The sequence below is a fragment of the Alnus glutinosa genome, chromosome 4, assembly GCF_958979055.1.
Source record: "Alnus glutinosa chromosome 4, dhAlnGlut1.1, whole genome shotgun sequence".
NCBI lineage: Eukaryota > Viridiplantae > Streptophyta > Magnoliopsida > Fagales > Betulaceae > Alnus > Alnus glutinosa.
Genome location: NC_084889.1, coordinates 4,538,720 through 4,610,808, shown reverse-complemented (window position 1 = coordinate 4,610,808; position 72,089 = coordinate 4,538,720). Strand labels below are relative to the sequence as shown.

Below are 72,089 nucleotides of genomic sequence, written 5' to 3'. Positions count from 1 at the left end.
GGAATTTGTGTGGTTGACACTAAACCCTAATTTTGCTTTCTAATGAAGGAAAGCCTTTATTAAATAAAACTGCTAAAGGCCAAAAGTGTTCTAGGAAATAATTGAGATGGGCGAAAGAATGGGTGGATTATCTTCGGAGATCATCATTTTGTTGTTGATGATCAGTTGAATATAAATAGGGGGGAAAGAAAAATAAAATAAAAAAAAAAAATGAAGAAGAAAGGATCCAAAGATATATGCTAAGATCAACTAAAAGTAATTTGAAGATATATCATATTTTAATTGAAATATGAGATAAATAATAGAGATAAAGTTTAAACTTAAGAGTTTCGTTCTAATATCAAGTTAAATATATCATCTTTTATCCTTAAAAACATAAATTTTAGAAATAAATGGTAATTTAACCGTTTACGTCATATTTCATGAAGTTGGTAAATCTTTTGCCTTGGTCTATTACGGTGAACTATATATATATAAAAGATGAGATCGGTGACTTTGCTGCGAGGAAAGACCTCAAGTCTAGCGTTAAGTTTCCAGATACTTTCCTCACATTGAACTTTGAATCATCATTCCGGATGTTTCTCCGTCCTGATGGATTCCACATTTACATAAAGGGCAGAGGACGAGCCTACGGTAGAGTATATCACTATATCTCCACCGCATAACATTATCATCTAAATTAGCCTCTATGATTGGTCTTAAAGTCAACACCTTTGAACCAAACCATACTTTGTAGAATCTGTGTTTTGAGCAGTTGAAGAAGTAATTAAACCTATCAGCTGCCTGAGGAAAGTAATTAAGCTCCATAACTCTCCTCTATTAAGCTAACAACCTAATAACAGAGGCTCACAATTAATTAATGTAAGTCTTAAGTACTTACCCAAAGCAATACTGATAACCTTAGATTGGTTCACTTTAGCACGGCAACTTTTTGTTCCGCTCCCATCGTCTTCGTACCCTTTTAGACAAGAACAATTGAAACCCCCAGGAAAGTTGTTGCATTTTTGAGTTTTATTATCGCAGCTCTCTGGGTGAGTTTTGCACTCATCAATATCTGAAACACAACACTGCAGCCCGTCATAATTAAGGTAATAATATAGATGTGCGAATATTACAATCCCAGAAGACTTAACTCGGCCAAAATCTAGAAAAATAAATAAAATAAAAAGGCTTACCAAACAAAAGGTATTTAATTACCTGTGCAACCATGAGGGAGGTATGGGTTCCCCTGAAAACCAGTGGAGCAATTGCAACGATACCCAGGACCGTTGGTGGAGTTGTAACATTCACTATACTCCGCCTTACATGCATAGCCTGTCATATTTCCCTTAGCATCTTCGCAAGTCTCATTTCCGACTGCCCAATCAAGCACAACGGGAACGGTCACTCTCTCCTGTAAATTTGTAAGATCTAAGGGGGAAAATTTGTATGCGTCTTCTTCCACTACAAATCCAAAACCACAAGGATTGAAGCCAAATACTGCGGAGTAATTGTCGAAGCTCCGAACTTTAGCAGTCAAATCTATTCCTCCTTCTGGGATAGAAGTTTGGCAACAGCCAATGCCAGAGCAAGTCCCGTTATCCACACTCTCAATTTTGTCACAGAGTGATATACAGCCAGTCGTGTAATTCTTTAGTACCCCTGAAGTAGCTTGAACTGCCCCTGAAATATACCCATAAGTGTCGCAACCGACAACAGTGAACTTGTTCCTCGTATATGAGACGGTAAACTTCGACAATGTGAATTGGGAATTTGTACGGTTTACACTAAGCCCTGGCTTGTTGTAGCAGTCACGGGCTACAAAGGATAAGACTCGCAGTTCACCATCCAGTGATATGTTGAGGACAGTAATATTACCTTTGCGCAGAAATGGTGTTGGAATCCTGGACGAGTAGTCACAAGTGATGAGAAAAGATGGATCAAGGTAACAGCCCTCACTTATTCCAAATGGGTAAGGGATGCTAAGATTTCCGCATCTCTGGTCGCAGTTTGGATCGGGTTGAGATGCTGCTACTGCTGCTAAAATGAAGGCCCCAAGAAGAAATTTTTGTTGCAAAAGCATTCCACGGAAAGCCATGGCTTGCCTTTTCTGTGTCTCTCTTCTTTTGTAAAATTTAGTCTTTCTTTGTCCAGACGACAACCTTGAATGACCTCTTTATAAAAAGCAATCACCTGTACGTACATGTGGCGGGACTAAGTCCTGGATGAGACTAAGAGACTAAGTCCTGTATGTGTTTTAAAGGCTTGAAAAAACACGTGATACTTTTAAAAATTGACTTGGGAGAATTCTTAAAACCTAATTTTGTAAAAATATTATGTTTTAAAGAATTTATTGTCCTTTAAAATGATAAATCATGTATAGAGGTAATTTTTTCATTTTACTTAACCTCCATAGGATATGCTTGGGTGTGTGAGTGACTCTTTGGGAACTCACGATGATTATTTTTGTTGAATTGGGCATATGACCATCTTATTTGAAAATTAATTGGTATTCAGTGAAAAAAAACTAAAGCCTTTTTATTACATTCAAAATCACATCCCGCAAAGCATGTTTTAAGGGTCATCTATGTAAAAAGAGCGACATTGTTATCTACAGCCCAACATGAAATTTCTTTACCAACAGGAATGATTAGATTGAACCTAAAACAATGAATCGTTTTAAGGGAGCCGTTATTTGTTGTCCACTTAAAAATTAACACTATCGTACTCGTAGAAGGATTTCATGTATGACGTTTACTTAAGAGGATGAACTTGATTATCAAACTCATTTTTTCTTTTTCTCTTTTATACTTTAGGGTCCGTTTGGATTTGTAATTTCAAAATGTGTGGTTTAAAAATAGAGATTAAAAAATATGTGATTTGAAAAAGTAATTGCCGTTTGGCCTTTAAAATTGCAGGCTAGTCTTCAAAATTTTATATTTTCAAAAAAACATCCACTTGCCTGCAATTTGAAAAGGCATTTTTTCGCATTTTCAAATCGTAATTTTTTAAAAATCTAATTCCTAAATAATTCATTTTCTGTAATTTGGTTTAAAATTGTAATTTTTTAGTTACGAAAATCGAAATTACAACGCATCCTTAGTAAGTCTACCAAGGTTTTTTTTTAAAAAAAAATTCTGTTTTCTTTCTATGTATTTATATTTATGAGATTTTTTATTTATTTTATAAGTAATAGATTAGAAGTAAAAACAATACAAAGGCAAAAAGACGAAATTTGGATGGAGACAAAGTCAAAGTTCTCCATATATATACCAAATCGACCCATAGGAAAACCTTATGACATCAAGTTTATGTATATATATGTGTAATGGGTGGAAGCATAATTACTTGTTAATCTTGCTTAGCTTCCAACACTTGTCAATCTTAGCATTCTCATTAAAGATCGTTGCTTCTGGTCTTGCTTCAAGTACTGATCGATGGAGGGAGGGATTAATTTCTTCAGATGGTCTTCACCCTCCAACAAGGTGATTTCATACAGGGCCATACACTACGCGTTGTTAATATGACGTAATAAAGTTATGAAGGTGGTTTCCGGCTTGACCCAGAGCACAGTTAAATGATTTTATTTATTTATTTTTTTGTAAACAGTTAAAGAAATTAAGGCTATATATATATATATTAGGCAAAGTACTTTGCAAAATCTTTATATAATCAACAAAGTAATATTAACCGAAGTGTAAACTTTTGTGCCCATCATGTGGTAAATTGGGTCGCAACCAAAAGTTTTTCTAGCTGCATTTCCATTCTTTCTTTCTTGTCTGGACCTTCTCCTACCTGTTTTGAAAAGATTTCCGCCTCTACTTTTTTAGTTCCTTAATTTGTTGTTTCTTTCTTTCTACTTATAAAAAGAAAAAAAAAAAGAAAGTAATATTTACTTAGAAAATAAAAAAATTAAAGGTCAAATAAAGCAACTAGCGTAACAGGGACGGTTAAACAGGGAAAGCAGCCGTTGACGAACTAAAAAAATTGACCCAAACTGTTGAAGGACCAATATTGCTTGGGACAAATTAGGCATGAGCCACGCGTCGGTCCCATTGGTCAAGTTTCTTGGATTTACGGGTCCGCGCGTACTTCTTTTCCATGTACAAGAAGATGAAAGCTTTTATTTATTTTATTATTATTATTATTTTTTTCTATTCAAATAAGAGAAAAGGAGATTACAAAAAAAAAATCCCTAACACTCCTTAACCAAATAGAAGAAATGAAAGGTGAATTAGTGAAAATGCTTTCGATTACAAGGTAAGAAATGATTCATTTAGCTACAAGTTGTGCATTAATATTAATACATTTAGAGATTTTAAAGCACTCCAAACATTTACAGAGAGCAAATTAACTTGAATATCGAAGATAACCGGTGCAATGATTCAGTCCCAAAAAAGCAAATGATCCTTTAAGGCAAGGTAATGAGCAGAGAATCCCCTTCGATAATCAAAAATGGGCATACCATAGAGACAACCAACCAAAGAGGCCAAAAGGGCAGCATAGACTTCACCCAATAAGACATCCATAGGGGGGCATGCAGTTTCATATTTTTTACTGCCAAAAAATTTCCAATGTGATATTGGAGAGTGGTTGCTACAACAGCGAAAGAAGGCCGGATGCCCACATCAAAATTAACCTTAAAATAACTTATGGGAGGAGGGTCCCAATCAGCCAAGACTTCATTTTGCAAACCCACCAAGCGGTGCCGAGTGGTGGTCTTGATACTTTTCAGAGCGATAAGGGGCACAGGAGAAATGGCCTCATGTATAAGCTTATTACATGTAAACTAAATCCGATCCATTAACACCAAAGTTGAAATTTGGAAGCTATGAACATCTTTCAATCACTGGAATGCCAAGGGAGAACTGAGGCCGAAGCAGAGCCTTTATCGAGCCTTGATCCAAACTACAAATGGCATATATTTTCATAATAGATTGAAAACCATATAAACAGGTCTTCCATTTTGTCTACGTAACATTGACAGTTAAACAATTAGAAAGAATAAAAAAAAAAATTGTTAAACTTAGGGGTGGGCAAATTATTCGGTTACCGCCCCACCGAAAACCTACCGATTGCAACCGAACCGTCTTCGACTGCCTAGCGTTTACAGTTTAATAAAAAAAAAATTAAAAATTGGAATAATTTTTTTTTTTCAAAATTAAAGTCGGGTCGGTAATCCGTGAAATAATTTTGGTACCAACCCAACTCGACAATGGCAAAACCACGCTGTTTCACCCAAAAAAAAAAAAAAAAAAAAAACACCGTTGCTTTGCTCATACAGACGTAACAAATCTACTATATATTCAATTTTAACATCTTTTTTCCCTTTCTCAATTTTCTTCTTCTAAACCCTAACCGCTGCCCCCCTCTCTCTCTCTCTCTCTGAAGCATATGAAGGTTGAAGTGATTCAAAGCGTTAAGTGAAGCCGAAGAAGCCCCACTGCCCAAAGTTACCTCTCCCAAACCCACAAAACTGTAGCCTTGGTTCCTCCCCGCCACACGTCGTGGCCGTGATGCCCAATCCCGGTTTACCACTTTTCTGATAGCAATTTCTTGGTGGTTTTAGCCTTTTAGGGTTCTCCATTGCTTTTATTTTGACTTGATTGTTGCTTGATAATGTTAGTGTTACAATGTATATTTCTATAGATTGTTGGTTTGATTTGATTCTATAAAATGGATGGGTGGTTTTTTGTAGATTGTTGCTTTGAATCTTTGATCGGAGGTTAGGGACTTACGGTTTTGGTAGTTTTCCTTTTTGTTTGTTGGCGAATCATATATTTATTTTATATAATAGTACTAGAAGCCTTCAAGATCATATAGTTTACAATTGTGATAAGTGACAATTTAAAATTAGAGAAATGCTTGGTTGTACACTCTCATCCCACTTCAAGATCTCTTAAAATTATAACAAGTTGCATCTTTAAAATTAAATCGAGCCTTAATTTCACTTAGGTCTTGTATATTTAAAATTGAATTGGTATATAAAATAGAAGAAGCCTTGAGAAAGGAAATCTTTAGTGCTTAAAATCTTGAGTGGTGTCCTAAAGAGTGTTAAGATTGTGGTAACTGCCAACTGGCATGGTAAAATATAGATTAATTAAAATAATTGTTTTGACAATAATTCTGTAGGATAAGCTTTGAATATGAGTACTAAAAACTGTTTTTGGTTGTAGTAATTGAAAAAAAGCAAGAGAATTGGAATAAGAATAATTATGCTAGAAGCTAAGAAACTTTCTTAAGTCCAAATATTCTAATAATTAAAAAAAAAAAAAAAAAAAAAAAAAAAAAAAACACTGTCATGCGGCCAATTTTTGGTGGCTGAAAATTAGATGCAAACTTAGATACATATCCTATTAGGTGGCTGAAAATTAGATGCAAACTTTCTTAAGGTAATAATCTTTCTTAACAATAATATGCATCGGTCAACCCCGTAGGATATAGATTTTGGAGAGATAATAAACACCCAATTAAGTGTCTCAACAAGTGTGTACACCCGGCCACGTGAATTACCACCGCATTATAAGGGAGCCATCTGACATACAAGTTTTTAAAGCGGGCATGCTTTTAATTTTAAAGGTTTATTATGCACGTGAATAATTGGTTGATTGGGGTCCGTGCTAATTAAAACTGGTATCAAAACTGGGTTGACGTACTGTAATTTTAAGATTATTGGTTGGAGTAGTCTTATATACGTTGGTATTCGAAAACTTAGAATATGGAGTATAATTATAATTAGTGAACAATGGGTTGATTCCCGATATATGGATAGATGGCCGAAGTCTGATATATTAATGTTGATTGTGACCAAGGGGTTAGTCATCCACGTGACACGATGACTTGGGTTAGTGAACCTGATTCCCGATTGGTAGATGGCAGATGTCGAGAAATGCCCGTAATGCCCCTGCACAACATGTGCATAACTATAGATATATGGAATGAAACTTAGTGATGAGACTTATTCACATGAATTTTATTTTATGTGTTTAAAGTTGTGTACGTATTATAGACAACAGTTATGTAAGGATAACTCCCCAATAACATATGCTATTTTGTTAAAAAAAAAAAAAAAAAAAAAAAACTCCCCAAGTGATGACTTAGATTAGTCAATACCGTAGGTTACTGTCACAGATTTGCATGTGATAAACATCCAAGTGTCTCAACATACAACTACGTTCACCACGTGAATTACCACCACATAAGAGTCATGACATCGATCTAACATGCAACTTTTTAAAGTTTTATTATTATTATTATATAAAGATAATATTTTGTACATAACTTTAACCATTTTACTCCTGTCTTAGAAGGATGGGGGTTGAAAGGGGTAAGTGTTCCCTCACCCTCCAAAAGTTTCTCTTATCCTTTGTAAAAAATTTCGAAAGTCTTGGTAGCCGCCCGGCCCGCCCCTCAATCACTCATCAGGGGCAACCAACACTATCCTCAGTCACCCACTCATTAGACATCAAGGGCAAAGTGCAAACGACTCACTTAGCGTAGTCTTGACATTTTTTCTTTTTCAATTTCAGTTCAGGCGGGCTCTTAGGTCAGTTAAACTTCCATTTGTCCATATTTTGAGAAAAAGTATCTCTTGTTTTTCATTCCCATTTACATAAGAATGAATACTATGGTTTGCATTTCGAACAGGCATGAATACAGTGTCTATAAGATAACTTCAGTCTTGAGAGTTATTTGGTGTTTTTATACGGTATCCGGGGTTGTTTCTCTCCTATGGACGTCTTCCTAGCTCCTGAACTAGCATACTGGAAGGAAATCCCTGAATAAAGGTTTTACCCGTTTTTATTATTTCTCCAAAACGAAACGTTTAAATAAGCTTTAGTTGCCTAAAACGCACATTTAAATAAGTTTGAGAAGCCAAATCTTTGGTTTCCAAAGTTGTCAGACTGCCAATTACAATAATTTTTTTATTTATTTATTTATTTTTAAATGCGTCACGTGACGACTTGATTTGATTGAGACTTGAGTGACCGAAGTCACCGCATGGCTGAGTGGCCGAACTTAGAAAATATTTTTTTTTTTTTTTTTTTTTTTTTTAAATAAAAACACTAAAGTATATATTAAAAACATTGAGTTGCGTTTTTGTGCCTCTCAAGTCTGAAGCACCAACTTGCAAGTTGCAACTTTTATAACCTCTCAAGTATATCACGGCCATCAAATTGCGACTCTTCTTACGATAGTCCTTTTTGGCTGTCAAATTTTTCTTCTTTTAGCCATTTAATAATTATTATATAAATTGTTTAGCTCTTTTTTTTTTTTTTTTTTGGAGAGCACGAGAGTTTGTACAGTGAAAAGAGCAATTTTTTTTTTCTTTTTCAATTTGTCTTTCTTGAAAATTTTTAGGTATTTAATCAAACTTTTTCATTAATTAAGCTTTTATATTTAAATTACTCTTTTAAATTACTTGTTTAAGAATATATCTAGTTTTTATTATTTTTTTTTAATTTTTTATTATAAATTTTAATTGTATGAAATATATAATTTTAATTACATGAGATTATGAAGGACAACAATGATTCCATTTAATTTTATTAAATTGTTAATTTATTTTATTTATTGTATTTTTTGAAATATTTTTAATCAATTTATTTTTTAATCTTGACCCCCTGAACCAAAATCATGTCTCTGCCACTATGTCAAGGTGGTCTTCTAGCTAGTTTTAAAGTTTTTTTTTTTTTTTTGTTTTTTGTTCTAAAAATATAAAATAAAATAAAATAAAAGTTGTCACCTGAATAAAGATGATCAAAAGTTATATCTTAGAGTAACAATATTTCATATATATACGTGTGTGTGTGTGTGTGTGTGAGAATTGGCTTGATTGATTAGGGTCTGTGCTAATTAAAGTCTGAAATCCATAAGTAACAAATAAAGAGAAGGGTAATCTTGTTTCTTTTGAAGGCCCTGCCTTTTATCTTTTCTTTTAACCTTCTACCTACGATAATTTTTGAAGAATAGTTGAATGCCGCATGTGATAAAACTTAAAACTTTGGATAACGTTCGAACGACATGTACTCACGTTCAAACGCCCCTTCTTTGGCAATATTTTAATTAAACTCACTTTTTCATTAAATCCATATTTTTCTAGTGTCTATACGAGCTCGCCTCAAATAGTACAAGATTTTCATGAGACCTCGAGTTCATTATTTTGTACTCTTTGGAAAGAACCTTGGCATCCTTACGCCTTCATTCTCAAGCTTCTCCTAGAATTTGTTTAAACTACACAAAAATAATCCTTCAGCCACCATAATTTCGGGTAGTAGAGGAAGCTTGACAGAAGATTTGTAAGCGTTTTGAAACTGTTGCGATAGTAAACAAACATGTTGTTTGCTAGGGTGAACATTAGGTTTTTACTGCACGATTTTATTTTTGAAGAGCTTTTAAAAACATTTTTACTTTGTCATAAAAATTGTTGTCTTTAATTAATCTCTTTACTTCTTTATTTAATTTTGATGAAATTGTGTGTGGTTGTGAAATTTTAATTGGTCGTGATTGTTGAAAAAACACATACTCAACCCTAGCACATACTCAACCCTACTCTAGGTGTTGTTTGCGGTAGTTGGGTGTAGTAGCTATCACAAACCCCTCACCCCCCTAATCGCAATGTTATTCCATCACATGAACATATTAGAGAGAAAGCGAAAGAGACTACAAAATTATTATTATTTTTATAGCCTTTTTTTTCTTGGTGTTAGAATAAACGCCTGGATAAAAGATTTTATTAGCGCGCGTTTATTTTAAAACCCTAGTCGTCTAAAAAATTTTCAGGTGTTTGTGGAAGCCCCAAAAACATTCTTGGCATTTAAATAAGCCAAGAATTATAAATACCAAATATTTATGGCATATATATATATATATATATATATATATATATATGTACCATAATTCTAGAATTTATAGCATTTAATTACTTAACGCTATGAACCCCCATTCAAACTTTCATAGAATTTCTTGGCATTAACTAAATGCTAGGAGTAATTATTCTGGCAACGTAGAACAATTAATTCCTGGTCACAAAGTCACAAATTAAAGTACAACCAAAACATAAGCACAGCAACGAAGCTTACGTCAATAACTGTACTCGAAAAGGTAAAACATTGTTTATTTAAATATCAAAAAGGTTAATATTAAGGGTTTAGTGCTTGTATTGCTCTGTCAAATATGTTAAAGAAAAGAAATAGAATCTTTTAAAGCTGGAATGCTATAGGGACATCTAACCACGATTAGTCGGATAAGTCTTTCCAAGGCGGCCATACGTATGATGTTATTTTGGATCATGGACGGGATGGAATTAGAGGGCCTTGTTTTAGTTACAAATTTGTATATAATTAAAATATTTATATATAGTTAATATCTTCTTCATTTGGACAAAAAATTAAATTTGACTCCCATTAAAATAAGACTTCACCCTTTATATATTAATATTTTGGCCACCTAATAAGAAATATCCTAGCTAGTTGTATCAAAAAGATGCTATGTCATTTATCTATTTATTTTTATTTTTGAAAGAATCAATTATTGCTCATTCAATGGTCAATGTGGGAATATGTATGATTTTTTTTTGTTGAGAAATGATTCTTCACTACCTATATATACAATTTTTCACTACCTTGTCTATGTAGCAAGGTGGTCCCCAAATTTATTTTTTTAAAAAAAAATAAAAAAACTCTAAAGTTAGTAGGGGACCACCTTGCCATATAAACAAGGTAATGAAAAGTTGTATATTTAGATAATAAAGAATCATATTTTTTTTTTTTTTTTTTTTTTTGGATCATCGTAAAAAAAGGAGACAATGATACTCTCTATCATTATTGCTCGTGTGGGCCATATGTATGGTATGCATGATAGATAATATTAACCCACTTTGACTGCTTAATTTTTTTTTTATTTCTAGCAGGTTCTACTTTCTCCATTGATATATTTTTGGTTGCTGAGTCGATGGTGTATTATTATATCAATATGATACAAGAGCATGCCATAATTTTTTATTTTTTATTAAAAATTATTTGTTAATGTTTAACTTTTTTTTTTTTTAGATAAAAAGAAAAAGACAAAGGAGCTAAAACATAGCCTAGCTACTTCCATAGAAAAAAATTTGTTGCTCATTCAACCGTCAATGTGGACAATATGTATGAGACAAATTTTTATAAACCATAGTAGAGACGATGCTCTATCATTTATTTTTTTTTTTTTTATCAGAGTATTCTAAAGGAGCCTATCACTAAATAGTACCGCAGACTTATCTCCACACAGGATGCTCCATCATTTATTGCTCATTCAACAGTAGATGTGGGCCATATGTATGATATCTAATTGGCTAATGATGTCAATACATTGAATGTGAAACCATGCCTCACAGCCTAGAAATAACACATCTCTATTTGATTTTAGGGCGGTCATATGTATGACCTGCAACCTGCATGATAAAAAATAGTATTGACCTACTTTTTGCCGGCTCAGAAAAAATCATTTTAATAGGTTCGACTTTCTGCCTTGATGTGGGCCATATAAAAGCATGCCATAATTAAGTTAGCACAGCAATGCATGCCAGTCTTGCAATACACACAAACACTTCAATGTAAAATCAGTCCTTATAATTAAACTAAAAGATAAATAGTTTATAAAATAATAGTGTATCAAAGTAGATGTAGGGTTTCGGGAACCAAGTTTTTGAGTTTGTTCTACTAATCACAATGGTAGTGTTGAATTCTGATAATTTTGCTTTGCCATATATTAATTCTTGACTGTTGTGGAAATCCTGATTTGACATAGACAGCAAGAATGGTTTCTTATAAAACAATCATAGAGCTTTCTGCTATCTTATACTATATATACCGTTAAGACTATTGGATATGGTTAATCATGTTCTTAGATGATTCTTGAAATTACCGGTAAAATACAATGTAAATAATAAATTATGTAGCCTACAACATGACATTAATGCTCTGTCTGTCTTGATGTAAAATAGTTTCCATCGTAAAATGATTTCAGGGAAATCATTTTTCTAGAAAATATTTTTCGCCAAAAGCATTTTTCAGGGTTTGGCGTGTACGGAAAATCACAAATATTTTTTATTTTTATTCAATCATATGAACCTATAAAAATCAATTTTTATTCAAAACATATAAATATTAATGTAAAATAATATAAAAATCGTCGGTGACAAGATTCCGTCACTAACCGACAGGATTTCGGCCACTTTTACTGGATTCTGGCCGTTCTGGCCAGATCCCCGTCAGTCGGTAGGGATTTGGCCGTTCCGGTCGGGATTTTCTGGCCAGATCCGTCCAGCTTGGATATTCTGGCCAGATTTGTCCGGCCGGTTGGAATACGACCAGTTTGGTCGCCGGAATCTGGGTTGACCGGATTCCGGCAAAGATGGCCAGATTCCATTGCCGGATTTCGGCGACATTGACTGGATGTTGGCAAATTTTAGTACCGGCAAGATTTCGCTAATAGTTGACTGCTTGAACGTGACAGTCGACTGTGTCTTTTTAAAATGGGTTGAATGCGTCTGGCGTCTTCGGAAAATGATTTACGCTTTTAAAAAGCGTAAATCATTTTCTAAAATTTACTAAGTATTTTTTATCAAACAGAAATCATTTTCCGGTTGACTATTATTTTCGCCCCTACCAAACACTGAAAAATGCCAAAATCATTTTACGCCGAAACAAACGGAGCATAAAAGAAAATACTTATTCATATTGATTGAGAAGATAATAATGGTTGGGCATCTATAGATTACATCGACATTGTTGATGTGGCAACAGCATCCCACGGCTTGCACATTTCTGCTTGGTCATATTCAAGTTCTTCATAGTTTTGCTGAAACTTATAAGCTTTTTGCAACATTTGAACTGCTTCTAACTCCGTTGCAACTCCTTTCATTGTAGGACGTTTCTTCCCATTTAAGTTCAGACACCTTTTTGCAAGGTTCGCGATTGCAATGATCTCTTCTTTTTTACCTTCCTTCAAAACTCGACTATCAATAATATCAAACAAATTATTCTCCATCAATTGAATGAAATGTGGCTAAACTTTCTTGTGTCCTTGTGGAAGAGACTACTTTTTCGCCAATTAATAGCTCAGCAAGGACGACACCGAAACTATAAACATCACTCTTTTTTGTAAACTGCTGCTCGGACTCGTATAATTCAGCAAGTTTCTCCCCGATAATTAACACCTGCACCACATAGAGATAGATAACCGATTTTCTTAAACAAAATGAACTCAATCCACAGAAATCCTGGGTTTCCAAGGGAAGTGATGTAGCCATTGCAACTGTCACTAAATTCAATGGAAAACGATATCCTTAGCATATCTGTCATTTTCCCAAGGGCAAATTCTTCTTCCTTTTATATGCAATATGCACTTATTGATTTTTAATAACATCAACTTATTATTAAAAGCAAAATAAATAATTAAATATTAGTCTATTAAAGATTAGTTCTAATACCCGAGCACTTGTAGCAATGATGAGAATCTTGTAACTTATAGTCTCCCCAGCGGCTGTTAATATAATGTTTTACGCCTTACATCAGCCAACTTGACTCGAGTTTCAAGAACTAATTCAATTCCTACAGAAATAATCCAGATTCCAAAAAAAAAAAACTTTTATTGAGCAGAAACATACACCAAAATTTACAAGATTTCAATCAACATACACAATACATATCAAAAACGAATATCAACAGAAAGGACATGCTGCTTAGCACATTTCTTATTAGCATCTGCCTGGTTAACTAAAACCAGGTCCATACTCTCTGCCTCTGCATTTCTTGTTCTTTCTCTTGCCTTTACATGCTGTACTGTTCAAGCATAGAAAGAAGCCGTACCTACACAACAGATATTACAAAAGATCTAATTTGCATATATAATCAAAGGCAGTGTAAATATTAATCAACATGCACTACAACTTGAGCTTGAATATGTCAAGTTTTGACTTGGAGCAAATTGTCTATTTAAAATGTTTAAGTGATTACCAGAAAACTACTTACACCATCATATAAGAACTCAGTCCGGCTATGTTCCTCCCAAGCTTTTGTTTTTGGGGTAATTACCTTTTCCCCCCATGAACTACCAAAAAATGCGCGATGCCCCCACAAACTACCAACTCGACCAAAATAGAGCATTCAACTACCAAAGACAACCCTTTTCCCCCCTTCCGTCAGTCAAAGGGGTTAAAACAAACGGTCAACGAGTCACGTGACCGTTACACGCCATTTTACCCTCATTTTCTTCCTCTTTTCCCCCCATGAACTACCACCATCTTCCTCTTTCCCCCATGAACTACCACCATCTTCCAATATGCCCCCATGTAAAATGGCACATGGCCCGTTGACTGTTTCTTTTAACTCCTTTAACTGACAGAATGGGAGAAAATGGTTGTCTTTGGTAGTTGAATGCTCTATTTTGGTCGAGTTGGTAGTTCATGGAGGCATTGCGCATTTTTTGGTAGTTCATGGGGGGAAAAGGTAATTATCCCTTTGTTTTTTAAGTCAATAACTACCATTGCTGCTCAAATACGACCTAAAGGATAGAACAAAAACTCATAAAATAGACCAAAGAAAAAATTTAAAGGTAGCATCTACATAGAATATAAATCTGAACGCGCGTAATTTTTTATACAATCTATTTATTATCTCCTCTAACATCCCTGCTTCCCAGCATATAAGTAATACTCATATCTGCATAGTGTAATATTCAATCAGATTGTATTCTAATAATAAAACGACTGGAATTTTAAACTCAGTATTTACGACTCTATATCCAATTGTTATGAGATAGAAAACATGGTCAAGCAATATCTTTACCAGGAATTTTGTTAACTAAATTACGAGCTTTCTTAGCACGTTTAAAAGTAAGATGTGCACCTTTTCCACCATTATAGCGATTATCTGATAGGAACTCTCAATAGTTGGAATGGAAATGGAAGATAGTTTATAGATAAAGACTCCAATTAGGGAATGGAGACAACCATAAATGACATAAGTCAGTACAATAATCAATACCATACCCCTACGTCTAGACTTGATCTTATACACACAACTGTTAATCAAAGGATAAACAAATGATAACTACCCACTAAGCTAATGCTGATAACTGCCCTTCACTACTGAACGTGCAATCCCCACAAATAGACTGCATGTTGATAGCTAACACACGATTGCAGAGTGATGGTCACTCTGCAATGCTAACCCCTGTTTCCACGCCCCTGTTCCCATGATCCCCATGATATCCTTGTTGCTCCACGTCTACTGCCATGTAACGTGGGTTGGGTTGAGGTGGCCGAGAGGACCTTCGTGGGCTGCTATCATTCGCCCGCCCTTGAAGAGCAGCCTTGTCCGCAAGGTTGATGGACGAGAACTGCTGTTGGAGTGTGTCAGGGTCTTCCCAAGTGGCATCTTCGGGTGCCAAGTGTTTCCATTGGACAAATTTGGTTCCTTTCTTGATCCAGCGGTAGTCGAGAATCTGGAGGGGTTCAATGAGGAGCCCAGCGTCTTCTGAGAATGGAGGTAGCATGGCAGAGATAAAGGTGTCATCCCCATACCGTTTCTTTAGGAGCAAGACATGGAACACAGCATGGACTTTAGACTCCCTTGGTAGCGCCAGACGATATGCAACTGGACCAATTTCTGCAGTAATCTAGAATGGCCCGAAATATTTGTTTGCTAGCTTTTGGTGGGCTCGACGGAAGACACTTTGTTGACGGTATGGTTGCAGCTTTAAGTAGACCCAGTCACCGACGTGAAATTTCACCTCCCGACGCTTGGCATCAGCGTATTGCTTCATGCCATTGTTGGAGTGAATCAGATGGCCTTTCAATTGTCGGAGTAACTCATCTCGGGCTTGTAAGGTGTGATCAACCTCGCTGACTGGTGATGCACCATCCAAATAGTTAATCAGACGTGGTGGGGCTCGGCCATAGAGTGCTTGAAAAGGTGTTGTATCGATCGACTTGTGGAAGCTGGTGTTATACCAGTATTCTGCCCATGCAAGAAAGGATTCCCAACACCTAGGATGTTGGATTGTGAAGCAACGCAAGTACTGTTCGAGGCAGCAATTGACAACCTCGGTCTGACCGTCTGTTTGAGGATGGTATGCCGAACTCATCTTCAACTTGGTGCCTTGAAGCTTGAAGAATTCCTGCCAGAAGGAGCTGAGGATGGTATGCCGAACTCACGATCACTTACTATGGAGCGTGGAACACCATGCAATTTCATGATGCCGGAGACAAAGACCGTAGCTACTGCCTTAGCTGAATATGGGTGGCCCAAAGCAAAGAAATGTCCATATTTGGTTAATCGATCAACAACCACCAAAATGGAATTTTTTCCTGCAGACATGAGTAGGCCATCGATAAAATCCATGCTTATATCTTCCCATACCTGCATTGGAATTGGCAGTGGCTGGAGGAGTCCCGCAGGAGACCGGGCTTCATGTTTATTTCTCTGGCAGACATCGCATGCTGAGACAAAGGCTTTTACGTCAGCTTTCATGGCAATCCAGTAGAAGTTTTGGGCTAGCCTCTTGAGAGTCCGCAAGATTCCAGAATGGCCTGCAAATTTGGAAGAGTGGAATTCCTGTAGGATTTCATTTTTTAGAGTGGATGTGGGAGGGATGACAATGCATCCCCTGAAAAATAATATGTCATCCTGCATCTTGTAGTGGGACATAGTTGTTGGAGTTTGCTGCAATTTTTGGTGAAGCGCCAGCAGGTACGGGTCAGTGTTATTGATCTGCTTCAGATCCTCCCATAAGCTGAATTGAGGGCCCGAGATTCCATCCAGTGTTGGACTTGTGATAGAAAGCAGCAATGGGCTGTGGGGCATCCTGGACATAGCATTAGCAACTGAATTCATGCGTCCTGGCCGATAAATGATTTCGTAGTCATAGCCGACTAGCTTGGAGACCCATTTTTGCTGCTCAGGAGTGACTATGCGCTGCTCCAACAAAAACTTGAGGCTCTTTTGGTCAGTTTGGATTTGGAACTTCCGACCTAGGAGATACGGTTGCCACATTTTGATGGCTTCCATGACAGCTAACATCTCTTTTGCATAGATTGCCCATGCTCGTTTAGATGGACCAAGCGCCTTGCTCAAGAACGCAATGGGACGCCCTTGCTGGCTCAAAATTGCTCCAATCCCAAAATCAGAAGCATCTGTTTCGACAACAAATAAAGTGGTAAAATCAGGTAGTGCCAAGATCGGGGTTGTGACCATGGCATTTTTTAGTTTGTCAAATGTTGTTGCAGCTGCCAAGGTCCAACCAAAATTCCCTTTTTTGAGGAGTTCTGTCAAGGGTGCTGCGATCAGGCCGTAATTCCGCACAAACTTGCGGTAATATCCAGTTAGGCCGAGAAAACCCCGCAGCTCGGTAATCGTTTTGGGTGGAGGCCAAGATTGCATAGCATCGATTTTGCGGTTATCGACTCGAACTCCTTCTTGTGAAATGATGTGCCTGAGATAGTCCACCTCGCGAGCGCCAAATATGCACTTGGAGGGCTTGACATAGAACTTCTGATCACTTAATATCTCAAAATCTTTTCGGAGATTTTCCACATGTTCGTCCCACCGTTTGCTGTACACAAGTATGTCGTCAAAGAATACCAATAAGAATTTTTGCAAGTAGGGTCGAAATACCTCATTCATGGCTGCTTGGAATGTGGACGGAGCATTGCAAAGACCAAATGGCATTACGACATATTCATAGTGCCCGCTATGAGTTCTAAATGCCGTCTTGTGGATGTCGTTGGGATGGACCCGGATTTGATGATAGCCAGCCCTCAAATCCAATTTAGTGAAATGGACAACCCCATGCAATTCATCTAGCATGTCATCCACCGTAGGAATTGGAAACCGATCCTTGATGGTGACTGCATTAAGGGCGCGGTAGTCGGTACAGAAGCGCCATGATCCATCTTTCTTCTTCACTAGGAGTATTGGTGAAGAGAACGGACTGGTGCTAGGCCGAATGAGCCCAATATTCAACATCTCGGTCACTTGTCTCTCTATCTCATGTTTTTGACAATGTGCATAGCGGTAAGGTCGAACGTTGACTGCTGAATGTCCTTCTTTCAAGGGAATTCTATGATCAAAGATACGTGAGGGAGGAATGCTCTCTGGTTCGTCGAGTAGGTGCTGGAATTCCCTGAGTAGACTCTGAATTTCGTGTGCTAATAGGGCTGCATCTATCTTTGTTTTTACCAAGGGTACCACAGCAAACAACTCCCCTCCACCTTGCACTTCTCGGTCCATAGCTTGAATCATTATCTCCCGTGTAGGCTGCACTGTCTGGGCTACTAGCTTGATGGGCTGATTTTCCCATTGGAAACTCATGGTCATTTTTTTCCAGTCGTATAGCACGGGTCCCAGATTTTCCAACCACTGGATTCCCAGTACTACGTCTATTCCATGTAATGGTAAGGAGTACAATGTTGTACAGAACTGGAAACCTTGTATGGAAATAATGACATTCGCATACCTTTCAGTGCACTGAAGCTTTTCCCCGTTTGCCACCTTGACCGTGAATTCTTCCGTTGGTGCTACTGCAAGTTGAAGTGTATGGGCTATCTTGTGGTCCACAAAATTGTGGGTCGATCCACTATCGATAAGGATCACCAAGGTTCTCCTTCTGATGGCAGCCTTGACCCTCATAGTTTTGGGCCCATTGCAGCCGGCAATGGCATGGAGTGAGATGAGCGGCTCTTCTTCCTCAGCACAATTGCCCCCTTCGGATGCCCCTGTGAAGTCTACAAGCTCATCATCTTCTTCAGTGGTGTATGCTTCAATTAAAAAGGTTTGTGGTTTTTGGCATCGATGTCCGGGTGTGAATTTCTCATTACACCCGAAACACAATCCTTTCTCTCTGCGTTTCTGCATCTCCTCCCAAGACAACTTCTTGGCAGCCCTAGAAGAGTAAGTTCTGGAGGTCGGTACAGCAGATGTCATGGATGTCTGTCCCGTGGTTGTTGCTGCCTGCCCAGTAGATCTTTGTATGAAGCTAGTGTATAGCGGTCGTGGATTATCACCCCGTGGATTCTTCCGAGTTTTGGAGAGGTTTTCGTCCCTCATGCGTGCCAACTCAATAGCGTCACGAAGGGTCTTGGGTTTGAACATACGCACTGCTGAGACAATGTCTGATTTCAGCCCTCCAAGGAATGCTCCTACTAGTGCTTTCTGGCGCCAGCCATCCACCCGATTTGCTAGACGCTCGAACTCCTGCTGGTACTCACGTAATGTTCCGGTTTGTTGTATCTTGGTGAGAGCTTCATCGTAGTCCTCCATTTCGGTAAGACCAAACCGAATCAACAACTCGTGTTCAAAGGCTGCCCATGTAATGGGGGCCTGTTCTTCCTTGTACAGCTTCTGCACCCATTGCCACCATTGGTTGGCTTCACTTTCAAGATGAAAGGCTGCCAGTGACACCTTTTGTTCCTCCGGTATTTGCTTGTAGTCGAAGTATTGAACAACCCGATTCAGCCATACGTTGGGATCATCTCCCGAATATCGCGGAAATTCCAACTTAGTGTAATTGTTCGATCCCTTAGAACCACTTGATTGCCTGGAATTATGATTTCCGTAGCTCTGAAACGATCCTTTCTCCTTGTCTGTTGATGAGTCGCCCTTCTCAAAACCCTTGAAGAAGAGTTCCTTAAGCTCCGCAAAGCTAGATTGTGAATCCATATTCATCTTCTGCACGCCTTCCTTCAGCTCTTGCATTTCTGATTCTAACTTCTCTATACGATCCTTATTTGTTCCCATGATTGAAACACGGCTCTGATACCAAATTGATAGGAACTCTCAATAGTTGGAATGGAAATGGAAGATAGTTTATAGATAAAGACTCCAATTTGGGAATGGAGACAACCACAAATGACATAAGTCAGTACAATAAACAATACCATACCCCTACGTCTAGACTTGATCTTATACACACAACTGTTAATCAAAGGATAAACGAATGATAACTACCCACTAAGCTAATGCTGATAACTGTCTACCCACTAAGCTAATGCTGATAACTGCCCTTCACTACTGAACGTGCAATCCCCACTAATAGACTGCATGTTGATAGCTAACACACGATTGCAGAGTGATGGTCACTCTGCAATGCTAACCCCTGTTTCCACGCCCCTGTTCCCATGATCCCCATGATATCGTTGTTGCTCCACGTCTACTGTCATGTAACATGGGTTGGGATGAGGTGGCCAAGAGGACCTTCGTGGGATGCTATCATTATCATCCTGAAATTCCATGATATGAAGGTGAATAAAGTAAGATGAGTGGAATGAAGCTACTTTCTACTCAATATAAGACAAAAAAGAAAAAGAAGAAGAAGAAGAAGAAAAGAAGCCATAAACAATAGAAGAGCAGAGAAAAATCCGATTTGGAGAGAAAATCAAAAGGAAAAATCGAAAGAAAAAAAAAAAAAAACCGAAGAAAACCTTACAACAATTCTTAAGGTGCATAAACAACTGGTTGAATTGTGGGTGGTGGTCTTTGATCGATTCCGCAAAGTCTACATAGCCAGTGAGATGAGGGCCTTTATTCCACTCACCCAGTAGACCTGAAAAGAAAAAATTGCAAAACCATTGAAGAGAGTGAAACAAAAATTAGAGAGATAGAGAGTGAAAAGATTTGGATTTACGTTCGACGATGAGGGTGGTTTTGCCGGTGCCACTAGGGCCGTGGAGGATCAGAGGCTGAGGGACGCAATGATGCTGGGGTGGCTTAGACAGTTTTCAACAAATGAAAACCTATTTTCTGTCGAGAAGAATCGTGAAGAAGGCATTGCATTTGTGAGGAAAAAATAAAAAACCAAAACGAATACAGACGCGGGAAACAAAACGAACGATACATTTGATAGAAGAAATCGTCCATGACAGCCAAACCCATTTTCTTTTTGTCGCGAGGACTTGAAGACAGTCAAACAACAGGAGGAAAAATCCTTCGAAGAAAACAGGTGACCGGCACGATTTGTAGATGGATTTAGTAGAAGAATCGTCCTTCGGTATGGTTGGTGGCAGAGAAAAAAAAATGAAAAAAAAAATGACATGTCCGTCGAAGAAGAAAGTAGGCGTGAAATGTCTAAAAAACTAATAGAATATCTGATTTGTGTGAAAACGAGTAAGGGCAAAAAGGTCAAAGCACGCGGAATTAAAAAATTGCGGAAAAATAAAAAGACAAAAAGGCCTCCGAAGAAAAAAAAAATCTTAAACAACGAAAAGGGTACTACAGTAATTTCAAATTAAAAGACTAAAAAGCCCATATTTGTTTTTTTGAACTCAAAGAATTTAAAGGGGTAAAAATGTAATTTTTAGTAAAAGACAAAAATACCCAAAAGATTTCTAAGCCAAACGAAGGGTAAACAAGGGCAACATAGTAATTTCATAATTTAAGGAATTGACAAACAGACAAAAAAAACCCTGCCTAATTTTACTCCAATGAAGATGAAAGAAGGGTATAAGAAGAAAGATGAAGGGCAGAGTGGTAACATCACAGGTGTCAAACAAAAATTACAGTGCAAGAGTGATTCGCACTTTTTATAATACTAGTTGGATGGCAAGTGTATGTGCTTAGTTTCCGGTGTTATGTATCACTATAATTGTTAACATTATAATTTAACTATAATATATATATATATATATATATATATATATATATATATTGTAGAATAGACTTAATATCTAGATTAATGAACAAGTATATATTGAATTTTTGAAACAAATAAAGTAAAATAATAAAATTTAGTAAATATGATATACCAAAAGAAAATGAGAGGTAATTTAGATAACACATATGTTATTACTTCAAATCTAAGGTATTGGAAATCATGTATGAAATTCAAGTTCATTGTGTTTATGTCAACCAACTTATATGTACAGAAAATTGTAATTTCAAATAAAAGTTTCTTCACAATAATGCATCATGGACTTTGTTTTTTTAAAAGCTATAATGTTTATAATAAATCGTGTTGCCATGAATAGCAAAAATTTAAAAGCATGCTGTATAAATTATCACCATAACATAGAAAAAACTTATTGTTTCAATAGTCCTAATAACCTATACATAAACACTACAAAAAGGATGTCACTATCCAAGCATGCAACTAACTTGATTAAACCAAACTATTAGCAACTACAATTAGCACAAGCTTTCTGTCATGAGTTTGAATTTTCAAAAATGTATTTATGTGTCTTCATTTTGGATGATTGCTTAATAAGGCTGATTGCATCATTGCTTGCAGAGGGAATCAATACAGAAAGATGGACACCCGCAAACTGCAATGTCATAATTACAAACAGTATTAAGGTTTTTACTTTCTGGAATAAGTAAACATCAGACCCAGCTGTTCACATAAGGGATACCCTCAGGAAACTGGTAGTTAGTATCCCTTGCCAGATGAAGTCCATCAGCCTATGAATCCTTGGTTGGAGTGCCGAGAACACAGCATATTTTGTATATCTCATCTGCTTCACTGCAATAGTAGTAAATCCTTAAAACAAGATTCAAATCATTATTTTCAACCAGCAAACACGTGGAAATTAAACAATCAGCATAATCGATTGCCAGGTAAGTCTTTACCCATTGCATATACATAAGGAAATTATTTTCAACCAACAAAAGCAGACAAAATTTACATAAGTAATCATCAAATATAGAGAGGGCTGGCCAGCAAGATGACCAAAACTAATGATCGATGATTATTAACATACACGGCCCAATTCACTTGTACTGCTCCAGAAAGATGGCTAATGGTGCTCTTGCTTTCTTGTATACTCTTCGTTTACAAGGATTTTTCTCTTTCTTCAATAAAAATTATTATCATTCATAAAAAAAGAAAAAAGAAAAAAAAGATGGCAAATGCCACTTTTGGAGATTAAGGTCAAAACCACTTGGGAAATGGCAAAACCTCAATTACAAAATGTTGATATTAGAAAACAATTCTGAGGTGTAGCTTAGAAATAAATAAATAAATTAATAAATAAAATCAGAGGTAAGATCATCAAGGAGAGGCTGTGACCAACTATCTCCCCTTTGGAAACAACTAACAAGCATCCCTTCTCAATACAGCCCTTATTTTTGGTATAATCAAGAACTTAAGTGACTATAATTTCAACTTTTAATACACTTGCCAAAGGATATTGAAATCTCAGGTTTTAAGATTCATGCAAAATATCTAGAGCTCTAGCTTGAAGTAGCACCAAAAACCCAGAACAATGGCAAAAGCAGCTACTTCTACTTCTTGTTTACTCATGGAAAATATAATTGATTATAACATATAAGAACTTTGATTTTGAGTATTCTCACCCACTGATAGCTGGCTCTAATAATCAATGGTTATCAAGAAGCCAAAACTATAACATAAACACTTAAAAAGAGAGTCTCAAAAGTGAGTTAAATTACCCTTGCCAAGGTCATCTGGATCCTCGTGGACAACAACAACCCTTCTAATCATGGAATGTGGTCCAGAAAATGGAATCTACAAATATAGGAACATATGCGTAAAAGGAACTAAAGAAATAAAACATAAGTTAAAATTAAATAAAAAATGAGGCAAACATACTTGTCAATTATTGTGAAACTGGCAGTGCCTGTATCTAAAGAGAAAACCGAGTGTTAGTGCTCCACAAGTATAAAAATATATTCCTATCTCAAGCGTGCTTATCAGTTGAGAAAACGGCAGAAAAAATTTCCCAAAAAAAAAAAATATAATGATTGCAAAGTCAATAAAGAACAACTTTAAAGTTGTAGAGGTAAATATACAACGGATCCGGCTACTATGCGGTACTAAAAAGTACCGTATATCTGCGGTAGTAGCCGCCTAGCCGGAACGGCTAGGATTTATAGCCAGCGTGTTTTTAGTTTTTAGTCTTTTAACTCCGTGACCTCCGTTAAAGCCAAATAGAAACCTTTGCCCCCACTTAGCCAACGTCCCCAACTGGCACTAGTCTGAGACAAACTACATCGAGTGGTCCAGAAACCTTATGTCCAAGCTCCTCTTGGATCTCACCGTCCTTGACGGCGAGGGGAACCTCTACATCAAGACCAAGAAGGTAGACAAGGTCGAGGGCGAGGCCTACGTCAACGTGCACAAAAGAAGATCATCCCCGGCTACAAGATCAGCGTCACAAGAGCAACAAGCCTCCATCGTCCGCTGCCAACCCACCATCGTATTGCCACCAACAAGAACCCCAGTCACGCCGCTGGCATCGAAAACACAAACCCAACCCATCGACCACGCTTATTGCAAGAAACCCACCCCATCGGAAGACACAGGCACCTAACCCACCAGAAGACGGCAAATCGCAACTGCCAAAATACCTAGAAACAAACCCAGCCCCAACCGGAAATCCAAATCCAAAGCACCACCGTGCCGGAATCAGCCCTCACCGCCGACCTTTTAGCTGCGGCCAGGGAAACAACAGGTCATGTTCCACCGCCCAACGACAGATCGCGGAGCTACCAACCTTCGTGCGGCCTCCCTGTGGGCTCGACCCACGACAAAGGACGCCGGCAGCACTGGAAAAACCCACGCCGGCATCGCCACCAACCACCGAGCCAGCCCTATCACGCGCATCTGCCACCCTCTTCGGTGAAAGCGCCGACCAGTTCCACACCAGGCACAGCAGCACCAAGCTCCATGGATTCCACTTTGCTATCGTGGTGTTAGAGGGACGAAGAGCACTGTTTTTGTTTGGCTCATTAAAATAAACCGTTTAATGGAGATCATGGAGTTAAAAGAAAAGATAATAAAAAAAAAAACTAAAAACACGCTAGCTATGAATCCCAGCCGTTCCGACTACTACCGCAGATATGCGGTACTTTTTAGTACATCATATACAACACATACCATCATCACCAACAGTGACATTTCCCAGATCACCGGCATGACAGTTCTCATCCTCAGGAGCACCATGCTCTTTTCCAGTAGAATTGAAATGCGGTCCTGCAAGCAGATAGATAAAAAAAGTAAAGACGAAATGGAATTTAATTGGAACAAAATGGGGTTTACTCTGCTCTGAATACTTTAGAAATAAAGAAACAAACATTACGATCTTTGGACTGAACTAGATGACAAGCAACAATTTTTTGTGTCCCCAAGCGCATGGACATGGAACCCATGGAGCTTAGCTTAAGGCCAAAAATATTTCCAGTTACTGTAGTTGGGCCTGAACATTTTGAAGCAAAAGTAATTATTTTAAATAGGAAAAATAGCAATTGGCATTTCCTGAATAATCAGAAAGGATTTTTCAAGTTACCATCCGCTTGTTGGGTAAAGTGGGTAGTCCCACTATCACCTTCACTGTTTTATTTATTTATTTATTTTTTATAAGAAGAAAAACTTTATTAAAAAAAGCGTAAGGCGCCCTCAAGTACACAAGAACAACCTAGCTAGCCCACAGAAGAGAACCCAAGAAAACCCATAAAGACCTACGCACCCACAACACCCTCACTGTTGCCATGAACAACCACAGCCTTCACCATTGTTCTATGTGATGTAAATGAAATGGCTTATTAGAACCATATATAAGATAACCTTAAAAAGGAAAATGGACAAACAAAATATGGAAAGAGAAATACAACTAATAAACAGATTAATCTAGAATGAGATGAAAAATTATAGAATGGGTCAAACTACATTTCAGTTATGGTAATTGAAATATTAAGTCCTTTTCAGTTATGTTTACATAGCTAAAAAGAAGATGCTTTTCCAACATTTCACAATGAAGCTACAGTAAAGAAGAGAAACCGATAATCTAACTCTTTAACTTTTGATTTCTCATTTGCAGAAAACCTTTTCTTGGAAAAGAAAAATTGAAGGTCCAATATAAATTGTAATTTACATCATTTCAAAACTATGAATACGATATTGCATATCTCCATAAAAGGAAGCCACTTGCTGTCAAATAATCTAAACAAGAAAAAACTAAAATAAGCAGATACATACAAATAAGAGTGTTCAAATTGTGGTAACTGACATGGTAAAATTATAACAAGTAAAACTGTTATTTTGTGATTTAATGTTGCTTTAATTAATCCCACCAAGTATTAAAAAAGCTATAAATATCTTTTTAATTAGAGCCTGGACAATAAATCTGTAGGATAAGCTTTGAATATATTGGTTGGAGTCGTCTTACCGGATTCCCGATTCGTAGATGGCAGAAGTCTCCTACTACGTGCCACGCTACAAGTGATGACAAAGACTTGAAACAAAGACTTAGATTAGTCAACCCTGTAGGTTACGGTAACAGATTTTGGGTTTCCTGCTCTGTGTGTTTATGTTGTTTATCTTGTTTGTCTCTGGTCTCAGCCTGCTTGTGTTTGGATCAAATTTTATGAAAATATTTGTTGGCATATTGCTAGATTAGCCCTCTTTCTTTAGAGATATTTTACTAAGCTCAAATGTTCTTCTTGTAAAATTTGTATTTCTGCTTAGGCAGCTGTTTTACTAAGCTAGATCCTTTTGGCTTAGGGAGTTGGGGGTCCTGTCTCTTACTTTCAAGTTGTAAGACTATGGTTTGTTTGTAGTATTAATGATAGCACATGCTATTTTGTTAAAAAAAGGAAAAAAAAGAAGTTACGGTCACAGATTTGGGAGAGATAAACATCCAAATGTCCCAACGTACACCACGTGAATTAATTACCACCACATAAGGAGTCATCAATCTAACATGCAAGTTTTTAAAGATTTATTACATATGTGAATTGGCTTGGATGATTAGGATCCGTGCTAATTAAAGTCTAAAATCTATATAAGCAACAAATAAAGAGGAGGGTAATCTTTTGTTTCTTTTAAAGGCCTGCCTTTTATCTTTTCTTTTAACCTTCCACCTACGACAATGTTTGAAGAATGTTTGAATGCCGCGTGCGATAAAAGTTTGAAACCCTATATAATGTTTGAACGACATGAACTCTCGTTTAAATTAACGCGGCCTTCTCTGACAGTATTTTAATTAAACTCACTTTTTCATTAAATCCTTATTTTTCTAGTGTTTAAATAAGCTAGCCTCAAATAGTACACGATTTTCATGAGACCCTAAGGCCATTATTTTGTACTCTTAAAAAGAACCTTATGCCTTCATTCTCAAGCTTGTCCTAAAATTTGTTTAAACCACACAAAAATAAACCTTCAGCTATACCATAATTTCGGGTTGTAGAGGAAGCTTGATAGAAGATTGATAAGAGTTCTGGACCTGTTGTGGTAGTAAATAAGCTAACATGTTGTTTGCTAGGGTACACATTAGGTTTTTTCTGTGCGCAAAGGTTTTGTGAGTATAAATTGATTATTATTTAATATTCTATAATGAAAAATTTTCTTGGGGTTGGCTGCCCTTTAGTAATTTTATTTTTAAAGAGTTTAAAAAATATTTTCATTTCGTCATCAAAATTGTTGTCTTTAATCTATTTATTTCTTTATTTAATTTTGATGATATTGTGTATGGTTGTGAAATTTTAATTGGTCATGATTGTTGAAAAACCACATATTAATCAACCCCACTCTAGGTGTTGTTTGGGGTCCTTGGGTGCAGTACTATATTGCACAAACCCCTCGGCCCTCACCCTCTAATCCAGGGGCGGAGCTACCCCTGGCCTTGGGGTGCCAAGGCCAGGGATTTCTCCCCAAAAAAAAAAAAAAATTCTTAAAATAAAATAAAATAAAATAAAATTTTACCCCTATATTTTTTTATTTTTTTAGTTTTGGTCCCCCCCCCCCCCCCAAAATCCTAAATTCTAGCTTCGCCCTTGCCCTAATCGCAATGTTATTCCATCACATGCAAATATTAGAGGGAAAGTGAATGGCACTACCCCAAAAAAACAAAAGCTCTTTCGTAGTGTTATTTCTTGGCGTTAGATTAATAAACGCCAGGATAAAAGATTTTATTAGCATTTATTTTAAAACGCTAGTCGTCAAAACATTTTCAGGTGTTTGTGGTTTTGCCCTAAAACATTTTCAGGTGAGTATTTTGTATTTTAGTTGTTTGTTAATACTTTTATTTTTTTGTTAAAAAAAAAAAACTGTACTAAAAGATGTTGCCAAACTAGCCCAAAAACAGTTTTACCCTTCTCTTTATTTCTTCCAACAGTTTTTGTAATTGTTATCAGCCTGCTGCTATAATATTGCTTATGGAGATTTTAGACTTTAGCACATATGCTAATCAACAAAAATATATTATAAGGAAAAGTACACATATTTCTTTCGAATTATTATGTAATTTGTAATGTTGACTCTAAACTACCAGAAAATTTCAATGTATCCATTTTGTCCTACAAAAAGACAAAATTATACTCCTAAAATTTCTCAAAAAGACAAATACTTTTAAAAAATTAAAAAAAAGAAAGAAGAGAAAAGTACATGGGTGGGTCAGGTGATGACCCACAGCCGCTGCCTTGGGTCACCAATTTTTGTTTTATTTTTTATTTTATGTTTTTCTGATTTTTATGTATTTTTTTTTTCTTCTAAATTTTCTATATGGTTATTTTTGTCATTTTTTAACAAAGGGATTGCATTGCAATTTTCTAGTTGTTTGGAGGGACATTACAAATTTTCTGATAACTTGAGGGGGGTGTATATATATATATATATAACTTTTTCCTATATTCTATTACGAAGTAGCAAAGTGAACCAATTCATATAATAAAACTTTAAAAGCATGCCCGCTTTAAAAACTTGCATGTGAGATGACTCCTTTTGCGGTGGTAATTTACGTGGGTGTACACAGTTGTTGATGATCAATTGGGTGTTTGGTCTCCTTTGACAACACTTTTTTAAGATAATTTGTTGCTTTTTAACAAAAAAAAAATAATTTAAAGTATTAACAAACAATTCTAATCACCAAATACACTTAAACTATTTTTGGTACTTTTATTTCACATCACAACTAAAAAGCAAAAAACATCATAGACAAAGTTTTTCCAAATGACCATTTTTCTTTTGAAAGCCCTACCTATTTTTTCTAGGCTTAAAAGAAAAAAAGAAAAAGAATTAAAATTACTTAAAAACACACAAATCAGGTTTGAGCAACATTATTTAAAGGTGTAATGATGTAAATCAGATGGCCAACAATTTCATGGAGAAGTTTGAGCTGAGGAAGAGTGTCCTAAGAGAGAGTATTTGTGATTTAGTAAGTACCGGAGAGTTCGGTTGACCTTCGCTTGAGGGCCGCTCAAGCGAGAGAGTTCGTTCATGTCTAGATTCATGTTGGCATATTCAATAATGTTAAAACTGGGTTGGTTAAATTCTAGGGTTAGAGGTTAAGTTGGTCTTGAGTTGGTTTTAGTAGATTTGCTAGAGTTTTGGAACCACTACGATAAGAAATTAACAAGCAAGTCGTTTATTGGGATAGACATCAGGTTTTCACTGCAAAGGCTTTGATTGTAATTTAATCTTCTATAGTGGAAAAGTTTATTGGGGTTGGCTACTCTAGTTTTATTTTTGAAGAGTTTTTCAAAAAGTTTCAACTTTGTATTCAAAATTGTTGTCTTTACTTTTGTTTTTTTACTGTTTTATTTAATTTTGGCTACTCTAGATTTTTTTTTTTTTTTGAAATGACCTCAAAGACATTTTGGCGCAACGGTTGGGCGGGGAAAAACGGCCCAGTAATCTTTATATAATCTCGTTGATCTTCTAAATATGATAGAATATTCATTAATTCATGTTCAATTAGCTTTGTATGCGATTTAGCTGCAATGAAAATCTTGTGAGAAAGCAGGGCCGAGCGAGGCTGCAAATAACATCCATTTACCTTGTTCGGCTCAATTACTTCCGAAAAAACACAGGGCCCAATGGGAGACCTTTTTTATTTCCTTCAAGTTAGATGTTGTGAAGAGAACATTGCATGGCTCGGCCCTCTAGAGTGTGTGGATTTGTTTGGGCCCTCTTGACTGGTGCTCAATAAAAAAAGAAGTGCCACTACGATAAAGCTAATGTGGTGGATTAGTAATGCCACGTCATAGTTAGATTAAAGTGTAATATGTAGCATTAAGTTCTAAGTTAGTTTCAGAACTTATTTTACAGGAAAAGCTGCAGATCAATCGAGCATTTCTCTAATACGGGAAATTCAGGACAAGTGACATCCTTATGCGGATAAGATTTAATTCGTTTTTCAGAAGATGAATCAAACATTAATTGATGCAGACAACATATCCCAAATGATCATTGCATATCTTATGCAAGTGGAACTTTTTCCTGGATAATGTAAACACGAAGACGACTGAATATATTTTTGCAAAGACATATATAATTCCCTTTGGTCATAGAGTTGCCACGTTTATCTTGACAGTGGTGAAGGAAGAGAAGTTGGTCATGTGGTTTAGAGGCGTTAGACAGAGCTTCTACAAGTTGAAGCCCATTCTTGGAGATCTATATTAAAAAAAAAAAAGAAAAAAAAAAAAAGAAAAAGAAAAAGAAAAAGCCCATTCTTGGAGGATGTGTATTAATTACCGTGCTTTGAATAATGAAACCATAAAGGATAAATTTCTCATCCAAGTGAAAGTTACTTCTACTATGTACATGGGCTTAGGATCTTTTCTAAACTAGATTTGAGATCCAGATATCATCAAATAAAGGTGAAACTACAAGATGTTCCTAAGACTAAAACGCATGAAGGACATTACGAAATTTTGGTAATATCATTTGGGCTTACCAATACACTATCCACTTTCCAAAGTCTTATGATCGAACAAAAATTTTAGACCATACTTAAGAAATTTATCTTAGGTTTCTTTGATGATATTTTTGTGTTCATAAAAAATTTGAACGACCATTTGCAACATTTGAAAACTACTGTAAGTTTTGAGGAAACATAGATTGTATACTAAAAGGGCTAAGTGTTGATTTGGGTGTACAGAGATTGACTACCTCGGGCATATTATTTCGGCTGAGGGGGGGCTAAGGGGGATCAACTGAAGTTAAAAGTAATGGTGGAGTGGCCCTTTCCAAGTCTTTGAAGGCCAGAAGAGGTTTGTTAGGCCTTATTGCATGGGTATTAATACAGGAAGTTTGTAAAAGGGTATGGAACAGTTGTAGCACCATTAACTGCAATGCTCATGAAGGACGCCTTTTGTTGGGATGAGGAAGCTAAGGAGGCTCTCAATACATAAGAGGCTAGTGACTAACCCTCATGTATTGGCTTTAGTGGACTCTCCAGACCATTTGTTATAGAATGTGATGCATCGGATAAGGGAATTATGGTAGTATTAAACATTAATGTAGAGCAACATGCCTATCACATTCTTCAGTTAGGCTTTAAAGGGAAGGTTTTTGTTAATGTCTACATATAAAAAGGAACTTTTGGCTTGGTATCAGCAGTTAAACAATGAGAGTCTCATCTTTTGGGACATCCTTTTAAGACCAAGAAAATTAGGAGTCCTACGCAACAAGGTAGATCTCAAAGCTTTTGGGTTATGATTTCCTTGTGGAATATAAAAAGGGGAAAGAGAACATGGTTGTTGATGCTCTTTCCGGAAGGAATGAAGACAATGAAGAAGAAATAAGGCTATCAGTGATATCCTATCCGACTTTGGAGTGGCTGGAGGAGTTAAAATAGAGTTACACTACATATGACAAGTTAAAGGAAGTGTTGCAGAAGGTACAAGAAACGGAGGATGGAAGACCCAAAGTTTTCCTAAAGGGATATTGGAATCCTATTGTACAAGTATAAAATGTACGTAGGAACTAACCAAACCCTCAAGGATAAAATTTTTCACCAAGGGCATACCAGTTCAATAGCTGGTCAAGCAAGGTATGATAAAACCCTACATTGAGCCAGGAGGGATTTCTACTGGCTCGGTTTGAAAGTTGACAAAAAAATTCATTATGAAATGTGATGCAAAGGGTGAAAGCTAAGAATATCTCACCAGCTAAGTTGTTGTAGTTTATAACCATTCTTGAGAATGGTTGGACAAGTATATAAATATAATTCAGACGCGTTACCACTGTCACATGGTCACAAACTCAACGTTATTTGGGTGGTGGTGAATAGGCTCACCAAATATGGACACTTTATTTCACTAGCTCATCCATCCGGCCACAGTAGCAACATTAGCTCAAGTATTCATCTAACATGAATTCAAACTTCATGGTATGCCTAATTCTGTCATCTCTAACTGTGATACTATATTCACCAGCAAATTTCGGAGAGAAATTTTTGGGTCCAAGGGGTGATCGAAGCCTCATTTTGAGGGGTCGGGGCATGCTTTGGCCTGCCTTCTTGGCTTTTAGAGTTGCAAATACAACAACAACAACAACGGCAACATCAACATCTTTAACAAATTCTAGAATCCAAATCTTATGATATCCACGAGTAAGAGGACTTGGGTGCATTTTGGGGTCCCGTTTCTTTTCTTCTATTTGCTATTTATTTTGTAGTTACAAGGATATAGGGCGTGTCAATATTCATTGTGCTTACAAGTACAATACTTGAAATTCAGAAAACAAGCAAATAATGAACTTGGAGGGACATGCTTCTAGATCACGACCTACTAATTTGAGTATAAAATCAAAATTATGTAATTTAATTTCTTGAATAGTGCCATGGATTAAATCTCTTCTCCAAGACATTGCATGAGTGTTCATTTATGCATGGTATAGCTAAACAATTGATACATCAATAATTGATTTCATCAGTTGATTCAAATATATTTACCACATGGAGTAACTTATCTGCCATCATCTAGTGGTTCCAATACTTGTTTTCTCATGCTTTCATATCGGACAGTTCTATTGGAAGAACCACCATTGTCAACATCAATGTTGAAAGGGTGTGCAGGTGCATTAAGCAAGTACTCGTCCTCTTCTGTATAGAGATCAGCCTTTCCCCATGGATGCTTCTCCATAATTCTCAATCCTTCTAGCTCCATTGCCACTTCCTTCATAGTAGGCCTATCCTCCCCTCTTACCCTTGAGCATCTTTTTGCAAGATTTGCAACTTCCTTTAGTTGCTCAGTATTAGCCTCATTGATAATGTCATCCTCGAGAATTTGAAGTAGGCGATTCTCTTTTATTGTGGAAACAAAGTACATTGCTAGATTTCTATCACTTTCAAGCCTATTGAAAGAAAGTGCCCTCTCACCTGTCAGTAGCTCTGCCATAACAACGCCAAAGCTATAGACATCACTTTTTTCTGTTAGTTGGCTAGTATGGAAGTATTCTGGATCCAAGTATCCAAAAGTTCCTTGCACCAAAGTTGTTAATTGTGTGCAATCAAGAGGGACAAGCCTTGAAGCTCCAAAGTCAGATACTTTTGCCATGTAGTTATCATCTAAAAGTATATTTGTTGTTTTAACATCTCTGTGTATAACTGGCATAGAGGTTGCAGAATGTAAGTATGCAAGTGCTCCTGCAGTTTCTGCTGCTATCTTCAAACGCCTTTCCCATGAGAGTGAGGATGATAGGCTTCTATCATGGATGTGATCAAAAAGAGTACCATTTGTTATGAATTCATAAACTAGTAATGGCACTTCTGTTTCTAGACAACAACCTAATAGCTTGACCACATTTCTATGGTTAATTTGGGTAAGCACAGTCACCTCGTTTATGAATTGCTCAACCTGACTTTGATCACAAATTTTGGACTTCTTAATTGCAACCACTTTGTTATTTGGTAAAACTCCTTTGTAAACAGTTCCATAGCCTCCTTGGCCAATGACTCTACTTTGATCGTAGTTATTGGTGGCCTTTTCAAGGTCTTCTATGCTAAAGATTGTAGTTGTCTCCATGGACCCTTTGTGACTCAAGAGTTGATGTTGTAACATTAAACCACCATTTTGTTGGAAGAATTTCTCTTTGAGCTGCATGAGCTTTCTTCTTTTCAGTCCCCAATATATCCAGGAACCTCCCGCGAATAGTACTAAGAGGGTTATGCTAATAACTGCACATTTTCAAACATTTATTATGACCAAGAATGATATTTGCCAAGTTAAGAACCAAATATGGAAGACATATATGTTACGAAGACGACTCAATCAAGATTTAAATAACTACGTGGCTAGTGACTGCCACAAATGTTTATTTCTATGATTGGAAGCTTTCATATGTGATTCAAGTCAAATTATTATTAGGGTTAAAAACACATTATATAAAACAAAAATGGTGAACAAGCTAGGTTAGATTTTCCTGTGTTAAAATCTTAACAATCCTTCATTAATTGAGAAGAACCAATAAATTTGATTCTACCCTTGCCTATTGGTCTTCCAAAAGCTAGATTAATGGCACAACTTAACTTTTATACATTTTCTTTTCTGAATCCCCCCACCATACCACCCCCCCCCCCCCCCCCCCCCCCCCTTTCTGCACCAATGAAGGACGAAGCCTTTTTCAACTCAAACTTCCAAAATCTAAAGTGTTCTAAGAAATAAAAAGAGAAAAAATATTGGGTAGAATATGTTTTGAGATCAATTTTAATTGTTGGTCAGTTTGAATATAAAGGACATGAGGGGAAAAAAGAAAACGACAAAGGGAAATCAAAGATAATAAGATCAGGTAAAGTAATTTGGGGTTATCTTCTTGGACCCTTGGTCGATCACTTAGAACCAAAGGAAATATATATGAGAAATGTCAGACTTTCCAAAATTTTGTTTTCAAATACACATTTCTTAAAATAATAGATCACATAAGATTATGATACATCATTTTATAAGTAAATTTTTAATTTTTTTTTTGGGATGTATAGCATTTCCCAGTATATATTGCCAAAGAAAATTTGTAGAAAACCATTAGCTTTACGTACTGTCGAATGAAACAATGCCTATTTTTTTTTCTCCTCGTGTTTCATGAAGTGCTAGCGGACCAATTGTTGAGATTCAATAAATTAAAGCACCAAAAGAACTTGCTTCTCTCTCTAGAAACTGGAGAGAGAAGCCCTCCCATCTATCTTCAGTAGATATATCTCCACTCACCCAAAGTGTAATACTCGGAATGAATAGAAGATAGAAGGAAATAGAAATAAATGACAAGAAAAAATAAAATAGCTAGGTTAAAAGTTTATAATAAATTCAAAAGAAAAAAAAAATTCATTCGAACGAGATTGCCATGTCCCGCATCCAGTGCCACGTCATGCCACGTGTCATGCACTAGAGAATTCTTAGCGGCTAAAAAACAATCTTGTTCGAACGAGTTTAAAACTTATTTGAACCAGCCATGTATTAGGGCGTCTAGTCACTTTAGACGGAGTCCCTCTGTGACGTCCCACATCGCCTGGGAATGAGGATGTGCTTATATGTATAAATGCACCATTTATGACACATTTTAAAGCCGTGATGGCAATGAACCTATCAGAACTCCGCAGTTAAGCGAGCCGCTGTGAGAGCAATCCCAGGATGGGTGACCTCCTGGGAAGTCTGATATGGGGAGCCAAAAGCGGATAGTATTGTGTCATTGGGGGTGGGTCGTTACAAATAGTATCAGAGCCATTGCCCAGCCTGAGATGGTGGGAGCGTGCACAAGCCCAAGAGAGTTGCCGGCGGGCACTCGCTAGGATGCCAAGAACGGGGTGATCCCATGAGGGTCGTCAGCGAGGACGCTGGGTCCAAAGAGGGGGTGATTGTGACGTCCCACATCGCCTAGGAATGAGGATGTGCTTATATGTATAAATGCACCCTTTATGACACAACGCGTTTTAAAGCCGTGATGACAATGAACCTATCAGAACTCCGCAGTTAAGCGAGCCGCTGCGAGAGCAATCCCAGGATGGGTGACCTCCTGGGGAGCCTGATATGGGGAGCCAAAAGCGGATAGTATTGTGTCATTAGGGGTGGGTCGTTACACCCTCACCCTCTCTTCATGTACTATTTTTAGTTGCATATAATAGTCTTATTATGTATCTGTCTATAGAGCACTAGCAACAGATACCTAACTATCTTTTTTATATTTAAGAAAAAAAAAATTGTACCCCTATCTAAAAATACTCCACAATAGATTCTCTTAATTTTTTCCTAAACCATTAAAATATATATATTTTTTACTTTTATTTTTTTTTCTTTCATTTTATTATTATAAGGAGAATAGAGGTGAGAGGAGAGAAAATTGAGTTTATGATTATAAGAATCATTAGGAATGCTTAGGAAACTTGTAAGGAATCTGCTGCAAGTGATTTTTTGTAATTTTTTTTACATTTTTTTTCTATATTTAGGGAAGGGAAACACGGAAACACCTATAAGGTATCTGTTATTAGTGCTCTAGATAAATATTTTCTAGACATACCTTTTTATGTATGATTGATTATAATGTTTTTAATTAAAACTAACAATACGTATAAAAGATATACACAAAATGAAGATAAAATATGAGCAAATAGCATTGAGATTTATGATATAAAACAAATATCAATATGATTTATTGTTGCTTTTATTATCTAATCATGTTGTCCAACAAATAACGTTGACTAACATGGTTTTGACTTTTGATGTCTCTGGGATTAGGATTCCTTACAATTTCAAAGAAATAATTGTGATTCTCAAGTTTCTTTGAAATCAAGCTGTTTTTTACATCAAAATAACGTGTAAAATGCTATATATTAAAGATATGATATGTTAACAATGAAAAAAAAAAAATCATTTTAAAAGCTTTTTTTCTTCACTTTTGAAAAGACGCTTTTTTTTTTTATTAAATCGAAAGACAATTTTTTGCTCAAAGCTTTTATACGACATAAAGTGGAAGATTTTTTTTTTTTTTTTTTTCAATTGTTAACATGCATGTCATATCTCTAATTTGCAACATTTTTCACGTTATTTCGATGTAAAAAATGAGTTGATTTAAAAAAAAATTTGAAAATCTTAAATTTTTTTAAAATTGTAAGGGATCTTGATCCAACGAGCCTGTAGTATGACGTGTGATGTATGTACCTCCACCAAATACACATGTACGTCTAGCTAGCTGACATGGTGGGTGGTCATCATGTCGATTGTCAGAGATATAAATTATATTCTTGAATAAATATTTACCAAGTAAAGAAACTGCTTTAAAAATTATAGTAGAATTAATCCTTATATATATACTTACCCAGTGCAGTTTTTAAAACGTAATTTGAGCCCCTAGATTGGTTGACTGGACTGCAAACTGTTATGTTTCTCCCATCGCCTTCGTACCCTTCGTTACAAGAACAACTGAAAGACCCAGGAGAGTTGGTGCACTTTGCATTAGCAGCGCAGGCGTTAATTGAATCGCACTCATTAATATCTGAAACATATATAGTAATTTAAGGAACCAAAAAGAAAGCAGTATAATTAATATCTGAAACATGTCTTTTTCTTCATTCTATATTAATTTCATAATTATTATTATTTTGAATTTTTTAGAAGCTTGTTAGATGCGTAAATACATACCTTGGCACCCAAGTTGGAGGTATGGGTTTCCATTGTAACCGTCTTTGCACTTGCAACGGTACCCATACCCGTTGTCGGGATCATAACATGTGCTGTTCCCTCCACATACGTAGTTGGACTTGCTCTGAGCAAATTCACATGTTTCATTACCGACCGCCCAGTCAAGAACCATCGGAAATGTTTCAGTGTCTTTTAGAGTGTAAAGATAATCGGAGGAGAAACTGAACTGGTCTTTTCTAACAACAAAAGCATAGCTGCATGGATTGAAGCTCAATATTCCTGTGTGATTATGAAAGCTTTTTGCTTGCAAAGTGAACATTTTCAATCCTGGTGGAATATCTACCTGGCAACACCCAATCCCAGAGCAAGACTGATTGACAATATTGGTAATGTTTACACACGTGGACATGCAGCCCATGTGGAAGGGGTCATTGTTCTGGAAACCATTAAGGAATGCGTAAGTGTCACAGCCAACGGCCATTAACACATTTTGGGTGTTAGAAATTGTGTAAGCGGGGACATTCAGAAAAGGGTTGTTATTAGATTGAAGCATACCCGACTCATTGAAACACTGATGGGCTACATACATCAAGATCTCTAGCTGACCTTGGATAGAAATGTTGGTGACGATGATTTTTATCCTTTGGACTACGCCGGACGACTGGTTACAAGTAAGGGCAAAATAATCATTTAGGTAACAACCATCAGTTATGCCAAATGGAAATGGAATTTCTACATCTCCACATCGGTCGGAGCAGTTAGGACGGGCTAATTGAGCTACTACTCCGGCGGCTGCCATTCCTGATAATATTACACCAACCCAAGTGAGTTGCATAAGCATCCGACGGAAACCCATAGCCTCCCACTATTTCTGAGAAGAGGATTTAAGTTTACTGCATGTGTTTTTGCTTGTAAGACTGCCATAATAGATCTGAAATTCTTATAGGCATATGGGCGGAAGACCCAGTCGATGCGCCGTGTATGACTTGGCTTTACATTGCCATGCATCTAATTGGCTCTTTACCTTCTACGTCTTCAATTCCAAGTTGCAGAAGGTAGACTTGCAGTTACATAAGGTCCAGTTCGAGTAACGTTAATAATATTTTATAAGTTATAAAGGTTGGGCTGGTAAAACCTGATCAATTTAATTTAAAAATACCAATTGGAATTTAAACAAAGATACTCATTAGGAAGGTGAATTCTAAAGGAAACTCACAACCTGATCAAAGTCCCAATCAGCCAAAATAAATCACTAATTGAAGATATCTATTTTATTCAGGCATCCAATCAAACCAAGACTACATCTATATAAGGTTGGTTAAAGGCAAGGACCATGTATGCCCTCATACTCCAATCTTTACCTGTTTCTCTTATGCTCCGTTTGTTTCGGCGTAAAATGATTTTTGCAAAATGATTTCGGCATTTTTTGGTGTTTGGTATGGGCGAAAATAATAGTCAACCGAAAAATGATTTCTGTTTGACTAAAAATGCTTAATAAATTTCGAAAAATGATTTACGTATCATTTTCCGAAGACGCCAGACACATTCGACCCATATTAAACGACACAGTCGACCTTCACTTCAAGCAGTCAACCATCACTGAAATCTTGCCGATACCGAAATCCGACAGCATCCGGTCAATATCGCCGGAATCTGGTTAGCTCCGATTCCGACGATCGTATTCTGGCCGGATGGCCGGATCTGGCCAGAACGGCCGATTGGCCGGACAAATCGGACCAGAACGGCTGGCCGGCCGGATCTAGCCAGAAAATTATGGCCAGAACGGCCGACTGGCTGGGATCAGGCTAGAACGGCCGGATTCCAGCAGTTCTGGCAGATTTCGGCCAGTATGCCGGAATCCGACAGTTTTGGCCGAAATACGGCCACTTTCGCCAGAATTTGGCCAACCCAGATTTCGACGAAACCGTTCGGATTCTGGCCTTTATCTTGGATTTTGGCTATAGTAGCCAGAATGACGAATCCGGTAAAAGTGGCCGAAATCCTGTCGGTCAGTGACGGAATCTCGTCTTCGGTAATTTTTATATTATTTTACATTAATATTTATATATTTTGATAAAAATTGATTTTTATAGGTTAATATGATTGAATAAAAATATTAAAAATATTTGTGATTCTCCGTACGTGCCAAACACCGAAAAATGCTTTCGGCGAAAAATATTTTCTAGAAAAATGACTTCGCTAAAATCATTTTATGACGGAAACCATTTTACGTTGAAACAAACGAAGCATTATTCTCTTATTTAATATACTTCCATGCTTTTGTTGACTTAAGCATTAGAGGTAATGCATGCCGCCGCCCTCCTCCCCTTTTGTGGCGCACCACTCTTACGCTTGTGCCTTCTATATAGTTTACAACAAAAACCAGATGGCGCCATGACGTACTTCCAACATAATATTAATAAGAGTATATGTTAATCAGATCTTGTCCCATGAAATATATCAAGTTAATCACCAATAAAACCTGAATCAAGAAAATAAATCTTTTTTGAACACATTAGTTTGGAACCCTGTATCAAAGGTGGAAGCCAGGCCAATGTTTGGAAATGTTGAATTTTTTTTATGAGATGTATATCAACTGCAACGCCAAGCTTTCTGAGACCAGCTTTTGCTGTTTTTGTTCAACTCCAGGACAGCATTATTATCATGAGTTGAACCTTTCAAAATTATAATAATCTTACTATCATAATTGAATGCAATTAATTGTAATAAAAATCTTTGAGGACAAATATTTTCTTAGAATGGTCAGAAAAATATATTCCTAGTATTGGATTACCTACTTCAAATCATTCTATTCCATAAGATAAGACATCCGCTCAAAATCAAGTAGCTAGAAAACCAAGTCTAAGATTGCAGAAGATAATAGTATCTTCAGATTCAAATATGTTGGTTTATTTTAATTGGCTCAATCTGTTTTGACAAAAACGCTTCCATATAAGAGAATTTCCTTTACAAGGATTTCCATATCAAGGACACCGAAATTCCAATGGATTCCAGAAGAATTGTTGCAGAATATTTTATTCTAAGATGAAAATGGTTGAACAAGGAAGTAATCTGCAAAAAATTTCATGGTTTCCAAGTCCGAACACACTTCAGAGTTTTATGAAGTTTCAGTTGCAAGTCCGAACTCCTAGAAGCAAGGTCCGGACGACGTCTATGCAAATCCGAGTTTGAGTAGAATTAGGATTTCTGTAGCCTATTTAAAGAGGCTCATAGGCTGTGTATTTGTAAGAATCCCTTGGCTGAATTCCCATTGTGCTAAGAGATGGTGTTTAGGCAGATATTGTTAGATGTACTAACTCTCTTAGAGTATTTGTGTGATTTGATCAAACTTTTGAAGTCTAGCTTAGAAAGAAGCTCTAAGCTAAATGAGTTTATTGAAAAACTCTTCAAACATGAGGTCTGGTTGAGAGGTGTTCATTTAAAGGTACGTGTCAAGAGTTAAGGGTATGACTACTACATCATGGGTATGTGAGTACGACTCCTTTGTAACTAGCTTTTTCTTCTGAATAGTGAATTTCCTGGGTTTGGCTGTCCAGAAGTGATTTTTCTCTTTGGTACAAAGAGTTTCCACTTCGTCACCAAAATATTTATATTATTTACTTTCCTCATTTTATATTTTGATTGATCACACACACACACACACACACACAGGAGTCTTTATTTTTCAATTGGTATCATAGCAGGTTCACTCGTGTTTGGATTAATTTCCTGAGTACTATCCTAGACTCCTTTTTCCTTTCTAACAATCTTAATTTTGTTCCTGCCTTTGATGGCTCGAATTTTGGCTATTGGAAAGCAAGGATGAGGTTCTTTTTAAAATCTATAGACGTTTGGCACATTGTTGAATATGGAATGACATCACCAGATGCAAGAACTACTAAATGGACTATCATTCAAACCAATGCTCAACTTTCCAATAATAAAGCCTTAAATGCTCTTTGCCAAGCTCTTTCACCATCTGAATTCTCATGAATCTCACATTGTAAAATGGTTTGGGAAGTATGGGAAATATTGGAAACCACATATGAAGCCACAAAAATTGTTAAATCTGTCAAACTTCAAATGTTGGTTTCCCAATTTGAAGGAATTAAGATGTTAGAAGATGAATCTTTTAATGAGTTTTACACTAAGATCAGTGATTTGAGAAATTCCATGGTAAGTCTTGGTAAAAAGATCTCGAATGCAAAGCTCATTAAAAAGATTCTTAGATCTTTGCCTGAGCGTTTTAGAATAAAGGTGACCACAATTGAAGAAAGCAAAGATCTTGATGCCATGAAGATCGAAGAACTGGTAGGGTCTCTTCAAACCTATGAGTTTTCCCTACCCCCTGTCAAGAAGGCCAAGTACATAGAGCTCAAAGCATCAAAAGGTAAAAGCAAAAGTTCTTCAGATGAAGAGACAAATGATGAGGAAGGATTTGCCATGCTTGCCAGAAATTTCAAAAAATTAATGAAGAAAAAGAAATTCAAGAACAAGTTTACTGAAAATTTGAAAGGTGACCTTAAAGGAGCTAAACAAGATGAAACCGACAAGAAGGATCCTAGAGGCCTTAGATGTTATGAATGTTCAAGCTATGGTCACATGCAGGCAGATTGCAGGAATCTCAAGCAGGCACAAGGAAAGGCTCTCAACGCTACTCTCAGCGATGATTCAAAGGAAGAAGAAGAGACTCTAGGTAAGGATCCGAAATTTCTAGACTTTGGAGCTTCACATAATGATCTTGAGGAGTCCAAGTCTTATTACTCTGAGAGTAGTGATGAGGAAGACCTTAAGGAGGCTTACAAGACCCTGTTCATCAAGTTTGTGAAACTGAGAGAGACACACCAAAAGAATGTGCTAGAGTTGAACATGTTGAAGACAGAGAAAAGCGCATTACAACAAAAGATCAAGGACTTGGAAGATGAACTAATAGAAGCTCAGTTGAGGTTGGAGAAGTTCACAGACAACAAACTAGCCCAGATGTTGTTAGGACAAAAGTGCTCATCGGACAGGACTGGTCTAGGCTTTGTAGCTACTACATCTAATGTCTCCGGCCAACATTGCCTCGTCATCAAAAATTGTGTTTGTAAAGCCTAACGTTGAAAAGCCTCAGAATGCCTATATGGATAAGGGTAAAGGCATAGTTGGTGATGAAACTATAGTTCATACATAGCCAGTCAAGAAGTCTCCCAACAAAAGAAGTCTACCCATCTATCATCATTGTGGAATCAACGGTCACATCCAACCTCATTGTTCACAGCTTCGTGCTTAGAAGCCTAAGGTCAAGAAGCAAGAACCTAAGAAAGCAAAATCAGACTCCAAAGCTCCCAAGACCAATCATGTTCCTCAGCATCAGCGGCAACATCCTAGAGATATGTTCTGACCTGCCATAAATGTGGCAAGACTGGTCACAACAAATCCAGGTGGTTTAAGTTAAAGCCCCATGAGCCAGAAAATAACCATCTCTATGAGAGGTTATTAAGCATGATGCAGAGTGTCCTAAGCAGATTGGATAAGATGGACAATGCTCACAACCCTGCTTCTAGGATTTTATTTTATTTTTTTAAAAAAAAAAAAGAAAAAAAGAAAAAGAAAAAGAAAAAATATGGGTAAGGAAAGATGAGACCATTAACCTGTTAAGGGTGTGTGGACTCACCTAGTAGGTGAGTACATGACAAGCTTAGGATCATGGTTCCTAATCCTAGAGCATGTCAGGTATTTTGCATTACATCTTGTTTTCATTGTCACATATTGCTTATACTTTGCATTCTTGTATGGAATTGTATTTTTATCCTCATATTTTCTCCTTTCTTTTTTTTTTAGAAAATCCTATGCATGTATTTATGAGCTAGGATGACAGAAATAACATGTTGGACGGCTGCTTTTCTGTCTTGGTAATTTAAATCTCTTTATGAGGATATGTTTGTTTTTATCTTATTTGTTAAAATTAGATTTTATCTTATTCTCTGACAAGCATGTTTTTGTATTTTTTGTTTTCAACAAAAGGGTTGGGGGGGGGGGGGGGGGGGGGGGGGGAGATGTAGTACAAAAGTTATTTATTTATTTATTATTTTTTTTTCTTTTGTTTAGCTTTTCAAATATCTTATGTATTTTTAACTAACATCTCAACCATTGAGTATTGATGAAAATGCTTATATATAGTTGAGATTTATAGTTTGATATTTGCTAAGGTTTTCTGTTGTATCTTAAAACTAGATAGTTTATTGCCCTCATGTGATGAATTTGTACACTATCCAAAGCTTCCTTAAGGTAAATTCTTTTATCTCTGATTTTTTACATTGAAGATTTTATTAAGAGATAAATTTTGCCTAGATGGTCAAATTGACCAACTCGCTACTTGAACTTAAAACCTAAAAATTATGGCATTCCTTCTAGGTTACAGTACAAAGTATAAAAAGCAAATAAAGTCTCAGAAAATATAGATATTAAATAGATCTACTGTTGAATGTGCTATTAAACTGTTCTTATACTTGTCCTTATAGAAAGAGTCAGTGAACAAATCATTGCGGAAAGAGATGATCACTACAGACTAAGTTAAAGAAAAAGTACTATGATTTAGGGGGAGCGTATCAGCTGAGTGCGACTAAGCCCTAGTAAGATAAGATTTGACTTTTGACTATTCAAACAATATTTTTCTCTTTATGAAAAATTCAGTTATTTTTAACCTTATCTGTGAACATATGCCCTGTTGAAAAAGTTTTCACACACGACATGCATAGTATAAGTTGAGTAAAATATTTAAATTTTCCATATGCAAACAAATTTTTAGTTCATAAATTATCTGACTCTCAATTATATGTTTGCATATTTTTGGTTTTCTATTTGACTGGGTTATCAGTTTTAAATATATGCATGTTTTGAAGCTAACTTTAGGGGAAAATTCATTTTATGCTATTTTTTCTCTGTTTTCAGCTTTTCTTTGTGAAGAGTCCGAACGGCTGTGGCTAGAGTCTGAACAAGCACGGCAGTAGCGTTTTTAACATATGTCCGTTCGGACAGAAAACTTTAACTGTCCGAATGCTCGTGATTAGGGTATAAGTCCACTGCTTTCTCCTTCCAGTCGATGCATCCCATTTTTTCTTTACTTGAGATTTTGTCCTTTTCTCTCGATTTCTCTCGAGATTTTACGTACTTTTCGTCTTTTAGTGCATTTTATCTCTTTCCTCCTTATTCCGGGTATGTCCATTTATCTCCCTTTATTATATTGTTTATGTTTTTGAGAATATAGGGATATTGGAATATTGAGACATTTGCCTGAGATAAATGCTTGCTAGGGTTGAGATATTTCTATTAGGCTATTTATAATGTTGTGTGCTGGTTGGAAATTTATTTTTGGCATTATTTATGATATGATTAATTTTGCTTCCATGCATGCATATGTTATTCTTGTCCTACATTAGTTTTTGCATGGGCAATTTCTTTTTGGACTAGTTTAATTTTTGTCTGTATTGTTAATCTTTTTGGAATGGCATGCAATTTATATAATGCTGATTTTTTTTTCCCGCATATTACTGGGTTATCTAACATGTGTTTTGGATATTTTTCTATGTTTCTTTTCCAAAAAAATGTCCGAAGGCACGTCTCAGGGCCGCTCTTGCAAAAGACCCAAAACATAAATCGCTGCTGCTAAGGCCAAAATGGAGACAAGGTCTATTGTGATTGAGCGGGCGGTTGTTCGACAAGATATTATGGTAGCTCATTTCAATATCATTCACCAGGTTTTCAGAGACAGAGAGTGGATGAGTTTGTTCTCTTTCAACAAGATCTATCCACGGCTGGTACGTGAGTTCTATGCCAACCTAGAGATTGTCCATATTCAGCAGCAATGTCTAGTGCTTAATGATGTGGTCTTTTGTTTACCAAAATATATTAATAATAAAATTAACCACTCGCAATAAAACGAATCCTTGTAGGATAAGGCTATAGAGAGGGTGTCGAACCTCAAGGAATGTAGGGGTATTGTTATCAAGTTTGTGAAGATTAAAAATAACTAAAGAAAAGATCGTTAAATTTGTGATTAACTAAACTGCATAAACGTAAAAGAGAATTGAAATATAAGAGAGAAATAGTAGAGTATTGACTTCACTGCTATCCCTACATAAATGGTTAATCATATTTAATTAGAAAAATTCATTATATGCATGTTATAAATAAACAAGAAATTACCATATTAAAGCATAAGTATAATCCATCTTCGGTTGGTGCGGATCGTCCACCTAACCACTAAGATGGGGTATGACCCGTCTTCGCTAGACATGGATTAACTACGTCTTTAATAGGATACATACAATCAATGGAAAAGTATAACCCATCTTCGGTTGGTACGAATCGTCTACCTAAATTACACTAAACTAGGGTGTAGTATGATTCGTCTTCCCTAGACATGACCTATCTAATCCTTTTGATCATATGTCAATTAAACCCGTTGTATAATCATCATTCTCATAATCACAGAAAATAAGAATGATTTGAGTTCAATAAAGGTAAAAAGCTTTCTAAGACAAGAGAAGAATTCTACCAATATTAATTATGAATTGAAGAACAATTGCATTAAAAGATGAAGAACAATATCAAATTGTAGAAATTCTCATAATTATATAACCAACATGCATAAACTAAAATTCTCTAAATTAAAATACAATCAAACCATTGTACTTGGATAGGGCTACATCAATACCCTACAAAGGTTTTAGCCGCTCATAACGTTGCTGCAATGGCCTCCTGTTATGATTACTTCTCTTCAACTCTTCAAGCCTTCAAGAAGTTTTTCTCTGAATTTGCTCTAGGTAGCAGTGTATCTTTCTTCAATGTTTAGAGGCCTATTTATAAAGATTAAAAGAGGTCTGAAAGCTCTAGAAATCGAAGAAAAATCATAACTTAGTTTCTTAGTCAAAGTAAGAGATTAAAACTTCAATCCAAGTAGGAAAATGATTCCAATTTCGTCCAGATTTGTGGTCTTTTATTGCAGAGCGATTTTGACATAATAAACGTCAAAATTAGGAAAAAGCTATTTCTAACAGATTTGTTTTTCGAACACCACAAATTTAATTGCAATCCGATATCTGAGCAAAAAGTTATGATCCAAACACTGAGACATGTGTAGAATCCAAATTTGAATCCAATTCGATTTTGATTCTTATTGGAGAAATTCCGATTTAATTATTCTCTTGATTTGATAAAACTTAACCATATCATAGAAGTCTTCTATTATGATTGGTTAAGCTTACCAATATCTTCTAGGTCTTCTCAAAGTTTACTTCTGAAAACATTAAAACAATACAAAATCAAACAAATAACAATGCTAAGAAATTAACATATGCAAATTAAAGGGCTTGCATTCAACGCTTATCACTTAAGACTACGGTTCGCAAGAAAGTTATCCATATTGATGCAGATCTTATCAGTTTTGTGACCCTTATTCCCTTGTCCCATCCTTATGGGACCCCCTTCCCAGATCCTGAGACTACAGCATCATGGGAAGAATTGTTGGCTTGTTTTGTTCTGGGGTGGAGAATACACATTGGGAGATCGTCAGATGTTCATCCCTATTGGCTGGTTGTCATCTCCACAACGACTTCTGGCTCGCATCATGCTCCAAAACACCTGGCCCATTTACCGCCACAGTGGTCTCACTCTCAAAAGAGCCAAACTTTTGTTTGCCATCATTAATGGTGTTCGTTTTTTGCATGTACAAACATATAATCATGACGATGATGGAGACTCTGACGATGATGGAGACTCTGAATGATAATCAGCTAGCTCTTCCTTTTGGCGGATTAATTACTAGGATCTGCAAGCAGTTTGTGATTGACATTCTAGAATATGAGCTTGTTGATACTCCAGAATGAGCTTTTGGCAAGGGAACAGTTATGAAGTCTGATGCTCAGCTTTAGAGGCACTAGGATCCAAAAGAGCCAGCACATCCCCCTCCACCAGTCCAGCCAGAGCCATATGGTGATTCTTCCTCTCAAGTTGCTCCTCTTAGTGATGCAGTCATGAGTGCATTGGATCGGATTTCTGAGTGTCTGGAGTCCATGGATACTTTTTGGAGAGCGCAGTATCAGGTGTTGGATGCAAAGGTAGAGCAAGCCAACATCAATGTGGAGAGATATCTGTATTTGGCACCAAAAGATCAAGAGGATTAAAAGTGTTGTGTCACTTTTTATCTTCTTTTTTTTTAATGGCTGGGCTACTTTCATGAACAATTTTTTAATTATTGTTTATGCTTTTTAAACCAAATGATTTTTTTTTTTTTTTTTTATTCTAGCTTTATTACTGGGAGAGTAATTTTTTTTTTTTTTTTTGGTATAAGTCGCTTTTGTCCCAGAATGGCCAAAGGAGAGTTTGTTGGTTTATTTTAATTGACTCATTCTGTTTTGACAAAAACGCTTCCATATAAGGGAATTTCCTTTATAGGGATTTCCATATCAGGGACATCGAAATTCCAAAGGATTCTAGAAGAATTGTTGCAGAATATTTTATTCCAAGATGGAAAGTGTAACGACCCACCCCCAATGATACAATATTGTTCGTTTTTTGCTCCCCAAACCAAACTTCCCAGAAGGTCACCCATCCTGGTACTGCTCTCACAGAAGCACCTTAACTGTGGAGTTCTGATAGGTTCATAATCATCACGACTTTAAAACGCGTTGTGTCAAGTAAGTTGCATTTATACATATAAGCACATCCACATTCTCAGGCGATGTGGGACATCACAATCACCCTCTCTTGGGACCTAGCTAGCATCCCCACTGGAGACTCTTATGGGATCACCCTATTCTTGGCACGCTCCCTCCATCTCAGGCTGGGCAATAGCTCTGATATCATTTCTAACGACCTACTCCCAATGATATAATATTGTCCGCTTTTGGCTCTCAAAACCAGACTTCTCAGGAGGTCACCTATCTTGGTATTACTCTCACAGAAGCACGCTTAACTGCAGAGTTCTAATAGGTTCATGACCATCATAGTTTTAAAACGCGTTGTGTCAAGAAGACGGCATTTGTACATATAAGCACATCCCCATTCCCAGGCGATGAAGGACGCCATAGAAATGGCTGAACAATGAAGTAATCTGCACAGAATTTCACTAAGAAAGAAATATCCTGGTGAAGGAAAGAATCTGGAAGATTTACAGCCCAAAAAGTCAATTTTCCTTACAAACTGTCTGGATGCCTAATTGACAAGGTCCGGATGCCCAAGTCAGAAATGTAGTGTCCGATAAGGTTCCAAACGCTACAGCAGACGGTGGAGCCAATAGCTCATGGTCCGGACAGCCAAGCAGACGCTGAAGTTAGTAAGTTGTCGTCATCAAGGAGTCCGAACGATTATGCGGTGACTGCGGACGAAGGAACTTCTTTATGCAACCTTCCGGACACTAGGGTTTCCAGGTCTGGACACGCTTTAGAGTTTTTTGAAGTTTCAGTTGCAGGTTTGGACACCCAAAAGCAAGGTCCAGACGCCGCCTATGCAAATATGAGTTTGAGTAGAATTATGATTTCTATAGCCTATTTAAAGAGGCTCATAGACTGTGTATTTGTAAGAATTCAATGGCATAATTCCCATTATGCTAAGAGATGGTGTTTAGACAGATATTGTTAAATGTGCCAACTCTCTTAGAGTATTTGTGTGATTTGATTAACCTTTTGAAGTCTAACTTAGAGATGAGCTTTAAGATAAAGGAGTCCATTGAAGAACTCTTCAGACTGGAGGTCTGGTTAGAAGACATTCATATATAGATATATGTCAAAGTTAAAGGTAAGACTACTGCATCAGAGGTATGTGAGTATAACTGCTTTGTAACTAGTTCTTTCTTCTGAATAGTGGATTTATTGGTTGATCACACAAATCAGAGTCTTTATTTTCCAAAATATTTCAGTTGTAATTTAAATATTTGTAACAACCTCATCTAAAGACGTGGCCTTCAGCTTTTGTCATTCAAACTAACATACATTTCTTGTATAGATTATTATAAATAAAAGTAAAGACAAAGTCCTCAGCGGGGGATTACAATTCAAAATCTGTGTTTTATTATACCTAGAATACTTGATTCGGTAATGAACCGCAACAAATCTCGAAGACTAAGCCAAAGTCGCCCTCGGATGGTGATTCTACAACAAATCTCGAAGATTAAGACCATAAGAGCGATGTACATTGCAATCGGACTTCATTATAACCATTGAGACTCCGTTTTAGGAGCAAATTTAATTGGTGACCTCTTAAATTTCATGTATAAAATAGGAGCAGCAAAAAAGTAAAATTTGTATAACTACAAAAGATCTGGGTTTTAGCGGCGGTAGAAAACAAAATGCTGCCAATTATCAATTTTATGGTGTTTTTATATATGAACCACCACTATTTTATCAATTAGCGGATTTTTTTTTTCCTAAAAAGAAAAAAAAAAATCGCTAATTTTTGTAAATTTAGTGGCATTAATTTTCTAGAAAACGTTATTAAATTTAGACAAATATATTGCAGCGCTTTTTTACTAGCGTTGTCCAAATGCCACTATTAATTTAGTGGCGTTTTTGTGAGAACGCGCGGAAATTGACTCATAATGGTGTTTTCCTGTAACATCCCTAAATAATTAGTTACTTTATAACAATCACCTACCGTGGCATTTTACAGAAAATGCCGATATATATATAGGTGACCAAGACAGCATGTACGTTATGATAATCTTTTTTTTTTTTGAACATTACGTTATGATAATTCTTAAAACTAGTCTTCAGATGGAAACCCATAGCCCCCAGGCCCCCTAGTGCCCCCACTATTTCTGAGAAGATCGAGGATTTAAGTCTGTAAAACTGGCATATATAATATATAGATATGAGATTCTTATAGGCATATGGGCGGAAGACCCGGCCAATGGATGCACCGGGTATGACTTTTATTTTTTTTTATTTTTTTTTACTTTTTATTTTTTATTTTTTAAAGTAGATTCGCTTTCATTATATATTATCAATTTAAGCATAACGTTATACGTACGTGAAAAAGACCAGAGGAAAATTCTCAAGACCAAATTCATTCTTTCACTAAGAATGAGTGCTTCATTCGCAAGTCTGTGGGCAGCCTCATTGACATTTCGCCAGATATTAGAGACTTTCCACTGACAGATCGAATCCATTTAATACCCTCCAAACCTCTTCGATAATATGGCCATATTTACTCAAGTCACAACCTTTCTTCCTCAGGGCTTGCATCACCTAGAGAGCATCTCCTTCCCACCAGCTCCACCTGTTGAATCTAATTAATTGAGAGCAAATATACTAATTACATTAAAAATCCTTTCCCTATCATTGAGAGCAAATATATTAATTGTTTGAATACAAAATATAACAAATCTTGAAGACTAATTAGCTAAGCCAAAGTCGCCCAGCTACGATGGTGATTGAACAACTATTTTCATATATAACTCGATTGAGTAAACAAATAAATATAAATATATATTCACACGCTAATGTTGACCATAAGATCGAGCGAGGTACTTGGCAATCGGACTTCATTTCTGCTATATATTGAGACTAGCTCCGTTTTAGGAGCAAATTGGTGACGTCTTAATTAATTTCATGCATAAAAGAGGAGCAGCAGAAAAAGGAAACTTTAATGCATGCAGATTGGTGCAGATCATGAATTATCTTCATCCTTTGTTTCCTTGTGTTGTTCCTCATGAATATCTTTGTCAGTTATACTGTCTAGAGACTAGAGGTACTCTTGAATCTTCTTTGTGTAATATAATATCCAGATTAGCCAAGGTCTTTTTGGTGATTTTAGATTTTTTTTTTAAATATATATATATATATATATATATATATATATATATATAGACCTAACGTGTGGTGGTGACCGATGACTCATCCCACGCCGAAAATCAAACTCTCGTAGCATTTTTTTTAAAAAAAAAAAAAAATATATATATATATATATATATATATATATATATATATATATAGACCTAACGTGTGGTGGTGACTGATGACTCATCCCCCGCCGAAAATCAAACTCTCGTAGCATATATTATGGCTGAAAATATCTGCATCTGCATAATATGGTTATCACTTTTAGGTATCCGTATCTGTGCGGTTATTGCAATTATCATCCACTATGCACATATGAGGTAATGGGTGTTTTGGGCCTTAAAATTGTAATTCATGCTTAAGAGTAAATACAAAAGGGCATTATCTATACCATAGTTGAACAATATTATTCAGATCATAATTGCTAATCATTTTGCCGCTTGTGAAATTTTCATCTTATACTTATTGGTAAAGGGAAAAAATGTTGTTGGTAAAGGGAAAAAATATTGAAAAACCGTTATTCGCGTAATTGATAACACCAAAACAACATTGTTTAATTTAGTGGATTTAATTAAATAGATATATTAAATTTATATTATATACAAAGAGAATGAGAGTGCGTATATATTATCCTAACATCAATATCTATATCCGCATATGCGGATAGTAATTTTTGTTAACTACACCCGCATTCGCATATGTGGATAGCAGATAGATATGAATAACTAGTGGACGTAGACGGCTATTATCGGCCCACGTTTTAACCCCTATTAGAGCAAAGAGAGAGAAAGAGAGTGCTAAAATTAGAAGGATTGAAGAAGGTATATATAAAGACTTTCAAATACATTTCTTCTATTAGATTTCTTGCATATAGAATGTTTGTTGTTGGAAATTTTTCTGCTCACTTTTGGACCATTTCTCTTTCCCGTTAATGGGTGTTTGAAATTCTTTGGAATTTTCTTGTATCTTGGAAATTTTCGGTTGTTTATATTTTGGGTTGTCTTCTTTTGGAATTTCCTGAAGATTTTGGTTTCCCTTTGTTTTGCAAAATGATGCACCGAATGGATATGGACAGAGAGAGTGCTAAGAATTTGGAGCTGTGGGTGTTTAAATTCCTTAGAGATTTTGACATAGCGAAAGATTAAAGTAACTAATCAAACAGTAGTGTCTTTGATTATAAAAGGAGAAGTATCTTTGTCTTCTACCCAAAAAGATAAAAATAAGTCCGCAGGCTAAAAAAAAGATAAAACTCCATAGAGTATTTGAGAAATAAGTCAGTAATCTAATAATAATTCAATTAATTGAGTTTTTACATAATAAACAAGTCTATTTATAGAAGAGAAATACTTGTAAAGAAAGTAAACATAATCCTAGTAGTAATAGTAAACCTATTCCTAGTAGCAATACTAAACCTAATCCTAGAAGTAATAGTAAATCTAATCACATAGTAAAAAAAAGAAATAAATAAGGCAAATCTAGTCCTAGTAAGTAAAGAAAATAAAGTCTTAATTGTAAATAAGGAAATAAAATAAAATAAAATCCTGACTTGACGGTCAAGTTTTTTCTTTTGTACTTCCATTATCTGAGAACAGGTAAATTTCTAATTAAATGGCGTTGCTCTAATATTATTTTTGACATTTTTTCTATTTCCATTTTCACCGAAAATGTTTGTAAATTCCGTCCTACATTAGACACCCCCACTTGAAATAAATTCATCCTCGAGTTTCTTTGTGATATGTCATGCGCGGCTCTTCTAGAGAAAAATACTTGGAGAAATCTACGTATATAGCACTAAGACACGACTTTTCTTTTTCGTCTCTTTCCATAAAAATTCCTCCAAATATATATATATTTTTTTATGTCATCTTCAACTTTATTGTTTTTCTCGAAGGAATCACCATTGTAATTTATTTCTATGGTGATCATGATGAGCTGTGCTTGTAGTGGATATTCTTCCACTAGTACAATAGTTGGAACCAATGGTTGTTTCTCTGGCGTCATTGTTTCTGCACATATTGTTTCTTTGACAGCGACTCCACTTTTTTACCGTAACTAACATTCTCTTCATATACAGGTTTTCTATTCAGGGATTCATAAATATGGTTACAAACAGATCGAACACAACTTATATTATTGCCAAGGAACTTGTCTACAAAAGGTTGTCTCATCAATCTAATGATAGCGTCATTTATATTGCAGAAAACTTCTTGTGTCTCTTGCTTTAACTCCAGGAATTCAGCCCTTGAGATACGGTGAGACTGAATGGGTTTGCTCACCACTCGCATGAGATCGTCCAAGAGTTCACGTATCACTTGCAATTACTCTATATATAGTGTCTGCTGTGATCGTTCCTCTGATTGTTTGATATCGCTGGTAGTTGGCACCTGAAACAACCTCTCTCTCAAAAAAGACGTCGTTATAGAAGCTGTTATTGTAGTATAAGTTGCCCATCGAATACGGATAACGCCAGCTTGAATACCCATGAATTCGGCTCTCAAAAGAGCCTCTCCCCTACAACAGGCGTTGTTGGAGAAGGTCGTCACCGTTGTGCTAATTGGTCATGATCAAGATAAAGCCTACTCTGATACCAACTAATGTAGCAAAAGACTAAGGTAATTAATCAAAGAGCGGCGTCTTTGATTCTGCAAGGAGACGAAGCGTCTTCGTCTTCTACCCAAAAAGATAAAAATAAGTCCGCATACTAAAAGAAAAATAAAACTTCGTAGAGTATTTAAGAGAAAAGTCTCTAATTTGATAATAATTCAATTGATTGAGTTTTTTTACATAATAAGCAAACCTATTTATATAAAAGAAATACTTGTAAAGAAAGTAAATTTAATCCTAGTAGTAATAGTAAACCTATTCATAGTAATAATAGTAAACCTAGTCCAAGTAATAATAACAAATCTAATTCCAGTAAGGAAAAGAAATAAATAAAGCAAATCTAATCCTAGTAAGTAAATGAAATAAAGTCTTAATTGTAAATAAGAAAATAAAATAAAATAAAATCCTAACTTGACGATCAAGCTTTTCCTTTTGTACTTCCATTATCTGAGAACAAATAACTCCAAAATCTCTCCCTCTATTGAAACTATAATGATTTAGAAATTGAGAACATGATTTATAGACTTGGAACACTTTGTCATCAATGAGTGGGCATAAATGAGCATTCAAATTTTGACCACATATAAAAATTCCATTAACCTCTACACAACTAGTTGAGTGTAAAACCTTCTGGCCTTTTAGTAAATACCTAATGAAGATGTTGCCATAATTGTATGAAATCGTAATTATCTATGAGAATTTTGAAAAAAGAAAATAAATTAGGTGAACCTTGGCTTAAAATTATCACCGAAGTTGCTGATCTGAAAATTTTAGGGAAGTAGAGGTGTTTTACATTGGAAATCCATGCACGATATACTGAGTAATAAAATATACCTTTAACTTTTTTTCTTTAACCAGATTATTATAATAACTTGAGTAAAACAAAAATGTAAAACTTATTATAATAACCAGATTTTGTGAAGTTTTAGATAAATAGAGAAGAAAGAGTTTTGAAGCCACTCATTAGGAGTAATTTTATATGTATATTAAGTGTTCATAAAAAAATAAGATGACTTTTAAAATTATTATTGGGCACATAATTGATCAAATAGTAATTTTAAAATAATTTTTAATAATCAAATTTGACTATTATAAAGTATTTGTCTATTCTATTGATAAGGCTCTTACATCAAGCAAGTCTAAAGACTATAGTCTAGCCCATTATCCTTGACCATTTGTTCGATCCAGTTGCTGATTGCACTGATGCAATCCAGCCTAAGTCTGCTAGCCATAGTCCAGCCCGGTCAGTCACATCCATCGGTGTAGACACCAACCATCGTTCAGCCCAAGCCCGTGACCATAGTCTGGCCTAATCACTACTGCTGGCTGTCGTCCCAACCGCCACCAGTCATTGTCCTTCGCGCGACCACTGTTTTCAACCAAGAAAAAAGCATCCTTTTGGAAACAGCAAGAATGTTACTCAGCCCATCCATATTATTCTGGACGAGACCAACTATCATTCATGGGCCTAAAACATGTGACCATTTCTTCAAGTTCAAAACTAATGGGCGGAAATTAGGAAGATGAGTAAGCTTTCCCAGACCAACGGAAAGATTATCTTCCAGAGAATAACTTCAAGTCTTCAATCCGGATGTAGTGTAAACCCACTTATTTACAACATCCAATAATAGTTGGACACATTAGCTTGAAACACAAAAGAGGATATACATGAAAATACAGGATTAGCCAACCCATGGTTCGAAGATGCACTGTTGCCCATTCCAAAAACCACAGGATCCACCAAGACCCGCCTCCTCCGCCAAACACCGCTGCCGAACTCAACTAAAGGCCACCGCCCCGCCTCTTATGTATAAAACCACCCGATCAAGATTTTTCTATAAAGCCATGCTCCCAAGGATTTTCTTGGCAACCAAACAAATTGTAGAGATAGAGTGAAAACGGTTTCGTGGCTTCTTAGAGAAATCACGATCAGGTGATTTTACGGGTAGGATTTCCTTTTTACTTGTGATTTCAAACATCCTATTAGCATTAACTCTTTGGGATGAATTTACTTTTGTTAGTTTATCCACCAAGGATTTTTCGCATTGTGATCAATTTTACATTCAACTATCAGGTTTTAGTGGGCAATATGATGAAAGCATATCAGGCCAAAAATTCATTTGGAGATATGAGCAACAAGGTTAAATTCAGTAGAATTCCACAAATTCCTCTGAGAAGCCACAAAAATCGAAACTTTTACTCGTGATTTATTCTTCCTACGAAAACCCATTTTCACTCTTTCCTTACGATCTATTTGGTTCCCGAGAAAAACCTTGGGAGCGTGGCTTCTCAACGAAATCACGATCAAGGGACGTGGTGATGTGGGTATAGGTGGATCTTGTGGTTTCTGAAATGGGCAACGGTGCAGGGACAAACGTTGGTAACTTGGGTTGGTTAATCTAGTGTTTTCATGATTATTCTACTCTTTGTTTTAAGCTGATGTGTCAATTCTTATTGGATGCTGTAAATAAGTGAGTTTACATCGCATCCGCATAGAAGGGGCTCTCTATTCTCCAACACCATTTGACGCTAGACTTTGTAATTCGGAAAGCATTCACTTTCAAATAGTATAACATTTGACCCGCCTGTTAAGGCGAGGTTTGTATACTTAGGTTATGACGTTATGTTTCCTTTCAAAAAAAAAAAAAGGTTATGACGTTATGTTTGGTATGTGGAATGGTTATTTTATTAACAAAATAAATAGTTTTTATTGAAAAAAAAAAAAATGTGGAATGAAATAGCCTTGAATATCCATTATCATTGATCATGAGGAAATATAATCTAAGTATTAGATACTTATTATATACTCTAACATAAAGTTATTCTATTTCATTAGAGAAAAAAAAAAAAAAAAAATGAAGAAGAAAAGGAGAAGAAGAAGAATCATTATGTGTACCAAACATAACTTTAGTTTCTCATAAGCGCAACGGCATATAATCCCAAACATGGAAATGCATGATAAAAATACCATCAATTAAAAGTTCGCCATTCCAAAACGTAGGGTCAAACTTCTGAAATAAATAACATAATGCTTTAAAAATCTTTCTTCTACACTCGGTAGCTATTTATATGAAAAGGGAAAATATATTTAACCCCCAAAGTATCATCACGTTTAGATTTTCAGGTGAAGGGAAAAATGTTGGATAGCACTGTCGTGGAGAGAACTGCATCGTACCTAAAGAAAGAAGGGATTTTCACTCGTTGTATAAAAGGCTAGAGACATGATTCCTGCACAACAGTGTGGGTCTCACTTGGTGGGTCCCACTACATGGGTCCCATGTTGAACCTACTCTATGTCTCTTGTCTCTTGCACAAGAGTTGCACACAAGAGACTTATCTGAAAGGGCTACTGTGTTGTCGATCTCCAATGGGACTATTGGGTGTTGAAAATTTTAATTAAGATCGAGGACAGACAAAAGATGGCAATAGCCAGTAAGAAATGAGCAATGAGAAAAAACTAAAGAGACAAAAGAATGAAAGAAGATAACAGGTGCAAAGTGAAGAAAGAGAGAGAAGTGTCTTTGTTGGGTACGTGTAAGTTAGAAAAGAATAATTTGGAAAAAAAAAAATACAAAATTTGGATTAGATTTTTGATCAAAAGAGAAAGACCAAAAAAAAAAAAAAAAAAAAATTGTAAAAGTGGCTTTTATATATTTTGATTTAGGTATCGATATTTAATTACTTTGCTTTTAGGAATGAGTGACATTGATTGAGGCATGGTAAATCCTCGTGGTAGTAGTGCAAGAGCTTAATAAGGTAAGTATAACTGATTAATTAAGGTTCTTATGAAATTAATATGCTCAATCACAAGGATTTTTAAAATAAAATATATATTTTTAAATAAAATTTATTTGGGTGTATATACATGTGCATATACCTTATTTTCATTGATTGTCAAAAGAAATGTGTAATTTTAAATAAATCATGAGATTAGTGAGTCAAACTATATTTTGATAACGATGATACATAATATGATATTTGATATAGTGGTGCTATCATAAAATATGTATGTTGAATTTTATAAGTGTGAATTGTATATTTGATCTTGAAAAGGCATCGGCTTACTAATGTGTCATGTGATATTTTTGCGATAAAATATGATATTGAATTTTTAGGAAGTGAAAATTGGCACCTTATGTATGATTTATGAATGATTAATATTTATTGTGAGCACCTTGATTATTATTTTAAGCTCTCTGTGACATAGTGAGATTTATAAATTCGGTACCGATACTAATACTTGTATGAGGACGTCGAGCATTTGAGAATAAATACCAACAAACACTTCACAAAATAAGCAATCTCTTGCTAAACTCCAAGTTTCTCAAATCTTCTCCACTACAGCTAACATCAAATGTCTTTGGTACATTTGAAAAAGTGTAAATAAATATATAATGAGCAACCTCAATAAGTAGAATTAACTAATCAAGGGTGTGATGTCGAGCTATTTACCAATTTGAATGATGCACAAAACTTAATAAAACAATTCTCAATATTTTTCAAAACAAGATATGAAATACTTTCTGTAGCGTTCAACAACCGTGAAATGCATTGTACACGAATAATCATTTTCACTGTGAGCAATAAAATAATGCAATGCTTCAAAAACATTAAAACCATCTCCCAAATGTCATACACTTGTTGTCAAACGTTTTCATCCCGTTTGACTGGGCTGTGTGGCCCCCATTGGGACGAAGACCTCTTCTTGGGCAAGAAGAAGCAACCCTTTTAGTTGTCTCTAGTCATCAGACTGCCCATATAATTTCGGAGGAATTTACCCGTGACCGATTTCTATGTTGCCTCTCCCTCCCAGAGCATACATAGTTGCACAATTCCTATAGAATCCAAACTCTCGACGCCCTCATACCTTAAAATCTCACGATGTCATAGGGAGTTTTCAAATCTTAGTCAACGTGCTCACAAATAACCGAATAATTCAGAAAATCATACAAAAAGTGCCAATTTCCATTCTCTAAAAACAAAATCTCAAATCTCATCATAAAATTCACATGTCACATTGTTAAGCCAATGCCTTACCAGATTAATCAATGTCATTTGCATTTATAAAATTCCACACATACATTCAACATTGGCACCACTATATCATATATTATATTTATGCATCATTAGTATCAAAATAAAGCTCGACTCATTATTTTCATGATTTATTCAAAATTTCTCATTTATTTTGAGAATCAATGACCATAAAACATATGCACATGTATATACACCCAAATACATATTGTTTTAAAAATCTTTACTTTGGGTGTATTATTTTTATAAAATCCTTAATTAATCAGTCCTACTTACCTGAAGCTCCTGTACCACTACTACGATGTTTTACAATGCTTCAGCCAGTGCCACTCGTTCCTAAAATCAAAATAATTAAATATCACTACCTATATATATTTTCTTTAAGGAATAAAATTCCTAAAATTAATTTCCTGCTTGTCTCTAGTCCCTAGTCAGACCCACACCCATCCATCACTCCAAAGCTTTCAAAACAACCAGCCTGCCATCATCCCTTCTCTAAAATAATCGGTTCTTCCTTTATTCAAAAATCAAGGCACAACTACTATACAAATCAAACCCAAATTTGTAAAATTAAATATCCACAATTTATTATATTCTCCAACCGAAACTCATCAAAGAAACCCACCCAAAACATAGCAATCAAAATCTCCATAGCCATAAACACCCATCAAACCATTACCCATACAACTGAATTTCTAATCAATTAATACCCAAAATCAACCTCACTCTAGCTGTAAATCAACATGTTAGAAAATCAACAACAAATGGAACCCCAAAACAACTGAAACTCAAATCCAATAACACACTAATCTGCCATCACCGATTCACCGAAAACACATAAGAAAATCAAAAGAAACAAACCTAAAAATTCATACCCATCCTTCAACCGATCCAAAACATCCCAATAAAATCAAAATTAAATATAATCCTACTTTTTAACATGATTTTCGTGCTCTACAATTATTGGGTAAATCAAATTTACATGGAAAGCTAAATCCTCACCTTGTTGATTTCCGTTTGCCATTGATGAGCTAAAGAAGACAAGCTACGACCGAGTTCTTCACTCAAATCAGCTACCTCTCTCTCTCTCTTTCTCTTTCTCTCCCTCTCTGTCGTAGTCCTCTGCATCTCTCGCCCTTTCATCAATTTTTTTTTTTTAACTCTATTGTAGAATGTTCTGGGCCACTTCTGGCCATCTTGTTTTGACGCAAGATGCGTCTTAGACGTGGTGATGGGGTGAGTCATTTCCCCTCCCCCCCCCCCCCCCGCCACGTGTCAATTAATTTTTTTTTTTTAAAAAAAAAAATTTACTAAAAAGCCTTTACTGTTTTTGAATAGTACACGACGCGTCGACGTGTCTTAGTGTACAAATATTATATACCAAAATGTTGTGCAAAAATTATTTTTCTAGTAAGACTCATAGTTACCTTAAAACGCCTTCTCAAAAAAAGCCGGCTGGAATAGGTTTGCGACCTTTTTCTTTTTCTTTTCTTTTTCTTTTTTTTTTATATATTTTATTAATCTTTGTTATTTTTAAAATTGTAAATACGAAATATGTTTTTTTTTAAAAAAAAAAATAAATAAATAATAAATTAGTAGTAGAGATTCTTTTTGTCTTTTCTCTCCTTTTTTTTTTATAAAAAATTAAAAATTAAAAAAAAAAATAAATGAGGAAAGGTTTACAAGAGAACGTATTTTTCATTATTGATCGAAATGAAAAAGAGAATGAAAGACCAAGTGAGAATACTTTCAAACACAAGATGAGAATCGACTCATCTAACTAAATAATATATACGAATGTTGGCACACCTAAAAATTTTAATGCTTTCCAATAATAAAAGTTCTATTAGCTATACCTACCAATAAGTTGTTCACTCGGTATCAGCCAACCCCGACTCCTTAAGGAGATTTTAGTATTTTGACTCTAAAAACTTAACATGATTCATTGTAATAATTAAATCGCTGAACTAAATTCCAAGAGTAACAGGATCTCATCAAAAACAAAGTATATTGACATAAAGTTTCTTCTTGTGAAGGAGATATTCATAATCTTCCTGTGTTAATTGTGTTGTATTTTCATCAGGTTCATGAACTTTATATTGTAGAAAAGCTTTGAACCAAAAGTTGAATTTTGGTTTTCTAAATAGAAAAATGTTAGATTTACAACACCAATACAACAACTGTACAACAATCCCTCACATGAGGGTGGATCCCACATACTGGGGCCCACCCTCATGTGAGGGGTTGTTGTACAGTTGTTGTATTGGTGTTGTACAAGAATCAAATCCCTTCTAAATAATAAACATCTCTTCAAAAGTGAAGAAAAAACATTCTGGAAAGAAAATTCTTTTTTTGCTGCCTCTGTAACAAATCACATTTTTAATAGGTAGCATTTTTCATACCGTTTGATTTAAGAAACGACCTGAATTCACATAATTTTAGAATCTACAATTTCAAAGGATCCTGATCCTATAAAATCGACCTATATATATCCCAAATAGTATTATCTTCAACTCATTTTGTAGGGAGAAGGATCCTCTCAAATTCATCTAAAATGAATAGTATATATTTTATAGTCAGAATTTAGAGTTGATACATTTAACAGGATTATGATGTTACATTATTTAAAAATTTTAAAAGACATGTCAACATTGACATCTTCTATACCGTTAGATTTATGGACTTTAAATCTTGACTATGAAATAGATACTGTATATTTTAGTTGAAATTAAGAAGATCTTATTCATAGTTTAGGACGTGAAACCTATGTGTCGGGTAAAACTGAGCTTCAAAACTCTCTTCTCATAGGCTAACTAAATTTATATGAAATTCAACACCCTAATAACCCTCCCATATATACGGGATATAATATGTGGAGTACTTGAATAAATTACCAAGCAAAACGAAAAATAAATAAATAATGAAAGGCTTAATTACTTACCCAATGCAATAGTGATAACCGTAGTCTTAGCACGACAACGTGTTCCGCTCCCATCGTCTTGGTACCCTTCTAGACAAGAACAATAGAAACCCCCAGGAATGTTGTTGCATTTTTGAGTTTTACTATCACAGCTCTCTGGGCGAGTTTTGCACTCATCAATATCTAAAACACAACAGTACTGCAGCCCGTCACAAGGTAGCGATACAACGTTTATGCAAATTTACCAACGATAACTAATTAACGTGTAATAACATAGATGTGCAAATATTACAATTCTAGCCGACTAAACTCGGCCAAAATCTAGAAAAATAAATAAATAAAATAAAAAGGCTTACCAAACGAAAGGTATTTAATTACCTGTGCAACCACGAGGGAGGTACGGGTTCCCCTGAAAACCAGGGAAGCAATTGCAACGATACCCAGCACCGTACCGTTGGTGGAGTTGTAACATTCACTATACTCCGCCTTACATGCATAGCTTGTCATATTTCCCTTAGCATATTCGCATGTCTCATTTCCGACTGCCCAATCAAGCACCACGGGAACATACTCTGTTCTGCAATTGTAGAAGATCGATCTATGGAGGAAAAGTTGTATGCTTCTGCTTCCACTATAAATTAAAGCAAAACCACATGGGTTGAAGCTGCCTATAGTGGAGTGGTTATCGTAGCTATTAACAGTAATAGTAAAATCCCATAATCCTTCGGGGATGGTAGTCTGGGAACAGCCAAGGCCATAGCAAGACCTGTTAACCATATTGTCAATGCGGTCGCAGTATGCCCCAAGTACAGTCTTGTATATTTTTACCGCTGAACCGTGAAACAAATCGTCAAAATAACCGTTAATATACGCATAAGTGTCGCAACCGACGACAGTGAACTTGTTCCTCGTATATGAGATGACAAACTTTGACAATGTTAACTCGGTCTCTAGATAGTCGACAGTGAGCCTCGACTCATTGTAGCAAGCACGGGCTACCAAGCTTGAGACTAGCAGTTCACCATCCAATAATGATATGTCGAGGACATCTATAGTACTACTGCGCAGAAATGGTTTTGGAGTCCCGGACGAGTCGTTACAAGTGATGAGAAAAGATGGATCAAGGTAACAGCCCTCACTTGTTCCAAATGGGTAAGGGACTAAGGGTTGCTAAAATTTTCACACGTGTTGTTGCAGCTCGAATCGGGTTGAGATGCGGCTGTTGCTGCTAAAATTAAGGCCCCAAGTAGCAATTTTTGTTGCAAAAGCATTCCATGTAAAGCCATGGCTTGCCTTGTTTGTGTCTCTCTTCTAATTAAGTTCTCACCCTTGCATAATACTCACTACAAAATTTTTGTCAAATTGCCACGTGCATTTTGACACGTGTACGGCACTGTACACGTGTCAAAATGTTTGCCACGAGTATTTTGACACGCGTAAGACGCGTGTCAGATGTGTAAGACTCTAATTGCACATTTTGACACGTGTATTGAAATACACGTGTCAAAACGTTTTTTTTTTAAAAAAAAAATCAAAATTGAATTTTTAAAACTTAAATTTGGAATTTTTTTTCAATTTAATTTTGTTATTGTTTATTTAAATTTATTTGGGTTAATAAATTTTTGTTTTTTTTTTTCCAAATTTTATTATTTTCGACGACAAAAATACAAAAAAAAACAACCGGGAAAAAACATAGAGAGAGAGAGACGTAGAGATCCAGAGAGAGAGGGAGGCAGAGAGAGATAGGGAGAGAGAGAGAGAGAGTAGAGAGAGAGACATAGAGATACTGAGAGAGAGGCAGAGAGAGGGAGAGATACACACAGAGAGAGAGAGAGAGAGAGAGAGAGAGAGAGAGAGAGAGAGGTAGAGAGAGAGAGAGAAAGAGATAGAGAGGAAGAGAGAGATAGAGAGAGAGAGACCGAGAACCGAGCAGAGAGAGCTGGAGAGAGGGCGGCTCACCGGCGGGAAGGGCGGATGCGCGGTGGCCGGAAGCTGGCCGCTGCGGCTGTGACGGAGAGGGAGAGAGAGAGAGAGAGAGAGAGAGAGAGAGGGAGAGAGAGAGAGAGAGACCGAGAACCGAGCAGAGAAAGGTGGAGAGAGGGCGTCTCACCGGCGGGAAGGGCTGATGCGCAGTGGCCGGAAGCTGGCCGGCGCGGCTGTGACGGAGAGGGAGAGAGAGAGAGAGAGATAATTCAGATCGGAAATGGGTCTGCTACCCAGCAGACCCATTTCCGATCTATATATATATATATATATATATATATATATATATATATATATATATATATATATATATATATATATACACACACACATATATATAAGCAGGAAAAAACACATATACACGTTCTGGCCAAACAATTGGGCACGTGTACTCAGTACACGTGCCCAATTCGGGACGTGTATTTAAATACACGTCCCCAATTGTTAAAATTCTATTTAATAAAAAAAATTAAATTTGAAAAAAATAACAGTTTGACACGCGTATTTAATACGCGTGTCTAATTGTTGAAATTCTATTTAATAAAAAAAAATTATATTTGGAAAAAAAATAACAGTTTGACACGTGTATTTAATACACGTGTCCAATTGGACACGTGTATTAAATACACGTGTCAAACTGAACGTGTGTATTTAATACGCGTGTTTAATTGTTGAAATTCTATTTAATTAAAAAAAATTATATTTGGAAAAAAATAACAGTTTGACACGTGTATTAAATACACGTGTCCAATTGGACACGTGTATTAAATACACGTGTCAAATTGGACGCGTGTATTTAATACGCGTGTCCAATTGTTGAAATTCTATTTAATTAAAAAAAATTATATTTGAAAAAAAAACAGTTTGACACGTGTATTTAATACACGTGTCAATTTGTGACGGCTGTACAATTAGACACGTGTCTCCAAAGACACTTGTCAAATTGGACGCGTGTCTACAGTAACGAGTACTGTAGACACGCGTCAAAATGCTTGTATTTTTGTAGTGACTCTTTGATCCGATAAAAGGAATAACGAGGAGGCATTTTCGAGGGTATTGTCATGGCATAAGAAGTTAATTTGTGCCTTAAAATTATGTCGGTAACACGTCATAAGTACATCATATTTAGACAATACAAGTATACAACAAACAGAAGACACTGCAAAATTCATCAAAATATATCATTTATTCTGGTCAAGTTCAACATTGTACGATGACCTTTTTTTTCCCCCTAGTCTTGTACATTGAGCTTTACAACCATGAAGAATTAATAAAAAATTCCAAATATTCTTTCTTTCTTTTTTTCTTTTTGTTCACACAACCAAAAACGCCAAGGGAACGAAAATAAACCACATATAATATAATCAAACTTTAAAAGCATACCGGCTAACTCTGAAAAATTGCATGTCACGCGGGTGTACGTACACAATTGTTTAGTGTGAAAAGGTGAAAAGGCTGGGAGTAGTTGGAACTGCCCTATTGATTTTACACCCATCACCCATCATGACTTTTGGTGTTTATAATTAGAATAATGATAGAAAAACACCAATAACGCACTCTCTACGCACCAATTATTCACATGGGTTCCACCCATGTGATGGTTATATCCTACTGGCTTGACTAATCCACCCAGTGTATCAAAGGATGACTGGTCTTCGTCTTCGTGTGTAAGCATGGCCTTTTATCTGCCGGGAATGGGATTGACTAATCTAAGTCTTCATGTCACGTCAAAGACTAGTCTTAGCCATTATCTATGCAGAAATGTCTATGCACAAAGAGTAATGATGAATTTCACATGTGACCCATCTCATATCTCTAAATTATACTATTAAAAATAATTAACATATTATTTAACCTAACATACGCAGCGGAAATAACATAGAATAAAGTTTAGGCTTACCTCCGACTATTGTTGTTCAAACGCTTCTTCAAAACTTCTGTAGAAAAATTTTGAAGTATCTTCTAACTTATGTCTTTTGCTTTATGGTTATACTGATGGTGTACACAGACACTCAATTTATAAACTAGGTCAGAGACCCTCAAATTGGTAAATACTATATTATTTCTCCCATCAAGGAAACAATTTTATTAATTGATTTAATGAAATCAATTAAACGATTCCATTACGGTAATCTAAATTAATAGAAATTACCATAATCATAATACCGTATATTATATTCATTATATTAAAATATAATAAATACCGTAATATGTGATATAAATGCCACATAAGGGAATAATATCTTACATTCTCCCACTTGGCCTTTATGACACATGACCTTATGGTATTAGATTCTTTAGTTTGGTCAATCTCTTATGGAATCCTCCAACTTAAATAAAAAATGTTTCACACGAATTATGACAGTAAAACCATTATAAAATTAGATCATCACTTCCATATATCACCATGTAAACCATTCTTTATGTGAGTACCTTATGGATAGTTAAGTTTTATGAATGAACTTCCTATAAGTCATTCGGGTCCAACTTTATTTATTCTCATAGATAAAATAATAAATGTGGATAATAAACTTTATTACAATAACTTTATGTCTATAGATCAAAACTGAGTACAAAATGAATCAACAAGTCCTATATGGTCCACATGACCTTTAAACTATTTTACCGGTAAACCTTTTGTCATGGGATCCGCAACCATTGATTCTGTATTAATATGCTCAATGAAAACTTCATGCCTCTTAATGTTATCTCTAACACTAAGATACTTGATGTCGATGTGCTTACTTCTGCTTCCACTTTTGTTATTTTTAGAAAAGAAAACTACAGCAAAATTATCGCAAAAAATCTTAATGGGTCTTGCTATTGAATCAACAATCTTTAGTCCACCAATGAAGTTTCTCAACCACAATGCTTGTGTAGTGGCTTCATAGCATGCAATGAACTCGGCCTCCATAGTAGATGTAGCAACTATAGTCTACTTGCTGCTTTTTCAAGATATAGTCCCTCCAGCAAGAAGAAAGATATATCATGAAGTAGACTTTCTGTTATTTACATATCCAGCAAAGTCTGAATCTGTATACCCAAAGACCTCCAAACGATCAGTGTGTTTGAAAGTTAAACTGTAACTGATGAGTGCCAAATATTGTATATTTGGACCCCTTAATTCACATTTGTTAAACCTTTAACTTTGTTATTTTTTAATGTTTTTGATTAGTTTTTGTATTTTAGTATTATGCAGATCATGGAGAGAAAATGGTAGTTTTAAAGAGAAAAAATGCAAATTTTGGAAATCAAAATCGGATTGGATTAAATTTCAGGTTCTGCACAAGTAATAGTATTTTGACCATAACTTTCAGTTCAAGTATCGGATTGAAGTGAAATCAGCGGCGTTGAAAAGATAATTCAAAATGCTACAAATCATTGTGAAATATAATTTTCCTAATTCAAAGGTATGCTACATCATAAATGCTCCGCAATATAAGAGCGCGAATTTCCTTATAACTGGTGGCTGCAAACACTCCAAACCCTAGCATTCTTTTCTCTTATTGGATTTTTGAGGGGTAGATGTGTCATTTTGAAAATATGGCCCTAAACCCTAGCGTTCTTTTCTCCTATTAGGATTGGGTTTAACTTAATCTTCTGCTATAAATACCCACTGCCAGGCACCACATATAACACATCCCAACATTGTACATAGCATGCAGCTAGGTTCTTTGGCTTTTATTCTTTGTAAGTTTTTATTTTTATGTTCTTAATAAAATTTAGTATTTTCTTTTTAGTGATGCGTAGCTAATTTTTCAACTAAGGTGAGGATGAAACCTCACTTTTGAAGAGTAACAACATTTTCATGAGAATTTATGCTATCCGATTTCATTAGATTTAATATTTTCAATGTTCTACTTCTTTTCAATTATTGAGATGATTTTTTGGATATCTATTGTGATTTCCGGATACATGTGATGATTTGAGAATAGTCTCATTTAATTGATTGCTTGGATTTTTTTTCATTTATTAAAACATTAGATATTCATTATGTTTCGTTCTACGGATACATTTGATGATTCGGTTTAAACCGGATATCTTTTGTGATTTGTGCAAAGAACGGATTCATTGAATGATTTAATTAATTTTTGAAGTATAGTAGAACATTCATAAGATTTTACGGTAAGAACTTCGGATATGAATTGACGAGCATGAGAATATGTTACTGTGATTTGGTGGGTGTGGATTCTAAAACCTTAGTACATTTTCTTTCGTTTTTTTTTTTTTCATTATTCACAAAATTTGGAACTAGGTTAAAATAGAATTAGTTTAAATAGAAATTAATTTTTCTTTTGTTTTATTTTGTCTCACAAAACCCCAAAAAATTGGAACTAGGTTAAAATAGAATTAGTTTAAATATAAATTAATTTTTTTGCAACAAAATTCACTGTGGATACGATCTCGCACTTGCACATACATTATATTGCAAACGATTCGTGCGCTTGAGAGTATTAAAATTTGCACATCAGTAACCTTTGGTTCCTTGCAAGTATCTCATGACCCTTTTGGCAGCTTTCCAATGCTCTAATCCTGGATTACTTTGGTACCGTCCCAGCATTCCAACCACCAATGCAATGTCAAGTCTGGTGCAGACTTGAGCATACATCAAGCTCCCTACTGCAGATGCATATGGGATACTTTTCATCTGTTGTTGTTCCAATTTATTTTTGGGACACTGGTCTTTACTGAATCTTTCTCCTTTAGCGATAAGTCTCACACTAGACTTACAGTCACTCATCCTGAATCTCTTTGAAACCTTTTCAATGTAGGCCTTCTGGGACAGTCTCAATATCTTATGTTGTCTGTCTCTGTGAATCTCTATGTCAATGACATAAGAGGCTTCATCCAAATCCTTCATTTCAAAACTTTGAGAGAGTAAATGCTTAGTTTCGTGTAGCAAACCTAAATCATTATTTGCAAGTAAAATATCATCTACATATAGGACTAGAAATATCACTTTACTCCCACTGACCTTAAGGTATATATATTGATCAACAATGTTCTCAATAAATCCAAATGAGGTAATAATCTTGTGAAACTTAATATACCATTGACGGGAGGCCTGTTTTAGTCCATATATAGATTTTTTTAACTTGCAAGCTCTATCGCTATCATCATCAAAGCCTTCAGGTTGTTTCATATAAATCTTTTCTTCAAGATCCCCATTCAGGAAGGCTGTTTTCACATCCATTTAGTGTAACTCTAAGTCAAAATGAGTTACTAATGCCATGATTATCCTAAATGAATCCTTCTTTGATACTAGAGAGAAGGTTTCGGGATAATCAATGCCTTCCTTTGGAGTGAAACCCTTAGCTACAAGTCTAGCCTTATATCGTTTAACATTACCATAAACATCCTTTTTGGTTTTGTAAACTCATTTGCAGCCTATGGCTACAACTCCCTTTGGTAAGTCAACGAGATCCCAAACTTGGTTTTTAGCCATGGATTCCATCTCTTCCTTCATGGCATCGTACCACAATGTGGAGTTATCCCCACTCATAGCTTGTGAAAACACACTTGGATCATCCTTAGGCCCAACATCAAAGTCAGACTCTTGGAGGTATACAACATAATATGTAGAGATTGCTGGTCTCCTTATTCTAGAAGACTTTCTTAATTCCACTTCCTCTGCATTTTGCAATGGGAGAGTAGACTCATTCTGAACCTGTTATGTATAAGTTGGTTGTTCTAGAACTGGTTGTGGCTCAGGAGGATCAAATTGATTTCCTTGTTCTTCATGAGCCGGTTATTCTAAAACTGATTGTGGCTCAGGATAATCAATCTGATTTTTCCTGAATACAATCAATCTTCCTCTGTGAGGAGGAGATTTGGCCAACTCTCGTGCTTCCACTAATTCTATTCTTTGTGGATGAGAACTCCTACTAGGTTCAGCATCCTTTAAAAATTTTGCATTCATAGACTCAACAATCCTAGTACTATGAGAAGGACAGTAAAACCTGAATCCTTTTGAGTTCACCTCATATCCAATAAAATGACCGCTGGTTGTTCTTGGGTCAAGTTTCTTCATGTTTGGATTGCAAATCCTTACTTTAGTAGGACAACCCCATATGCGTATGTAATTTGAACTTGGTTTCCATCCTTTCCATAATTCAAAAGGCGTCTTGGGAACAGCATTGGATAGAACCCGGTTTAATACATACACGGCAGTTTTTAAGGCTTCACTCCACAAAAATAAAGGCAATTCAAAATTACTAAGCATGCTCCTAACCAGGTCCATAAGTGTGCGATTCCTTCTTTCTGCTACACCATTTTGTTATGGCGTGCCAGACATTGTGTATTGAGCAACAATACTTTCTTCTTGAAGGAATTTCGCAAATGGACCGATCATTTGTTCGTTTTCTGTGTACTTACCGTAGTATTCTCCGCCTCTATCAGATCTCATGATCTTGATTTTCTTTTCCTTTTGTTTTTCCACTTCCACCTTATAGGTTTTGAAGGCATTTAACGCTTCAGCCTTGTCAGTTAGGAAGTAGAGTTACATATATCGCGTATGGCCATTAATAAAAGATATGAAATATCTTTGACCATTGAGGCAGGGAGTAGAAAAAGGTCCACAGATATCTGTGTGTATAATTTCAAGAATCTCAGAACTCCTTTTGGCACCTTTAGTGGTCTTGTTGGTTTGCTTTCCCTTTATACAATCCACACAAATACCCAAATTAGTAAAGTCAAGAGTTTGTAAAACTCCATCATTTATTAATCTTTGGGAAAACTTCAATTTACCCCCATGAAGTTGTCACTGATTTGCAATTCAACCACCAATGTTTCAATTTTGTTAATTGCACCCCATTAAGTTTCAAAAATTTTCAATCCACCCCATTCTGTCCAATTGAGCCGTTTGAAGAAACGGAAGTGGACCCACGTGAGTGGCACATGCGATTTTTTGTCCAAAGTTGACAAAAATACCCTTACTAAAACGACAGCGTTTTGCCAAAACACTACTGTTTTATTAAGGGCATTTTCGGTAATTCAGGATAATTTCGTTAATTCAAACGGATCAATTGGACGGATTGGCTGAATTGAAAATTTTTGAAACTTTATGGGGTGCAATTGACGAAATTGAAACATTGGTGGTTGAATTGCAAATCGGTGACAACTTCATGGAGGTAAATTGAAGTTTTCCCTTAATCTTTTGATTCTCTCTATGGAGATATGTCCCAACCTTCTGTGTCATAGCCAAGCGGAGTTCTCATCTACAAGGCTTCTCTTTATGCCAATATCAGTATGCAACGATAAATAACTGTTCTCAAAGTTGGGATCTAAAGAAAGTTTGGATAGACCATCAATTTTTATTCCACCACCAATAAAATTATTATCTCTAAAAATACTGAAAGTTGAGTTAATAAACCAAAAACCATATCCAAATACATCAAGTTTTGAAATAGAAATCAAGTTTTTAGAAAATGATGAAATATAAAAAACATTCTCAAGGTCTAGTACATATCCAGTTTTCAAAATAAGTTTGTAAGTCCCAACTGCTACGACTGGTGACAACAATTTATTTCCCGAGTAAACACGTTGCTCACTTCTTATCGGCTTCCTTGTTTTGAGAAATCCCTGCAACGTATTCACAATGTGGATTGTAGAACTAGAATCAATCCATCATGTATTGCAAGGAGCCTCAACAAAAAAAGATTCATGACATACAAAAGATATGAGATTACATTCCTTTTCCAGTCATTTAATATATTTTTGGCTTTCTTTCTTCATGTGCCCCTCCTTCTTGCAAAAGAAACAAGCATTCTTATTGCCTTTGACTGACACCTTGTTTCCTCTCTTAGAGTGGTGGGCAGCCTTGCCTTTTTCAGTCTTTACTTTAACACGAGCAACCAAGTGAACACTTTCTGGTTTCTCGTGCTTCAACCTCTCTTCCTCTTGAACACACATGGTCAAGAGTTAATTAATCGACCAGTTATCCTTATGTGTGTTGTATGAAATCTTTAAAGGACCATACTGAGAAGGAAGAGAGTTGAGAATCAAATTGACGAAGAAGGATTCAGAAATCTCAACCTCAAGGGACTTTAATTGAGCTGCAATATCCCTCATTTCCATGATGTGCTCACACACATTTTTGGAACTATCGAAGGCTTGACTTGATAGTCTCTTCATTAGAATGCTGGCCATGGCTTTAGTTGAACTCACAAACTATGCTTCAACGGCTTTCAAAAAATCCTTAGCCTTAGAACATTCAGGGATGGAACCCCTAATACCTTTGGCAATGTGAGATTGCATAAACATTAAGCTGAGGCGATTAGATCGCTCCCACCTTTCATGTTTAGCTATCTCTAGTACTACATAGCCATTAAAGCGGGTGGTTCATCCGTCCGAAGTGCCAAGTCTAATTCCAAACATCCTAATGTAAAGAGCAAGTTCTCTTTCCATTCAGTA

At 35.9% G+C, this 72,089-nt stretch overlaps 3 protein-coding genes and 1 pseudogene across 3 annotated transcripts in view; all 4 read right to left on the bottom strand.

Moving 5' to 3' along the window:
• LOC133865805 (putative wall-associated receptor kinase-like 16) overlaps positions 1 to 2,143 on the bottom strand; it is a 4,024-nt gene extending 1,881 nt beyond the window's left edge. The window contains exons 1-2 of the mRNA XM_062302282.1: positions 1,198 to 2,143; positions 881 to 1,054 (exon numbers count right to left, since the gene is read on the bottom strand). Coding sequence (XP_062158266.1) covers positions 881 to 1,054; positions 1,198 to 2,077 — 1,054 coding nt within the window. The 5' untranslated portion in view covers positions 2,078 to 2,143. The remainder of the gene's footprint in view (positions 1 to 880; positions 1,055 to 1,197) is intronic.
• A 17,952-nt stretch (positions 2,144 to 20,095) lies between these two features.
• On the bottom strand, positions 20,096 to 25,484 carry LOC133865711 (superoxide dismutase [Cu-Zn] 1-like; annotated as a pseudogene).
• Positions 25,485 to 32,592: 7,108 nt separating this feature from the next.
• Positions 32,593 to 38,205, bottom strand: LOC133865809 (wall-associated receptor kinase 2-like). Its single transcript, XM_062302290.1, has 3 exons — positions 37,320 to 38,205; positions 36,997 to 37,173; positions 32,593 to 33,868 (listed from the first exon to the last, which is right to left on the bottom strand). The coding sequence occupies exons 1-3, from the start codon at positions 38,173 to 38,175 to the stop codon at positions 32,658 to 32,660; spliced, it is 2,244 nt and encodes a 747-aa protein (XP_062158274.1). The 5' UTR covers positions 38,176 to 38,205; the 3' UTR covers positions 32,593 to 32,657.
• Positions 38,206 to 58,233: 20,028 nt separating this feature from the next.
• LOC133865710 (wall-associated receptor kinase 2-like) lies at positions 58,234 to 66,591 on the bottom strand. Its single transcript, XM_062302156.1, has 4 exons — positions 66,463 to 66,591; positions 62,073 to 62,864; positions 61,716 to 61,877; positions 58,234 to 58,607 (listed from the first exon to the last, which is right to left on the bottom strand). Exons 1-3 carry the CDS (start codon positions 66,589 to 66,591, stop codon positions 61,785 to 61,787), a joined length of 1,014 nt encoding a protein of 337 aa, XP_062158140.1. The 3' UTR covers positions 58,234 to 58,607; positions 61,716 to 61,784.
• Positions 66,592 to 72,089: the final 5,498 nt, after the last annotated feature.

Bases quoted from the DNA above. Each gene is read 5' to 3' on its own strand.
- LOC133865809 (XM_062302290.1), bottom strand. From the start codon at position 38,175: ATGGGTTTCCGTCGGATGCTTATGCAACTCACTTGGGTTGGTGTAATA. The intron at 37,174-37,319 runs GTATGTATTTAC...TATATGTTTCAG, and splicing joins CCTCCAACTTGGGTGCCAAG to ATATTAATGAGTGCGATTCA. The intron at 33,869-36,996 runs GTAAGTATATAT...GAAAATGTGCAG, and splicing joins CGTTTTAAAAACTGCACTGG to TTATTAGCATAACCCTCTTA.
- LOC133865710 (XM_062302156.1), bottom strand. From the start codon at position 66,591: ATGGAGGCCGAGTTCATTGCATGCTATGAAGCCACTACACAAGCATTG. The intron at 62,865-66,462 runs GTAGTTTTCTTT...TGAAAATTTTAG, and splicing joins TTTTTTGCGATAATTTTGCT to CAACCCTTAGTCCCTTACCC. The intron at 61,878-62,072 runs GTAATTAAATAC...GTTGTGTTTTAG, and splicing joins CCTCCCTCGTGGTTGCACAG to ATATTGATGAGTGCAAAACT.